The following is a 72,089-nucleotide window of genomic DNA, read 5'->3' as shown; positions in this document are numbered from 1 at the left end:
ATACGTTAAGTATATTAAGATTTAAAAACAAAAGGTAGCAGTCATCAAGTACTGAAGGGAACAACTCCCGTAAAGCAAGGGTGGGGGGGTGGGGGGCGAAGGCCGTGGAAGCGAGAGGGGTAAACAATGGTGGGGCAAGGGGATGGGAGGGGGGGGGACGAAGGAAGAGGGAGGTAAAATGGGACGATAAGACGATACAAAACCATAGAACAAGCACCATAGCGACCTGCATAAAGTGTTAAACAACAGAATAAACTAAGACAACTGTATTTAAAACAGATCTTTTCCTGCTGGAAATCCATGCTGTAATTATTTGTCTGAATTTTGGTGTAGGCAAATTGTAATCAGAACGTATCGATACCGCACCGCTCCAGAAAACGATCTCTAACACCTCTAACATATTACAGTGATGATGAGGTCCCATACTCCGAGAAGCGTAGGGGATGATCCAGGAGCCGTACTAGGCAAGGTCCTAATGGAGGTGGTTTGCCGTTGCTTTCTTCCGACCGTAATGAGGATGAATTATGTTGATGAAGACGACACATCATCACCCAATACTCCCGAGACAGGGTAAATCCCTGACTCCGCCGGGAATCGAACCGGGGACCCCGGGAGCGGAAATCGAGAATGCTACTGCAAGACCACGAGCTGTGGAACTCAGCTAAAGTGGTATCGGAAATATCGCGGAAAGCAACAAACATTACTCTTCCGAAGCTTGTGAGCTGTCTCAAGGTCATTTACCAGTGGATCAATGCTGAAAACGCTAGCAATATTTTGCACCTTGTATGAGAAACTTTATGTGTATCAGCACTGTGCATGTTGTTGTTGTTGTGGTCTTCAGTCCTGAGACTGGTTTGATGCATCTCTCCATACTACTTTATCCCGTGCAAGCTTCTTCATCTCCCAGTACCTACTGCAACCTACATCCTTCTGAATCTGTTTAGTGTATTCATCTCTTGGTCTCCCTCTACGATTTTTATCCACCACGCTGCCCTCCAAAACTAAATTGGTGATCTCTTGATGCCTCAGAACACGTCCTACCAACCGATCCCTTCTTCTAGTCAAGTTGTGCCACATGCTCCTCTTCTCCCCAATTCTATTCAATACTTCCTCATTAGTTATGTGATCTACCCATCTAATCTTCAGCATTCTTCTGTAGCACTACATATCGAAAGCTTCTATTCTCTTCTTGTCCAAACTAGTTATCGTCCACGTTTCACTTCCATACATGGCTACATTCCATGCAAATACTTTCAGAAACGACTTCCTGACATTTAAATCTATACTCGATGTTAACAAATTTTTCTTCTTCAGAAACGATTTTTTTTTTGCCATAGCCAGTCTACATTTTATATCCTCTCTGTTTCGACCATCATCAGTTATTTTGCTCCCCAAATAGCAAAACTCCTTTACTACATTAACTGTCTCATTTCCTAATTCCCTCAGCATCACCCGACTTAATTCGACTACATTCCATTACCCTCGTTTTGCTTTTGTTGATGTTCACCTTATACCCTCCTTTCAAGACACTGTCCATTCCGTTCAACTGCTCTTCCTGGTCCTTTGCTGTCTCTGACAAAATTACCGAGCGAGGTGGCGCAGTGGTTAGACACTGGACTCGCATTCGGAAGGACGACGGTTCAATCCCGGGTCCGGCCATCCTGATTTAGGTTTTCCGTGATTTCCCTAAATCACTCCAGGCAAATGCCGGGATGGTTCCTCTGAAAGGGCACGGCCGACATCCTTCCCCATCCTTCCCTAATCCGATGAGACCGATGACCACGCTGTCTGGTCTCCTTCCCCAAACCAACCAACCAACCAATCTGACAGAATTACAATGTCATCGGCGAACCTCAAAGTTTTTATTTCTTCTCCATGGATTTTAATACCTACTCTGAATTTTTCTTTTCTTTCCTTTATTGCTTGCTCAATATACAGATTGAATAGCATCGGGGATAGGCTACAACCCTGTCTCGTTCCCTTCCCAACCAGTGCTTCCCTTTCATACCCCTCGTAGTCTCTGTGTCAAGGAGCTTTAGTTTTCCAACCCGAGAATAAAAACGTTAATGTTTTTTGCCAGTAAACGATTTTTCTGTAACAATATAGACTGAAAGTATTTCCTTATGAATGCCTTATTTAAGTGATACAATAGAAACATACGGACTGTCCACACGATAACTGTAACGAGTGTTAGAAATTACAGAGTGCTAGAAGGCGGGGACTACTCAGGAGGACGTCGTTATCAAGAGAAAGAAAACTGGCGTTCTACGGATCGGAGCATGGAATGTCAGATCCCTTAATCGAGCAGGTAGGTTAGAAAATTCAATATGTGAAAAGGATAGGTTTAAGTTAGATATAGTGGGAATTAGTGAAGTTCGCTGGCAGGAGGAACAAGACTTTTGGTCTGGGGAATACAGGGTTGTAAATACAAAATGAAATAGAGGTAATGCAGGAGTCGGTTTAATAATGAATAAAAAAATAGGAGTGCGGGTAATCTACTACAAACAGCATTGTGGCCAAGATAGACACGAAGCCCACGCCTACTACAGTAGTACAAGTTTATATGCCAACTAGCTCTGCAGATGACGAAGAAATTGAAGAAATGTGTGATGAAATAAAAGAAATTGTTCAGGTAGTGAAGGGAGACGAAAACTTAATAGTCATGGGTGACTGGAATTCGGTAGTAGGAATAGGGAGAGAAGGAAACGTAGTAGGTGAATATGGATTGGGGCTAAGAATTGAAAGAGGAAGCCGCCTGATAGAATTTTGGACAGAGCACAACTTAATCATAGCTAACACTTGGTTCAAGAATCATAATAGAAGGTTATATACATGGAAGAAGCCTGGAAATTCTGACAGGTTTCAGATAGATTACATAATGGTAAGACAGAGATTTAGGAACCAGGTTTAAAATTGTAAGACATTTCCAGGGGCAGATGTGGACTCTGATCACAATCTATTGGTTATGACCTGTAGATTAAAACTGAAGAAACTGCAAAAAGGTGGGAATTTAAGGTGATGGAACCTGGATAAAATGACTAAACCAGAGGTTGTACAGAGTTTCAGGGAGAGTATAAGGAAACAATTGACAGGAATGGGGGAAAGAAATACAGTAGAAGAAGAACAGGTAGCTTTGAGAGATGAAGTAGTGAAGGCAGCAGAGGACCTAGTAGGTAAAAAGACGAGGGCTAGTAGAAATTCTTGGGTAACAGAAGAAATATTGAATTTAATTGATGAAAGGAGAAAATATAAAAATGCAGTAAATGAAGCAGCCAAACAGGAATACAAACGTGTCAAAAATGAGATCGACAGGAAGTGCAAAATGGCTAAACAGGGATGGCTACAGGACAAATGTAAGGATGTAGAGGCTTATCCCACTAGGGGTAAGATAGATACTGCCTACAGGAAAATTAAAGAGACCTTTGGAGAAAGGAGAACCACTTGTATGAATATCAATAGCTCAGAGAAGTTTGACAGAGCACTGAAAGACCTGAGTCGATACAAAGCCCCCGGAGTAGACAAGATTCCATTAGAACTACTGACAGCCTTGAGAGAGCCAGTCCTGACAAAACTCTACCATCTCGTGAGCAAGATGTATGAGACAGACGAAATACCCTCAGACTTCAAGAAGAATATAATAATCCTAATCCCAAAGAAAGATGTTGTTGACAGGTGTGAAAATTACCGAACTATCAGTGTAATATGTCATAGCTGCAAAATACTAACGCCAATTCTTTAGAGACGAATGGAAAAACTGATAGAAGCCGACCTCGGGGAAGATCAGTTTGGATTCCGTAGAAATGTTGGAACACGCGAGGCAATACTGACCCTACGATTTATCTTAGAATAAAGATTAAGGAAAGGCAAACCTACGTTTCTAGCATTTGTAGACTTAGAGAAAGCTTTTGACAATGTGGTGCTACAGAAGAATGCTGAAGATTAGATGGGTAGATCACATAACTAATGAGGAAGTATTGAACAGAGTTGGGGAGAAGAGGAGCATGTGACACAACTTGACGAGAAGGAGGGGTCGGTTGGTAGGACATGCTCCGAGAGATCGAGGGATCACCAATTTAGTACTGGAGGGCAGCATGGAGGGTAAAAACCGTAGAGGGAGACCAAGAGATGAATACACTAAGCAGATTCAGAAGGATGTAGGCTGCAGTAGGTACTGGGAAATGAAGAAGCTTGCACAGGATAGAGTAGCATGGAGAGCTGCATCAAACCAGTCTCAAGACTGAAGACCACAAGAACAACAACAACAACAACAACAACAACAACATTGGAAAATACTGGTCCTCCTAAGAGTATGACTTCATAATTTGTACCGTTTTTTCGGATGTATTAGAAATTTAAGTACGTATACCATTAAAAAGATTTAATAAACCGCAAAACAGTGGGTAACTTTCACAAGACCTACAGAATGTCATTTTCGTGTGACAGTTAAGATAAGGCATAAAGGTTGTAAGAAAGGCCTAGTTTGACAGCGATCGTGCGGTGTTATGTGTTAGCTATTGTGGCAATTCGCTGAGAGAGACTGAAAGAAACCGGTGCTATTTACATGCGGGTGTGATGGGTATTTGGTGTCCATTAACCGGTAGAGAAATGACCCAGCAGTTGTCTAATACTTTTTTCTAACTGCTAACTGTATAAGGAAGTTAACAGTTCTATACTACGCTACAACGTGTAGGTGAAATCGCTTCCTCGTATTCAGATGACCACAGAGAAGTGTGAAATCTAAAACACACTCTTAAATCTGAAGACGTATAGGACTTTAAATTATGCAAGGTGGTCCAGGTGGAACTGTCAGCATTCAGGCATAAGAGAGGGACGATCATTTATAGCAAAATGCGTCATATGGACATTATTTCGAATGGTTTCAGAAGTAGAATAAATCTTATGTAAATTGTTATTTATTTTTTTTGTATAATTCAACAAATTGTTAGTTTTACAAATGTTAAACAATTAGTAAACATTAGAATGTGCATTTTACAAAGTAATATGCTGAACACTCTGGCAAATGCTCTACAGTTGGGAATTCAATACGTCGGATAGCGCCGGGGGCATTTTTTAACAGCAGCAGGAGCACTACCAACATAGAAGTCGTAAACATAAATCATCTGCACTTTCTTCAATAGTGCAGATGTGCGGCATTTTATCCAGCGCGAGTACACAGTCAGCCAATGCTTCTCTCAGATACACACACAGCCCTTCGCACTACTCCACTCGCAACACACCATCACCAACTGCACCTTCGGTATAGTTTAATGGCAGAAAGACAATCAGAGCAAAGATGATGTAACCGCAGAGGAAGGGTGGGCTAGAATTCAAAGTCAAAGCGGTTCATAGGGTAAGACACATACGTCCGTGCTACTAGCTCAAAAACAAATGTACATTAATTGCGCTCTATCTAGGGAAACATTCTGACCGGTACGAAGAATTTGGCTTCAGATGATCGTTTCTGTCATACTCCTGGATACTAACTACTCCTCGTGGGGCACATTGTATACACGTAGGCCTATAGTCTGCAATTCATTGCTTCACGTTTGATGTCCTGTTTTCAATTCCTGCTGAAAGAATAGATCCAAATTGCAAGCCGAACAAAATATATTTCTAAGAAGATATTTCATATCAGACTGAACTGAAGCTGCAATAACTGTATCAGTTATTTGGATCATCGTCTGTATTAGTAAGAGACTATCACGGAACACAGAACAAAGACCCATTTTCAGGTTGGCTATTTAACTGCTTCCGCGGGCAACTAAAATTTGATTTTCAGTGTTTGGCGTAACTAGTCATCCATTTTAAAACATCAGAACGCCGTCCTAACCTACTCATTAAAACAAATAATCTCATGTTAAAACTTTAACGCAGTAGGACAAGTACTGCAGATAGAAACCGAGTATTTGTTTTGAGGCATCGTAGCTTACGGCGGGCAAATATCCAGGCTATATTCATCCGGTATTGGGCTTAGCGTCTTAAAAAATCCAACTGTACCAAATGCTCAGGAATTTTTCTGGCACCCTCCACAAAAAGATGAAATAAAACAAGTCCATCGCTTACAACATTTACGCTGATCGTCCAGTAAAATTTCAGCGTCAGACATGAGGTTTTAATTTATTACTTGTTTGCTACAGACGTTATTCTCAACACAGTTCGCAAGGTACCTACAAAATTACATCGTTCTATGCCCCATAGTTCACGAGATATGACTTCTCACACCTTTAGATGCGTGAAAAACTAGCTTCTGCTTTAAATGGCGCGCAGTAAAACTTCAACATCAGGCATGACGTTTTATTACTTATTAACCTCTAAGTCTATTCGCTACACGCTTTTGAAACAGTATCAACACACGTCACTGACTGCAAAAATGTATGAAAGTATGACACATATTTTAGAAGAAATGGCGTCGTAAGTACTTAAAGGCATTAAAAACTTGCTTTCGCTTAAAATACAACGCATATTACACAGACTTTGTTCATCCAGTGTTTCATAATGAGGGTACTTAGCGAGTTTCAATAAACTTCAAGCATAGCCCGAAACCTTTTCCAAACTTTTCTCTTGCTTGCACGCTTAAGGTAAAATATTTAACACCTTAACTCAGTTGTAAAGTAATCGGAAGTTCGAAGCTGTGAGAACGATGCTTTGAAGATACGGAATTTACTGATTTACATCTAACAAGGAATCTGTTAAGTGCAAGGTAGCAAATTCAGTCTTTAGTAAGGCTCATTTGAAAGTGATGTGCTAACAATCATGACAGGAAGAATATCAGGTGCTATGACTCACCGTGTGCATCACAAAGACAACAGGAAATGAGTGTCCGGGAGGTACAGATGTCATCCTTCGGTGAGATGTGTGTGTTACACAAAATGGACATCAGCGACATTCAAGAAATATTTAAAACAGACCATTAACTAGAACCATGAACTCAGAATGAAAAATGGCCGGCCACATTCATCACAAAGGTTCGCACTATCAAGATCGTAGCTGAACTCCTTGGGAATTACAAACCGTGTAGGACGTTCAGTTCGGTATCCACTAGTAAGGAATGCATATAGAATCTTATGGGCATAATGGGTTGAAGAGAACTGGTGGAACGAGATGGCATGCAAGCGAATGGGAAACAGTCTGTCTTGGAGCTTATCACGAAACTGGCTATCATTTAAGACGTAGTTGCAGATACTGCGATAATATGTTTTATAGACACGAAAAAAACAGGCAGCCAGAGGCTGAATTTGTCCAGTGATTGCTGGTGAAATGAACAGCAATGACACATACTTTTCAGGGGGGGGGGGGACAGTTAGATCTAAAGGAGTATGATTTTTAGACACAGACCATGAATCAAGTAAAAGTAAGTTATTTTCACCAGCTATTGGCCAAAACCATAGTGGTAGTTCACTTACGGCCATTTTGCCACTCTTCCTTGCTGTGACGTAAATATTCCTTACGACCTTTGCAAGATCACGCACACACGGGGGACATACAGTAGCACCTCCAGCTTCTCTCAGAACAATAAATAACTTTCTCGCAGCACATAAAATAACTTTCCAGCAAATTTACCACCATATTAACACTCGGCACAATTGTATATGAATGCTTTAAGTCCTGGACGTTATTTGATCTTGATACAATTCTCCCGCTACGTGTAATTTCCACGCAACCTTTCATATGCATTTCCTCTCAAAATCTAGATTGGTCAGAGTCGAACGCCATATCCTTACTAAAAGATGGAATAAGTTTGTTTATCTCATATAAATATTTTCAGACAGATCCACAGTTTGCTGTCCATCGTCTAGTTGAAGCTTTGTTTGAAATTTCGTTATTTGACTTCATCCAATTCTGTAGCACTATTGGAAGTTATGCAACCATCGACTGCTTCCCTGTAATCTATATCGCCCGGAATTTGATGTGAATAACGTAGTAGGTCTCTATCGTGCACTTTCTGTAAGTTGCATCGAGCATCACTGAAAAGCGCAAACACCAGTTTGTGCAACCACTGCGTCCTGTTCTCCCTTTCATATCCGTAGTTTTTCTTATGCACTACACGATCATATTTCTGCGGACCCCCTAACTCTTCCTTGTCGACTCTTGTTTCTTCTTCTATCACGTCATCAGATTACTTTTCAGCCCGCATCTCGTGGTCGTGCGGTAGCGTTCTCGCTTCCCACGCTCGGGTTCCCGGGTTCGAGTCCCGGCGGGGTCAGGGATTTTCTCTGCCTCGTGATGGCTGGGCGTTGTGTGCTGTCGTTAGGTTTAAGTAGTTCTAAGTTCTAGGGGACTTATGACCACAGCAGTTGAGTCCCATAGTGCTCAGAGCCATTTTTGAGATTAGTTTTCCCCCTCGTACGAAACTTCAGTGTACCCTTTCCACCTATCCGTTGTCTCCTTTGCACTTACGAGTGGAAAACCCATTGCACTCTAAATCTTACCGCCCTTACTTTTTATTTAACCGAAGGCTTTCTTGGCTTTTCTATTTTCTCAGTCATAATTCTCATGCAGCAATTTTGCCTTAGCTTCCCATCACGTCGTCTTGTGACTTGTATTATTGAGCTTCTAAGTTTCCCTTAACATTTTTGTCCCTCCTTTCGTCGATCAGTTGACGTATTTCATCGGTTACCCATGGTTTCTTCACAGTTACCTTCCGTGTACCTGCAGTTTTCTTTCCAACTTCTGTGATTGCCCTTTTTGGAGCTGTCCATTTGTCTTCAACTGAAATGGATACTGAACTATTTCTTATCGCAGTATATGTAGCTTCAGAGAACTTCAAGCGTGTTCCTTCATTCCGCAGTATGACCGTATCCCACTGCTGTGCGCATTGATTCTGCCTGACTAACCTTTAACATTCGGTCTGGTCTTCATCATTACTCAATTGTGATCAGAAGCTATATATGCTCCTGGGTACGCCCTACAATCTAGTATCTAACTTCGATATCGCTGCCTGATCACCGTGTAGTCAAACTGAAATGTTCCCCCATCTCCAGGTCCTTTCCAAATATACTTTCTGCTCTTGTGGTTTGTGAACAGGGTATCCGCTATTGTTGTTGTGGTCTTCAACCCAGAGACTGGTTTAATGCAGCTCCATGCTACTCTATCCTGTGCAAGCTTCTTCATCTTCCAGTACCTACTGCAACCTACATCCTTCTGAATCTGTTTAGTATATTCATCTCTTGGCCTCCCTCTACGATTTTTACCCTCAACGCTGCCCTCCAATACTAAATTGGTGAACAGTTGATGCCTCAGAACATGTCCTACCAACCGATCAATTCTTCTAAACAAGTGGTGCCACTAATTCTCCTCCTCCCCAATTCTGTTCAGTACCTCCACATTAGTTACGTGATCTACCCATCTTATCTTCAGCACTCTTCTGTAGCACCACAATTCGAAAGCTTCTATTCACTTCTTATCTAAACTATTTATCGTCCACGTTTCTCTTCCATAAATGGCTACACTCCATACAAATACTTTCAGAAACGACTTCCTGACACTTAAATTTATACTCGATGTTAACAAATTTCTCTTCTTCAGAAACGCTTTCCTTGCCACTGCCAGTCTACATTTTATATCCTCTCTACTACCACCCCAAATAGCAAAACTCATACACCACTTTAAGCGTCTCATTTCCTAATCTAATTCCCTCAGGATCACCCGATTTAATTCGAGAAAATACCATTATCCTCGTTTTGCTTTTGTTGATGTTCACATTATATCCTGCTTTTAAGACACTGTCCATTCCGTTCAGCTGCTCTTCCAGGTCCTTTACTGTCTCTGACGGAATTACAATGTCATCGGCGAACCTCAAAGTTTTTATTTCTTCTCCATGGATTTTAATTCCTACTCCAAATTTTTCTTTCGTTTCCTTTACTGCTTGCTCAATATACAGATAGAATAACACCGGGGATAGGCTACAACCCTGTCTCACTACCTTCCCAGCCACTGCTTCCCTTTCATGCACCTCGACTCTTATAAGTGACATCTGGTTTCTGTACAAATTTTAAATAGCCTTTCGCTCCCTGTATTTTACCCCTGGCACCTTCAGAATTTGAAATAGTCAACATTGTCAAAAGCTTTCTCTAAGCCTACAAATGCTATACACATAGGTTTGCCTTTCCTTAATCTATGTTCTAAGATAAGTCGTAGGATTAGTATTACCTCACGTATTCGAACATTTCTACGAAATCCAAATTCGTCTTCCCCGAGGTCGGCTTCTACCAGTTTCTCCATTCGTCTGTAGAGAATTCTTGTTAGTACTTTGCAGCCGTGACTTATTAAACTGACAGTTCGGTAATTTTCACATCTGTCAACACCTGATTTCTTTGGGGTTGGAATTATTCTTACATCTTGCTCACGAAACGGTAGAGTTTTGTCAGGGCTGTCTCTCCTAAAGCTATCTGTAGCTCTAATGAAATTTTGTCTACTCCCAGGCCCTTGTTTCGACTTAGGTCTTTTAGTGCTCTGTCAGACTTTTCGTGCATTTTCTCCCATTTCATCTTCATCTACATCCTCTTCCATTTCCATAATATTAAATCCTCTATATACTCCTTCAACCTTTCTGCTTTCCCTTCTTTGCTTAGAACTGGGTTTCCATCTGAGCTCTTAATATTCATACAAGTGGTCCTCTTCTCACCAAATGTCTCTTTTCCGCTTAGCCATTTTGCACTTCCTGTCGATCTCATTTTTAAGACGATTGTATTCCTTTTTGCCTGCCTCATTTACTGCGTTTTTATATTTTCTCCTTTGATCAATTAAATTCAGTACCTCTTCTGTTACCAAACGATTTCTACTGGCCCACGTATTTTTACCTACTTGATACGCTGTCGCCTTCACTATTTCATCTCTCAATGTTACCCATTCTTCTTCCACTGTATTTCTTTCCCCATTCTTGTCACTCGTTCCCTAATGCTCTCCCTGAAACTCTCTACAACCTCTGGTTCTGTCAGTTTATCCAGGTTCCATCTCCTTAAATTCCCACCTTTTTACAGTTTCTTCAGCTTTAATCTACAGTTCATAACCAGTCAATTGTATTCGGAATCCACATCTGCCCCTGGAAATGTCTTGCAGTTTTAAACCTGGTTCCTAAGTCTCTGTCTTACCATTATATAATCTATCTGAAACCATCCGGTATCTCCAGGCCTCGTCCATGTATACAATCTTCTTTCATGAATGTGAAACCAGGTGTTAGCTATGATTAAGTTATGCTCTGTGCAATATTCTACCGGGCGGCTTCCTCTTAATTCCTTACCCCCATTCCATATTCACCTACTACGTTCCCTTCTCTTCCTTTTCCTACAATCGAATTCCAGTCACACATGAGTGTTAAATTTTCGTCTCCCTTCACTATCTGAATAATTTCTTTTATGTCTCATCATGCATTACATCGATCTCTTCGTCATCTGCGGAGCTAGTTGGCATATAAACTTGTACTACTGTGGTAGGCGTGGGCTTCGAGTCTATCTTGGCCACAATAATGCGTTCACTATGTAATTTGTAGTAGCTTACCAGCACGTCTATTGTTTTATTCAATATTAAACCTAATCCTGCATTACCCATATTTGATTTTGTATTTATAACCCTGTATTCACCTGACCGGAAGTCTTGTTCCTTTCGCTTTTTAAATTTTCTAACCTACCTGCCCGATTAAGGGATGTGACATTCCACTCTCCGATCCGTAGAACGCCAGTTTTCTTTCTCCTGATAGCGACGTGGTTCTGAGTAGTCCCGTCGCGAGATCCGAATGGCACGCAACATATATAAAGATAGTCATTTGCCCTTTATTAATTTCATTATTAAATCAATCGTTACAGCAAACTTTCTTCAAATATGTATTCCGTTTTTTGTTCGTAGGCCGTGTGGGGTAGCCGATTGGTCTGAAGCGCCTTGTCACGGTCCAAGCGGCTCTCTCCGTCGGAGGTTCGAGTCCTCCCTCAGGCATGGGTGCGTGTGTTGTCCTTAGCGTAAGTCAGTTTAAGTTAGATTAAGTAATGTGTAAGCTTAGAGACCGATGACCTCAGCAGTTTGGTCCCACAAGCCTAACCACAAATTTCCATACTGTCGTTCGTAGTTAAAATTTCAAATATTATAACAACGTTCCTGGATTCGTTGCGAGGACAGAAAGATCGACTCGATACGATCAGATCTTTGTAGGTAAAAAACAGACATGCACGTCTCAATCATGTGCCCCACGTTGAGTACACTATGATGTTTGTTTTTACAGACAGGTGAAAATTATGTAATTATTATCTTATACAATTATATAAAACTTGTACGTCATTATTAACCGAGTCGTCAGACAAGTATGTAGACAGTCACTTACCATTTTTAATGTCAACATTCACTTCATTATTCGTAAATGTAAAGTAAACAAAGGAAATAAAATAACGAATGAGGACTACCTGAATGGACTTTTGTCCGCTGATGTCATCGTTATAAGTACATTTAAAAGAATGAAGATGGCCTGCAAATATCAATATACCAGCTAAACGAAATTTGCATGAACTATCAATTTAAAATTTCTAGTAACAAAACAAAAATAATGGCATTCCGATTAACATATCCAGTCTGATCAAAAACTGTTTTGGATAATTCAGTTTTAGAACAAGTGTCTCAAATCTCTTACTTAGGCGGTGCTATAAGTTTTGATTTGGACCCTGATATTGAAAATATAAAATACACAAATTCCACGGTGCCTATGGTACCGTTAGCAGAACATTGGGCCATAAAGTAGAGACAGAAACCATCACGAAATTCTTCCAAGTAAAGGGCGTTTCTGATGTTATGCTACCGAAGCGAAAGCTGGGTGTTGAGTTCCATCATTCACTTGCCGCTGTAAGAGCCATCTAACGGCAGTTTGAGAACTGGGTCGATCAGACTGTCCGGTACAATCTGCTCCCTTTCGGGAAATATTGTGGCTGTGTGTGTGGCTGTGGACTTCCCAGGTCCTTTGTGCACGCAGGTAAGCTGGTCGGCTGCAGCGAGCAGACGTACACTTTGTAAGCAAAATTATGCGGGCACCCCCAAAAATACACGTTTTTCATATTAGGTGAATTTTGCTGCCAGGTACTCCCTATCAGCGACCTCAGTAGTCATTAGACATCTTGAGAGAGCGGAATGGATTCAATGATTGGGTGTCACTTGTGTCATACGTGCATAAGCGAGACTTCCGCATTCCTAAACAACCCTAGGTCCACTGTTTTCGATGTGATACTGAACTGGAAACGTGAAGGGTCACGAACAGCACAAAAGCATATAGTTCGACCTCGTCTGTTGACTGACATGTGGTTCAAATGGCTGTGAGCACTATGGGACTTAACATCTGAGGTCATCAGTCCCCTAGAACTTAGACCTACTTAAACCTAGCTAACCTAAAAACATCACACACATCCATTCCCGAGCCAGGATTCGAACCTGCGACCGTAGTGGTCGCGCGGCTCCACACTGTAGTGCCTAGAACCGCTCGGTCACAAAGATCGACTGACTGACAGAGACCGCCGACAGTTGAAGAGGGTCGTAATATGTAATAGGCAGATATCTATCCAGACCATCACACAGGAATTCCAGATTGCGTAAGGATCCACTTGTACTATGACAGTTAGGCGGGAGGTGAGAAACATGGATTTCATGGCGGAATGGCTGCTCATAAGCCATACATCAGCCGGTAAATGCCAAACGATGCATCGCTGTGTGTAAGGAGCGTAAACATTGGACGACTGAACAGTGGAGAAACGTTGTATGTGGTGACGAATCAAGGTATACACAGTGGCGATCCCATGGCAGGGTGTGGTTATGGCGAACTCCCGGTGAACGTCATCTGCCAGCGTGTGTAGGGCCAACAGTAAAATTCCGATGCTGTGGTGTTATGCTGTGTTCGTGTTTCCGATGAAGGAGGCTTTCATACGTTGTTGTTTTTTTCTTGGCACTATCACAGCATAGACCTGTTTTAAGCACCTTCTTGGTTCCCACTGTTGAAGAGCAGTTCGGGGATGGAAAGTGCATCTTTTAATACGATCGAACACCTTCTCGTAATGCACCACCTGCGGCTGAGTGGTTACACGACAGTAACATCCCTGTAATGGACTGGCTTGCACAGAGTCCTGACCTGAATCCTACAGAACACCTTTGGGATGTTTTGGAACGTCGACTTCGTGCCAGGTCTTATCGACAGACTTCGAGACCTCTCCTCAGTGCAGCACTCCCTGAAGAATGGGCTGCCATTCCCCAAGAAACCTTCCAGCACCTGATTGAACGTATGCCTGCGAGAATGGAAGCTATCATCAAGGCTAAGGATGGGCGAACACCATATTGTATTCCAGCATTACCCAAGAAGGGCGTCACGAACTTGTAAGTCATTTTCAGCCAGGTGATCGGATGCTTTTGATCACACAGTGTGTTCTTTTCGAGCCAAGGTTCAAATGGCTCTGAGCACTATGCGACTTAACTTCTGAGGTCATCAGTCGCCTATAACTTAGAACTAATTAAACCTAACTAACCTAAGGACATCACACACATCCATGCCCGAGGCAGGATTCGAACTTGTGACCGTAGCTGTCGCTCGGCTCCAGACTGTAGCGCCTAGAACAGCACGGCCACTCCGGCCGGCTCGAGCGAAGGGAGGCAGCGCGTGGGCACCTTGTCCACTTGTTAGATATTGCTGAACAGCATCTGTAAAGCAATACGGAATGAAATGTTTATATATCAGAGAGGTTGTCTTCTGTCTACCTATTGTGAGGGAAACAAGGGAAGTAGAGTGAGTCCTCCCGCACTACACGCTCGAAACGTAAATGTACTAATGCAGGACCGAGGGCTTGCAAGTGAATCAGTACACTGGGTGGTCACAAGAATATAAAATTCTGACACAGAGATGAGGTTTCTAGGAAAGACGAAGAGCTACACAAGAAGAGATATGATTATAAACGAATATATTAGAAAATAAATGAATATTTTCAGCATGAATAAAAAAAAATCAAAAATATCGTGAATATTGGCAGCAATACCTCGTGAGAATGCGGTCAGAGAATTCCTCAGAAGATCCCGAACTGCAAGCCGAATGGAAAACGAGATATTGGAAGACCTAGGAAAGGTTGGGTATGGTTTTCTTTGTGACTTCGGAACAGGCAACAACCTAATCCTTGAAAAGAAGATGATGATGATGTTGATGATGATGGTGGATAAAATTTTCATGAAAAAATTCGAAATACTTCTGATCTGCAAATAGACTAGTAAGTAAATAGTTCCTAATGAAAATTCCATAAAAATGCATTCCTTAAGCCTGCCTCAGTTTAGAGCAACTGTGGAAATCGGTCGTTTCGAAAGTGAAAGAATAAAAAACAATGATTTTTTTTAATTTAAACAAACTGTGTTCTCCAGTATCGCTTCTCAAAAATTCTTCTATCTGCAAGTTAGCATCTTTCATTAAATTTCTGTGGTGCTATGCAAATTTGCGTTTCGGTTACTTCTATGGCAAATACGGTCCGGAATTCTTTTCTAGCACAGCAAGCGATTCCAAGTGATAGCGAGAAAGACGATACTCTAATCTATTCTGTAACAAGCAAAATATATTGAAGAACGAGGATGAAATCGACTTTTTCAATTATTTTACATAGCGCATAGTACTTAATAATTGTATGATTTCATCATGAAGTCACCGAAGTGGCGTCAACTAAAAACACTTTGAATACGGTGGCCGAACCCCGAAGGGGATATCGCGGCCAAGAAATGCCATACGATCATTTCATATCAAAGTACGATGTAACTGAAAAAATAGTACAAGGGCGTGACTTGAACCTGTTCCGCCAACGTGACAGTCAGGAACATCCGTCACTGCGCTACTTCTGTGTTGTTGAAACATGACTAACGTTAAAAGGAAAGAAGGTACGCATAAAACTTCATCGATATCTCGGAAACTGGGGGTCACGGCATAGAAAGCCTGTAGCCAGGTACTGAGGACAGGTCTTTCCACATACAACCCAGGAATACACACGTCTTCCAGTAACCTCAAAAAGGAAATCTTCATTGTGATTTTGACACATCTGCACAGAAGAAAAAATGGTAAGTCGTGCTTACAGTGTTCTACCTTAAAGGGAGCTTGAAACTCCACCACGAAGCGTATAGTAATGTTGCCGGAGGCACCCGCGAGGAGTGTGGCCTCCGGAGAGAAGAAGCTCTCGTCTTAGGCGGGGACCGTTACGTAAGCCGTCAAGGGCCCTGGCCGTCCACTCCCACCTCTCCTTGTACGGCCGCCTCCGGTCTTTTTGAACGCCGAGAGTACTGCATATTCGCGAGGACGCATCACCGAGCTCTTTCGCAAGAGAGCCGGTACGCGCTGGACACTCCGAAGTCAAAGTGTACTCTGAAGGACTACAGCTGAATTACGTTCCGCGACGGAGGGGACATTTAATTTACTCCGCTATTGGACAACGACTAATAACAGTACTGTAAAAAAAACTAAAAATTTGAAAACAGTTTATTCTGTTTACCGTGGACCCTCTCGCGTATGCAAATGTCACATTCATTTCACACACACATATACACTGAAGCGACAAAGAAACTGGTATAGGCACGCGTATTCAATTACAGATGTACACTACTGGCCATTAAAATTGCTACACCACGAAGATGACGTGCTACAGAGGCGAAAAAATAAACGACAGGAAGATGATGCTGTGATACGCACATGATTAGCTTTTCAGAGCATTCATACAAGGTTGGCACCGGTGGCGACATCTACAACGTGCTGACACGAGGAAAGTTTCCAACCGATATCTCATACACAAACAGCAGTTGACCGACCTTGCCTGGTAAAACGTTGTTGTGATGCCTCGTGTAAGGAGGAGAAATGCGTACCATCAAGTTTCCGACTTTGATAAAGGTCGGATTCTAGCCTATCGCTATTGCGGTTTATCGTATCGCGACACTGCTGCTCGCGTTGGTCGAGATCCAATGACTGTTAGCAGAATATGGAATCGGTGGGTTCAGAAGGGTAATAAGGAACGCCGTGCTGGATCCCAACAGCATCGAATCACTGGCAGTTGAGATGACAGGCATTTTATCCGCATGGCTGTAACGTATCGTGCAGTCACGTATCGATCCCTGAGTCAACAGAAAATGGTTCAAATGGCTATGAGCACTATGGGACTTAACTACTGAGGTCATCAGTCCCCTAGAACTTAGAACTACTTAAACCTAACCTAAGGACATCCCACACATCCATGCCCGAGGCAGGATTCGAATCTGCGACCGTAGTGGTCACGCGGTTCCTAACTGACGCGCTTAGAACCGCACGACCACACCGGCCGGCCTGAGTCAACAGATGGGGGCGTTTGAGAGACAACAACCATCTGCACGAACAGTTCGACGACGTTTGCAACAGCATGGACTATCAGCTCAGAGACCATGGCTGCGGTTACCCTTGACTCTTCATCACAGACAGGAGCGCCTGCGATGGGGTACTCAACGACGAACCTGGGTGCACGAATGGCAAAACATCATTTTTTCGGATGAATCCAGGTTCTATTTATAGCATCATGATGGTCGCATCCGTGTTTGGCAACATCACGGTGAACGCACATTGGAAGCGTGTATTCGTCATTGCCATACTGGCGTATCACCCGGCGTGATGGTATGTGATGCCATTGGTTACACGTCTCGGTCACCTCTTGTTCGCATTGACGGCACTTTGAACAGTGGGCGTTACATTTTAGTTGTGTTACGACTCGTGGCTCTACCATTCATTCGATCCCTGCGAAACCCTATATTTCAGCAGGATAATGCACGACCGCATGTTGCAAGTCCTGTACGGGTCTTTCTGCATACCGAAAATGTTCGACTGCTGCCGTGGCCAGCACTTTCTCCAGATCTCTTACCAACTGAAAACGTCTGGTCAATGGTGGCCGAGCAACTGGCTCGTCACAATACGCCAGTCACTACCCTTCATGAACTGTGGTATCGTGTTGAAGCTGCATGGGCAGCTGTACCTGTACACAGCTGTACCTGTACACGCCATCCGAGCTCAGTTTGACTCAATGCAGAGGCGTATCAAGGCCGTTATTACGGCCAGAGGTGGTTGTTCTGGGTACTGATTTTACAGGATCTATGTGCCCAAATTGCGTGAAAATGTAATCACATGTCAGTTCTAGGATATTTGTCCAATGAATACCCGTTTATCATCTGCATTTCTTCTTGGTGTAGCAATTTTAATGGCCAGTAGTGTATGTAAATAGGCATAATACGGGGCGGTGGTCGGCAACAATTATATAAAAAAAAGTCTAGCGCATTGTTATATCGGTTACTACTGCTAGGATGGTAGGTTATCAAGATTCAACTGAGTTTGAACATCGAGGTTTAGTCGGCCCACGAGCGATGGGATACAGCTTCCCCAAGGTATCGACGAAGTGGAGATTTTTCGTACGACCATTTCACGAGTGTACCGTGAATATCAGGAACACCGTAAAACATCAAATCTCCGACATCGCTGTGACCGGAAAAAGATCCTGAAAGAACCAACAACGACTGAAGAGAATCGTTCAACGTTACAGAAGTGCAACGCTTTTGCATATTGCTGGAGATTTCAGTGCTGGGCCAACCACAAATGTCAGCGTGCCAACCATTCAACGAAACGTCATCGATGTGGCCTTTCGGATGACTGCATGACATAAAGCTTTACATCTGCCCTGGCCCCATAAACACTGACATTGGGCTGTTGATGACTGGAAACACGTTGCCTGGTTGGACGAGTCTCGTTTCAAATTGTATCGAGCGGACGGACATGTACAGGTATGGAAACAAACTCATGAACACATGGACCCTGAATGTCCGCAGGGGACTGTTCAAACTGGTGGAGACTCTGTAGTCGTGTGGGGCGTGTGCAGTTGGAGTGACATAGGACCCCTGATACGTCTAGATACGACTCTGACAGGTGGCACATACGTAAACATCCTGCCGGTTCACCTGTGTCCATTCATGTCCATTGTACATTCCGACGGACTTGGGCAATTCCAGGAGAGCAATGCGACACCCTACATGTCCAGAAATGCTATAGAGTGGCTCTTCTGAGTTTAAAGACTTCGGCTGGCCACCAAACTCCCCGGACATGAACCTCATTGAGCTTATCTGGGATGCTTTAGAACGTGATGCTCAGAAGAGATCTCCACCCGTTCTTAGTCTTACGGATTTCTAGACAGTACTGCAGGATTCATAGTGTCAATTCCCTCCAGCACTAGTTTAGACATTGATCGAGTCCATGCCGCGTCGTACTGCGGCACATCTGCGTGCTCATGCGAGCCCTACACGATATTAGGCAAATATACCAGTTTCTTTGGCTCTTCAGCGTATGTTTCACACGAATGTAACATATTTCACACATTTTCAATCTTTGGCTGGCGTTCACCTGCTTTTTCCGCTGCTCTACGCCAAACTAGTCCACGGAGAACCTTTAATGTTTGTGTAGTATTCTTCTCTAAGGTTTCATCATTGGCCACGAAACGGGTTCACAAACTTATTGGGTCACTGTAGTACACATTAGCACAACCTGGTGGACACACTGAAAAGCATAAATAAGAAATTAAGATTTTGTTTCCGTGTTGGCCCACGACCTGTAATTATTTTACGAGTGAGAAAATGGTGCGTTGTAGGCTGTATGTAAGTGTTCTTTATTTAATTTGTGCGATCTGCTAATTTTGCGTCATTTTCAAGCAAATATGTGGTATCAATTTATATGCATCACGTTTTACATTACGTATTCACCGAATTCGTCTTAATCATGTATGGTCACACACCATAATAAACAAATGTGTGTGTGTACAGAATAAAGATCATAATACTTCATCGTAATATGTCACACGTTAGTAACTGTTATTACGAGTACGCAGTCTGACAGCTACTAACAACTTTTACGATCGTCCAAAGTCGAAATTAGCTAATCGCATTAATTAAATAAAGAACATTAATATACACACTACAACGGACCATATTTTCATTTGACAAAGAAAAGACACTGAATTTCATACTTTTAATCTCTTACAAATCAATTTAATAAGGGAATAAAATACCAGCAGATTGTTTTTAACGTTTTACATGTTACTCTTAATCATCTCCCCTCTGACCCCCACTCTTAGGAGTAGTAATGGTGTCTTATTTCTGAAGTAGTTTTGTACACGTCATGGGTGGTATGTAAATCGAAATTGGTTAAAATTACTCTGAGCATCCCTGAGCTATAAGCTACTCCTCTTCACCCACATCTGCACTGATAGGGGTGTTGGGGCCGTATCATTGTTACAGCTAATTTTTAGAAATAGGAAGTGATACATGTGCCAAGTTTGGCAGAAACTGCTCCAGGCACATACAAAATCTAGTTTGCCCCAGACACTTCTGATTTATGTGCCTCTTTTCGTCCCATAATGGGAGTAGGTGGTTCCTAAAGTCACGACGGTTCTTTCGAGATATGTGTAACAAGTATGGTTGAAGTTGATCCAGTAGTTTAGGAGGAGATGGTGTAGGTACATACATACGTTCATACATAAAATGATGATTATAAATACGTATATAAAAATAAAGCACTTTGTCTTCAGGCCACAAGTGGCCCATCGGGGCCATCCGACCGCCGTGTCATCCTCAGCTGAGGATGCAGTTAGGAGAAGAATGCGCTCAGCACACCGCTCTCCCGGTCGTCTGATGGTTTTATTTGACCGGAGCCGCTATTACTCGGTCGAGTAGCTCCTCAATTGGCATCACGAGGCTGAGTTCACCTCGAAAAATGGCAATAGCGCATGGCGGCCTGAACGATCACCCATGCAAGTGCCGGCCACGCTCGAAAGCGCTTAACTTCGGTGATCTGACGGCAACCGGTGTTCCCACTGCGGCAAGGCCATTGCCCAAATAAAAATAAAGTTAACCAGAAATTAGTAATCAGAAAAGAAGAGATGAAGTATTACTGAGAAATCTGTATTGTAAAAAAAGGCTGCCAATCCGTAATTTTGCTTTTGTCCATTTGTAGAAAAAGCAAAGAAAGTTTCCACTTAAATTCCTGTTGTGAGCAAACTTTTACCTTCTTGTGATATTTTATCCCATTAATATTGTAATTTCTCCATACGTCTCCGTAAGACAGTTTGTTTTGATGTTAAAGTGGTGTACAGTTGACCTAAGCCAATCTAATTTTATCATCAAATGCTAAACTTTCTCAAAAATTGTGTGCTGTAAGTACAATGGCGGTCATCCAGAATTTGTCTCCTTGGTGTTTTGGAATGTTCAACTCTCTGAATTCGACACTTTGGCTGATTTCCTTGTGGTGAACTCCCGTTCTGGACGAACGCTCGCATTAGGTATAGCAATCGATGTTTTAGGCACGAGCACTACCTTGTATTGGGATTAGATAGTTTTAAAATCGATTTTACATGAATTTAACATCGAAATAAATTATCTTAATTAGTTGACGTCGCTACTGGAATAAATTAAACAATAACAACTACTACAGTGTGTCCTTGTACATGAATATGTCACACGCACAGTGGACTTACTATAGAAAAGTTGCGAGATACTGTTCTCTTAGAAGTCTTCATAAATAGTTACCGAAAATTTCTACTGCATGAAAGTCACCAGACCTTGACCAGGAGTGAGCAAGTTTTATGCTACCGACTAATGAGAAACGTAATTACGTGCCTGTGCAAGGACAGCACCATGCCGGTAGTCATCACTGGATTCTTCTCAAATGTTCTTGGTCGAATCTCAGACATCCTCATGAAGGAACGAGAAAGTAGATACAGAACGCTGTTGACAGCGGTCGATGTGGACACTGAACACTATGGGTGGTTCAGTAACTACCGTCCGGGAGCAGTGATGGAGGAAGAAATTTTCGTAGTCAATGTTTGGTCAGTAAGGGGTTGAGAGATGGCGTGAAGTACCTGTTGGCTACTTCCTCCAGTGGGTTACGTGCCTTGTAATGTTTGTGATCTGGAGGTAAGCTACGTTCGCAGCTGGTAACTACTTTGTAGATGGAAGGTGATTGAGCCAGCTAAATAACCAGACGATGAGAACATCTCAAAGAGTGAATAGTGACTACATGTAATACTGTTGATGGTGATCCATACAGTGGACATGGGTATTTAGGTTAGGTTAGGCTAGATTAGGTTAGGTTAGGTTACTTTCTTTGTGTCCTGACTGGAGAGTAGATTATGCAAGTTTCTTCGTCTCATCTTCCTAATAAGGCAAAGGCATCACACTGAACAAGTACTGTTTCCATACTGTTCATAAATCACATTAATGCGATATTACCCAGGATTGCTTTTGCTGGACCTGTAGACTCCTTACATTAAACCCAATCGCACTGTGTAACTCTACATATCGAAGGAAGCAATCTGTTAGAGTACAGAAAGAACTGATGTATTCTGGAAAAATTTTAACAGTTCGCCAGTCACAGCCACGTTTTGTCATAGTGCATCATATAAGACTTATCCCAAACTGCCACCACCATAAAGCAGCCGCCCCCCCCCCCCCCCCCCCAACAGATTATTATATTCAGATCAGCTTCTACGTTGTTTTTGCTCGAGATCACTATGTCAGTGGTACTTGAATGACTAGAATAAGATAGTCAGTATCTACACTGCAGTAACATATCTACTAGGTTCAGACACAACATCCACAAAATACTGCCTCCCTCAAACTAAGAATAATGGAAATTTCATAGTACACACATCAACAAAAGTTTTGCATCACCCTGACATATCGTCCAGATCTGGTGTTACTGCGACAGTTCATGAGCCGATTGGAAAGTTATCCCACACGTCGCTCGTAAACATAAACACAGTTACTATGAGTGCTCCCTACGGGTAGAACGCTGCACTTGAACAGATTACAGCATTTCTAATGAAAGTAAAGTACCAGCAGGGACGCATTATGCATCCATCATTCCACGAAGCACGATCGCGACCGTTGATGTTTTCCGCATAATAACGTTACGCGAAGAAGGCTTATCAACAAAGGAAGTTGCTCGACGTGATCGTCAGAGACAAGGACATGTAGTGCGGACACGGAATCGGTTCCAACCGACAGGTGGTGTTGAAGTCTTACTCACCACAAGCCATCAGCATTCAGTAGGTGTACAGGACGATTGATATCTACGATTTTGATTCAAAGAATTACTGGACTGAGTTGTCAGCATTCAATTTGACTTTAGAAGAGACTGCAAGACGTCTTCTATTGCATCAAACTGTTAGAAGACGAACGCAAGTTGCGGAGCTCCATTCAAAAAGAACTTGGCGAGCCCCACGTCGTGTACTATAACATCAGGGACTCCGTTACAGATGGGCAAGAAATTACGAAGAATGGCGGTTCCAGGATTGGCATCTGGTGTTGCTTACGGTCGAAAATGTTCAAATGTGTGAGAATTCCTGAGGGACCAAGCTGCTGAGGTCATCGGTCCCTAGACTTACACACTACTTAACCTGACTTAACGCTAATGACAACTCTCACACCCATACCCGAGGGAGGACTCGAACCTCCGGCGGGAGGGGCTGCACGATTAGTTAGGTTAGGTTAGGCTTGACATGGCGCCTATAACCGCGCGGCCACTCCGCGCGGCTTGCTTACGGTCGAAATTCGGGTCTGCTTGCGCTCTGATAATCGTGACAGCGTGTTTGGCGGCAAACCGGTGATGCCGAACGCCTGGAGCACTGTATCCCACATGTGAAAAATTGTGTTGGCGGAGAGATGTTCCCAGATGGCATTACATGAGGCCACCGTAAACCTCTCATAATTGTTGAGGGTAATATTTCTTTTTCCGGATTGTGATTTTCACTCTGCAGCGGAGTGTGCGCTGATATGAAACTTCCTGGCAGATTAAGACTGTGTGCCAGACCGAGACTCGTAATCGGGGCCTTTGCCTTTCGCGGACAAGTACTCTACCGTCTGACCTACCCAAGCACGACTCACGCCCCGTCCTCACAGCTTTACTTCTGCCAGTATCTCGTCTCCTACCTTCCAAAATTCACAGAAGGTCTTCTACGAACCTAGCGGAATTAGTACTCCCAGAAGAAAGAATATTGCGGAGGCATGGGTTGGCCACGGCCTGGGGGATGTTTCAAGAATGAGATTTTCACTCTGCAGCGGAGTGTGCGCTGGTGTGTAAAATGGTTCAAATGTCTCTGAGCACTATGGGACTTAACTTCTGAGGTCATCAGTCCCATAGAACTTAGAACTACTTAAACCTAACTAACCTAAGGACATCACACACATCCATGCCCGAGGCAGGATTCGAACCTGCGACCGTAGCGGTCTCGCGGTTCCAAACTGTAGCGCTTAGAACCGCTCGGCCACTCCGGCCGGCCGCTGATGTGTAACTTCCTGGTAGATTAAATTTGTGTGCCAGACCGAGACTCGAACTGGGGACCTTTAATACTTCTGTTGTACGACACATGGACGATATTCTACAACCAATAGTTAGACACCGTTGCCACCATTTTAGTGATAATTTCATGTTGAGTTATGTTATTTCGGGTGCTCAAGGCGCTGTCTTCGCGAACATTTGATGATGTTAGCCATTTCATACCATGACAGGTTGAGGCATGCGTCCTAGCAGGTTGACGTTCCACCGTAAATTATCAACAACTTCACATTAGAAATAGACGATCTTATCATTACATAAATGTTTATATTTTTGATTTGGTGATCTGGACACGTTGCGAACAAACACATACGCATTACTGAGAGCAAATTTTTGTTTTGTGTGCCATGAATTTCGGATGAAAGAGTAGATGCAAACTTTTGTTGATTTGTGTAGCTGCGTTCATGTATAAGGTAATGCAGCTCATAGAAAATCAGGATTAAATGGTGAACAACCAGGTGAAACATCCAAAAAACAATTTTCACCTTTTCCATAGCCAAACTTTTGTTGATGTGTGTAGATGCGTTCATGTATAAGGTAATGCAGCTCATAGAAAATCAGGATTAAATGGTGAACAACCAGGTGAAACATCCAAAAAACAATTTTCACCTTTTCCATAATCTCTTTAACTAAAATGTAAGTACTTTCAAACATAACATCAACGATTCCTAGTAAATTCGATTGCTAGCATTCACAAAAGTCAAACAGTAAGAGGACGGCAACAAAGGAGTTATGTAGTCGTTAGATCACTGCGGCAGTGGAAAATCAGATCCATTTGTTAACAACTTGCTAGTAAGCCTTCTAAGCAACTATTCTATAAATAACCACCAGATATGTATGAAAATGGAAAAGAAAGCACGGCAAGACCCATTTACAGCATGGAAAGTTTCGTCTGCCTCTTCGACCATGGGTCCAGCAGTAAACTAAGTACAAACAAAATTAAATAGTGCGGGCTCATAAAGCTGTTGTCGGTTTCTGTCTAATTCGCCACTATGTAAAGTACTTCATTCTCTTCGCAAAACAATGCTACATTAGCTCGAATGTCTAGCTACAGAACTGATCGGCTCGTTAACAAAAAGAAGAGTGAAATTAATCAAGTAAAGCATCATTCTTCGTTTCAGAAATTTCATAAAATTTAGCTATGCACTCAAGAATGATCACCCATGATTTTCAGCCGTCTTTGAAAACTGCTGAAGTCATGGTTTATGTATTAGGATATTTACCGTAACCCGTTAAGATTGCCTTTTTGGTGTTTTTTTCGTTAATGTACACCGTCTTTACGAGTAACCACTCGTCTTCAGATGTTTACACATTTTACAGTAGTTATTTGTTGAAAATAACCAACAACACAAACAAATGGGACTGATTACGGTGTTTAGAGTAATAACTACAATCTGTGTTTCACGGTACCGGTAATGAATCATAACTTTAAACATAAAATGCTTGTAGTTGTGTGTCACACTTGATGTCAGTACTTCACGCTCTACATGCAAAAGCTTCGGGCGGTATTTATATAGATTCATTCGAAGGATGTAGTACAGATTATCCTACGTCAGGTAAAACTCTCTTGAGGGTAATTGTTCTTCAGCAATGATATGAGACAAAGTAAATCCTTTTTTCACATTTATTTATGTGACCAAACGTACAACAGTTTGCAGTAGAATGTTACAGAACTTTATAGGCAGTGCGTAACTGTTAGTCTAGTTATCTTTTACAACTGTATTTAATACACTTTATACTTAGGGAACAAAAGGATACCTATGTTCTTCGTTAAGTAAGAGTATTATGGATGAAGGCATCGGAAAATTATATCCCTCATTTTTATTATATTTAGAGTGCCTTTAACTGTCTTTCAAGCAATGGCTACTACACTATGTTATTGTTCAGTAATTAGCATTTCGTGGCTATGAACGATTTTTTTTTTTGAAGTTTTCTCTGCGTTTGTGCTTCGGCGTGGTGCATAGAGCTGATAGGAAACAAATCTTTTATTCTATGCAGAAAAAATTTACACCAATGCTGACAGTGAAGAAAAAAGCAGGCGTTTGCCGTGCGGAGACTGTTATATGAACTGCAAAACTGCAACGCACTTCTAACAAGGCTGATAGTCACTGTGAGCGAGATACTGTGTGTGTGTGTGTGTGTGTGTGTGTGTGTGAGAGAGAGAGAGAGAGAGAGAGAGAGAGAGAGAGAATGAGAGAAAGAGGTGGGGGGAAGAGACGGAGAACCTACGTGTGACGCTTCAGGTAGTTCAACGCCCCGCCACGAGATGTCGCTACCTGTACCGTTCGGCTCGTGCAGTATGCTGAACGCAGGATGACACAATTTACACTTTATCAGCATCGAAATTTGATTTCCAGCACCGTAGTAAGCAAAGACATTAATCTCGAAGATTTGTACAACAGCATTTCATGACCGTTATTGCGTGTGCTTTGAAGATCTTCGTTGTACTCTTGAAGATGAAGTAGGTTACTGGGGATTACCTAACAGCGATAACGTAATAACGAAGAAGTAGATGTATTTGCTTCAGGGTAGGTTATAAACATTTGTTTTTATAGACCAACTATAGACTACAGAATGGAGTAAGCTCTCATTATGAGAGATATAACGACGAAGTGAGTAATGTGAAAAGTTTTTATTAGCATTTACAAGATCATCGCAAGCAGCTGGCAGCAGACATGATTCTCCTTGTTCTGTGTTGAGCGTGTCCGTCGTCGGTTGTGTCGGCCGATAAATGGAGTCGCTGCCGTACCGGCGAGCGTCGTCGTCGGCGCAGTGGGGTTCTGCCTTACCGGCGCCTCCTGCCCGGGCGGGGTTCGGGCGTCGACGGCAGCGTCGCCAGGTAGTCGAGGGCGCGCTGGATCGCTGGGGGGATGGGAGGGGGCGTGGGGAAGTGGGCGCCCTGGGGCACAAAGCCGTTCTCGTCGTCGGCCTGGTACTGCACGGAGTATGGCGTCCCGTCGGGCCCCGTGTACGAGAACGAGCCCTGGGCGACGATGAAGTCACCCTCGTCCGGCTTGGACCCCTTCTTCAGTGTGCCTGTCTCGTCAGCTTTGATGCCATTGCCGGTCTCGTAACTGGAAAGCAAAAATAGTGGAAAAAAATTATCTCATAAGCTTAGAAACCACCATATGAAGTCAAGTGCTATTTTTATTACAAAGAAGGTAACAAATAAATAGCACGCAAATTGACATGAAAGAAGTAAACTAAAAATATGGAAAGGAAGGTTTTTAGCGTCCTACAGTGTTAGAACGATAGCGAGAACTGTTATAGTATTGCGCAGCAAATCTGCCATCCAGCCGACACCTGTGTTCAGGACACACCTAAGCATTTCTGAAGCTATTTGCTAAAACATAAATGGTTTCGGGTGGATGAAAATTTAGCCCTGCTCCTCCGAGTATGATCTTAATTGTCAACCTGTGTGCGAACTCGCCCGGAACGAAGATCGAGGTGGCACCCGCACAAGAAAGACACGGGTGTGCAAACAACATAATTCAGGAACATTAGTATTGTTAACTAAAAGGTAACTCGAGATGTACTTTTCTGTGCCACTGACTGGTTCAATAACGGACTGTCGCTGTAGATATGGGTATCGTGCTAAACTAGCAAGACTCTGAGAGCAGATGAATGTTCTCAGCTTACAAATCAGTACGCCGAACTGATCGTTGACCTGTAGCTACAGACAATAATTTTGGAATTCGGGGTTAGCAGATTTGTGACTATAAGGAAACTTGAATAGTGAGATAGAGGAATATTTGGAAGTCTCTGTATAGAATTGGAACAGAAAGTCGTTAAAAAATGAGGGATTTGTTTAGGTGTAAATTGAAGAACGAACTTATGCTGAAAAAGTTCTTGGAAGTTAGGAATCAGCTGGTCAACTGTGAAATAAAGTGTGCGATGTAGTTAAATACGTAGGGAAGATCGGTAGAATAATTTGTGGAGGCAGATTGTGACTGTAATGCCCATCAGGGATACTTAATTCTTAATATTCATGAGTGACGGAAGGAAAGTCATAAAATGAGTCGAAGTACTGATGATGATTGAAAAATAGCTGGAAAAGTAAGAAAAGGAAAATGATAAGATGTTTCAGTGCTTTAATCATTAGTGCAAGGGTTATTGGTGAAAAGCTTTGGATTCAGAGACATAGCTCAACGTTTGTATTAATGTAGACCACGAACGACATTAATGGATTCAAGGATAAACTTTTCTTTTATAACATCAAATCCTGTAGTGGACGGGGCGTTCAGAGGTTAAATTCATCTTACCTATCTGCGCTACAGTAATGAACGGCATCTTGTTCCTTCTTAATATCATCGTGTTCCATGCACCATTGTCCTAATTAAATATAAGACTCCTTTCGACTTCTAATCCCTTAGAGACATACATCATGTGGGCGGCAAATACCCCATAGCCGCTCTACGCCTATTCTGTTTAGTTAGACAACTAATCGATTAAATACTGCAGATGTGCTGAATCAGAATGGAAAGAAAGAGCCTTGATGGTACAGTTTAACCAAAAGTGGAATGGACTGATAGGACACATTCTGTAGTGTCAAGGTATACTTAACCTTTCCATAGCTGATGGGCCGTTTATGTCCTACCAAAGCAATATGTATTTTTAGTTTTGAGTATTGGGACAACTATATCACATATCTGTAGAGAGCTAACGTCTAGCGAGTGCCTTTCGGAATTCGGAGTAAAATTCCCAGGACCGTTGGATTGATACATATAGAAGATTTCCGAAAATTACTGCAACTAGTGGCTTTTTGTGATTCTTCAGTTTTTATTTACCACGACCGAGTCTGAAGGTACTGTCAGCGTACTTACTTCCACTGGTAACTGCCATCCGGGTTGCGGACCTCGTTCTGACTGATGATGGGGATCACTTTGTCTGGAGGCGCCTGAGCGACAACGACTGTCACCACCGCACACAACCACAGGATACACTGGAAAAGAAGGAGAAGTGAAACACATTAACAATAAATCTTAATCACATGCCTAAGTAACTTCCTATGGTTTACTGTGAAAGGTATGCCTTCCCCCATCTGCATCCCTCAAGACACATCACCCTCAAACTGCCTTGCATTATTTGAAAAAAAAAAAAAAAAGGAGAAGTTGCAGTTCATCGGACCACACTGAACCTCTACATCAGTAATGGTCCATTTTCTTTTTTGTTTTGCCCGTGAGAGACGAGGAGCTTTGTGTGTCGCTGTAAGCAATGGCCTTTTGTGAGGTCCGCGACTTCAAATGGCCAGTGCATGCGGGTCCTTTCGCAATGTTCGCTCGTAAAATGTTTGAGATGGATTTCTGTTCTTTATCAGTAGCAATTTCTATCGATTTTGTAACCAACTATCATGACCAAAGCGGGCACATAGTCTCGGATCCGGTCTTCAGCTCGTGAGCTAGTGGCTAGCGTTGCTGCCTCTGAATCATGGGTTCCCAGGTTCGATTCCAAGTTGGTAGGGTATTTCCCCTGCCCGGGCGCTGAGTGTTTGTGGTATCATTTGTGAAAGTGGCTAGACTGGACTGTGTAAAGATTGGGACTTTGTACGGGCGCTGATGACCGCGCAGTTGAGCGTTCCACAAACCAAACATAATTGTCTCTGATCCCTCTCGACTATGGAATTTTTACGACCAGTATTCCATGTTACATGTTTCACGTTAAGTTACTGCGAGTATCATACTGTTCCATAAAGACACATTGGACTGTCTGCGTTGATAAACCACAAATCTAGCACATTATACGTGGAGTGGGCATGGGTTCGTCCAGATACGATTGCTCCCCTCTGCAAGACTGTCACGCTTACACGTCGCCCGATTTTATAGCGCTGATACATGACAGAGCCAAGCACTTCTTTCGATGACGTTGTCAGCGGTGAAGGGTCACGTCACTACCTGGTGGCAGGTCTGCAGCATCAACATCGCTGCAAAGCGACCTTTGTGTTCTTTTAAGGCGGTGATCGTTAGTTATTCTTGTGACAGAAAGCCGATATTCACCAGGAAATGTGATGTTTCTTAACAGAGGTTAGCAATACGTGTTTGTATAGAATATTTTGTTGTGTCAACTAAACGAAACATTATTTAACCCTATTTCACAAATTTTAGAATTACTCTACGACCTAGGTTTCGGGTTATAAGACTATTTTCTGGTACATAACTGAACTGAAAGATGAGAGCCAAAAATCTTTTTAAATCTAACGAGTCTCAAATTAAACTGAAAATGTTTTGTGTGTCGACAGATTTCACAAATTACAGATGGGTTTACAGGATCATCTACCAATAGTCTCGCCGTCGACATGTTGGTCCAATTGGGAGGTCAATATGCACTCGGCTCAGAGAATATCATAGAACTTGGAGATTAAAAAAAAAAAAAAAAAAAAAAACAGACTTAGCCTTTCCGAACATTTCATAAATGAAAACCACAAATACACCACAGATATACAAGTCCGACATATAGAAGGTAAGGGTGCAAAGTTCACTCAGAAATTTTAGAATTTAAGTAACAGGTATGTGTGTCCCCATATTTATTAGGGAATACACAAACTCAATTCAATTATTCACTCTTTCTCCGTAGTCCGTTATTGGATTTTCTTAGATCACTTCCTAGAGTAAATCTAGTATTTTAATAGGTAACATCAGCTTCATTATTTTTGTCAAAGAGAACCAGTTTCGTCATATTCATTGTATTACAGAAAAATGTCTAGCAGACAATGTCCACTGATGCAGAAGGCTAATTTAACTAGAGTGCACTGTGCGGATGTCAATGACTGCTCGCAAAGTCTCGAACTGTTGAAAGTGTTACGCTAGATGTAGCAAGAACGTAATCTCAAATCAACGTCAGCGAAAGGTCTTCTGTGCGAATCTTTTCTCCAAATTCTTGTGACCAGTGATTTAAATGTTACATTATTTCTTATATGATCAATTTTTGGAAGTAGACGAGGAAATAATGCAAAATTTTGAGCAATACAGTCATTGAGAAAGACCAGTAACTACTTATGTGTCTCATTGATTATGATGCTATCAGGTTATCACAAGTAGACACATCTTGTTTAATAGCTTGCTGAACACGTTTCGTTCTAAGATCACACTGACTGTTGGACTTTAAGTACAGCACCTTATATAACATGTTTATCACTTGTAAAAAACATTAAGGGTATCCCTTTACCCTTTTTATTTTGAAATGATTCCAAACAGCTTTATTTGAAGATCATTATTTACGATCTGTTAGTGTTTACAAGTGGAAAGTGACGCGTGACTGAAAGTGTGCTCGGGGTGGAGTAAACATGTACCACACCAGAAAGGCGCCCATACAGAAAAAAAACGTTGTTCAAACGTAGACGTCGAAGAAAGGTGATGATAGGGAAATTTGCATTGCGATCTTACAGTAGGCTACGTTACAAAATGGTTCAAATGGCTCTGAGCACTATAGGACTTAACTTCTGTGGTCATCAGTCTCCTAGAACTACTTAAACCTAACTAATCTAAGGACATCACACACATCCATGCCCGAGGCAGGATTCAAATCTGCGACTGTAGTGGTCGCGCGGTTCCAGACTGTAGCGCCTAGAACCGCTCGGCCACCCCGGCCGGCGGGTGCATTAGAGCTTACAAGGAAACGATACGTTCAAGCTTAGAGAGATGCAATGGTGTTCGTTCCAGTACGGCCAAGTTGTTCCGCCAGTGAGGAGTCGTATGATGGGTAGTAAATGGAAGAAAGGTGTGAGAACTGAAGTTCGAAAGTATTCACCGTAGGTTATTGAGGATAGTGTGCGATGGAGGGCTGAGAAGATTGGCACAAAAGACAAGTAACTAGTGAAAGTCTTCAAACAAGTCGAAAAATTAACGAGACAAATGGTGGGAACATAATTGTGGTAGAGACGAAAGAAAATTATCGAGGCTGAAAAGACAAGAGCAGCTGTTGAAGTTTAAATGATATAGTAATACCGAGTACAGTTAGCTCTCCAGTGAGACTGGCTAAAAAGGGAAGTGAAAGCGAAGAAAAGCGAATTTTGAGAAAATTTATTGAGGATTCTGTGGACTGCCATTTACTGAGGATGCTGTGGACGAATGCAGAGCCACAGACAGTAACGGCGAACCGTGTGAAACAAGTCGAAAGACTAGCGAGTCAAAAACGATAAAAAATCGAAGTTATAAAAGAAGCAGAGGGAAATTTTCCGCTAATAATCTCCGCTGATGGGAAGTGGTGTTACGTGGTCGGCTCGGCAGGGGAAGCACGTGCGTCCTTGAGCCGACGGCTGGTGTCAAGGCCTGCGTCCTTTTCTTCGCATCCCGCGCTGCCTGCTGCGTCTGTTTTGCAAGCCAGCACCAGCTCCGGCCGCTGGGTGCACCGGCGCCGCGGCGGCCGTCTGACGTGACTTGACGTGAAGCGACGCGAGGCGAAGCGAGCTGCACCGGACTGACCTTGGCGGCCCCACTGCGTCGTCCAGAATAGCAAACACCGCGGGAGGGCGACGTGTGACAACAAACATGTGCGCAGATTAGCGTCTAGCGCTGACCGCGTCGCGTGTGAAATCTTCCACGAAGCTAGTGGCGTGTCTGTGACAGAAGAGCGATCTGTGACACTTCATTGTCCTCTGAGGAGAATGGCATCACTGAACTACCAAAAGCTCTCATGTACATTTATTCGCAGATGATTAGTTTCTCACTGAATAACCCAGGGTAGGTTCCGTAATGTAAAAATACGCTATCTGAGAAGTGCGTTAAACCTTTTCCTTTATGACGGATTGGTGACGCCACTTTCAAAGAGCTGTCTGATCGTCGGCGGAGGAATGGCATGTATACTTTCTCAAGACCCATAACCCGAGAAAGAAGGGATACTGAACGCTGGGGTCTAGACTGAAGTAGAACCATCCCAAAGGTGGTCATTAGGTAGAGGTCGGGACTCGGCAAAGGCCAGTCCATTTTAGGAATATTTTTGTGGACGAACCATTGCCCCACAGCTGACGGAACAGCTGTTCCTCCACTGTACTCAGTAGACACGGTTGTAACGAGTTTTCAGAGCTTTCTGCGTTTATTGTTTTCTTAAGCGTAATGTGGGGACTATACCATAACGCCACCTGCTCCGTACTTTGTTGTTGGCACTACGCATGATGTCAGGTAATGTTCTCTAGACATTCACTATACCCGAGCCGCGCGGCATTAGCCGAGCGGTGTAGGGCGGTGCAGTCATAGACTGTGCGGCTGGTCCCGGCGGAGGTTCGAATCCACCCTCGGGCATGGGTGTGTGTGTTTGTCCTTAGGATAATTTGGGTTAAGTAGTATGTAAGCTTAGGGACTGATGACCTTAGCAGTTAAGGTAAGTCCCATAAGATTTCACACACATTTCAATATTTTTGAACACTACACCCTAACCGGTCCATCCCATTGCCACTCCATATCACTTGTTTCCAGTCAGTCAGTATCCAGCGACGTTCACGTGATGTAACCTCAAGCGTCGCTGGTTATTGACTACAGAAATATACGGGGTATCAGGACCTAGTCGACCGCTGTGCCGCTTTCTTTGTTACTGAAACCGCGCCATCATTGCGCTAGCTGGACTGGTGGTAGCAATCTTGGACTCACGAGTGATTCCTCTTGCTGGTTTCGTACGGTACTTTTACAGCCAACCTCCCCAGTGCTTGACGGTCCCTGTCCATCAATACATATCGTCCGGCTGGTCTTCCTCTCCTCCCGAAGAGGCCTTGAAGGTCAAACGGCACCGACCGGCTGCCGTGTCACCCTCAGCCCATAGGCGGCACTGGATGAGGATATGGAGGGGCATGTGGTCAGCACACCGCTCTCCCGGCCGTATGCCACTTTCCGAGACCGGAGCCGCTACTTCTCAATCAAGCAGCTCCTCAGTTGGCCTCACAAGGGCTGAGTGCACCCCGCTTCCCAATAGCGCTCGGCAGACTGGATGGTCACCCATCCAAGTGATAGCCCAGCCCGACAGCTCTTGACTGCGGTGATCTGACGGGAACTGGCAAGGCCGTGGGCTCCGGCTGGTCTTGGTTTGTCTGTATTTGTTCTTTCGCGTTTCCACATCCCAAACAGTCGAGTTATTAGGTTGGGATAGCTATTAAATATTGTTTACATCTATATAGAAGATCCGCAAGCTACCGTACGGTGCATGACAGAGGGTACCTTGTACCACTACTAGACTTTCCCTTTCTTGTTCCACTCGCAAATAGAGCGAGGGAAAAACGACCATCTATATGCCCCCGTAAGAGTCCTAATTTCTCGTATCTTAACTTTGTGGTCCTTATGCGCATATGTGATGGCAGCAGCGGATTCATTCGACATTCAGCAGCAAGTGCTGGTTCTCTAAGTTTTCTCAATACTGTTCTTCTAAGAGGTCGTGGCCTCCCCTCCAAGGATTCCCATTTAAGTTCCCGAAGCGTCTCTGTAGCACTTACCAGTTGTTCGAACCTACCTAACAGCCTGCCTCCGAATTGCTTCGATGTCTTCCTTCAATCTGACCTGGCACGGATCCCAAACACTCGAACAGTATTCAGGAATAGGTCGCACAAACGTCCTATAAGGGATCTCCTTTACAGATCAACCACACTGCGCTCTTCCTACCACAGTCCTCACATGCTCATTCCATCTCATATCGCTTTGCGACTCTACGCGCAGATATTGAAACAACGTTTCTGTACGAAGCACTAAAGTACTAACGGCGTATCCAAACATTACAGGTTTGTTTTTCCTACTCATCCTCATTTAACTTACATTTTCCCACCTTTAGAGTTAGCTGTCATTCACCCCACCGACTACAAATTTTGTCTAAGTCATCTTGTATCTTCCTACATTAACTCAACCTCGACACCTTGCGGTACGAAAAAAATGGTTCAAATGGCTCTGAGCACTATGCGACTTAACTTCTGAGGTCATCAGTCGCCTAGAACTTAGAACTAAGTAAACCGAACTAATGTAAGAACATCACACACATCCATGCCCGAGGCAGGATTCGAACCTGCGACCGTAGCGGTCGCTCGGCTCCAGTCTGTAGAGCCTAGAACCCTTGCGGTACACCACAGCATCATCAGCAAACAACCGCATATTGCTGCCCACCCCATAAGCGGAATCATTTATTTATATAGAAAACAACAACGGTCCTACCAACTTCCCTGGAGCACTCCTGGCGATACCCTTGTCTCTGATGAATATTCGCTGTCGAGGACAACATACTGGGATCTATTACTTAAGAAGACTTCGAGCCACTCACGTATCTGTGAACTTATGCCATAGGCTCTCACCTTCTTTAACAGACTGCAGTGAGGCACCATAACAAATGTTTTCCGGGAACCTACAAATGCGGAATCTGCCTGTTGCCCGCCATCCATAGTTCGCATTACATCATGTGAGAAAGGTCAAAATCAGTTTAACAGGTGCGATGCTTTCTAAGACCATGCTGATTCGCGGGCATAAACTTCTCAGTCTCAAGGAAGTTTCATATATTCGAACTGAGAATAGGTACAAGGATTCCGCAGCAACCGAAGTGAGGAATATTGGTCTGTATACGTTATTAGTACCAACTTAAATTGCATTTCATACCATATTTTACTGTCGGAATAGAATTAGAAACACCAGTTTCAAGAATTTAACGCTCTAACCCCCCCCCCCTCACCCTTAACTCACAATGCTCCTTCTGTGTTGCCTTAAGCAGATGTATGTATAATTACAGCAATTAAAATGCACTACCGGAGATAGGTGATGCAGTGGTGTTGTCCAGACTATCAGAAAGTACTTAAGCACCCTAAACTTACTTCCTTGTTTTCTAAAACACTACGGCGGATAATGCTCTGAGTGACTGCCAGATTCGAGTATGGTATCGAACTTCCTTGAATTACATTCTTTGCATACACGCAGCAGTTGATCTCTGCAGCAGGTGACACGGTGTTTGAATGAATGACCAAGGGTTTTTTAATGTGTTATCCCTCTGTAATGTAGAGAAGAGAAATGAAAGAAAACAGATAGATCGCGAACTTTCTCGACACCTTCGGAATACGCCAGTAGCACGTGAGTATTATCTGAATCTTAGGTAAGTGCCAAAAATATGATCAAGAAATGCAAGACGCAGAAAACTGTGCGAATCAAGTGTTCTAAAGATTAAGCTAAAAGAAAAATTTAGATGATTATCAACAGATATAGTTGTTATTAGAAAAACATAAATACGTTAAGTCGTAAGCATTACGGTGAAGACTTAAATTTTCACTATTGACTCTCAACACATATATGCTAAAACTATTTCCTGGAGTTCGAAATATACTGAAAACAGAACCAAAAGTATTTAGACGTGTGAACGGGTGGAGTGCCCATCAGAAGATGCTATTCTAATTCTTCATTAGCTTTCTTAAATTGTTAACAGCTCGGATAAATAATGCTTCGGTCAATTTGATCCTCCATTCTCTTATAGGTAACTTACTGCCCCGTCTACAGATCCGAAACATTATTACTCTGCTTGCTGCAATACGCTTGACACTAATTGAAACGTCATTAACTGCTCCCGGAATGAACTCATCACAGTGTACTTTCACTTCGGACTAATGTTTGTGATCATCTTTTGATCTCCATCAGATATTTCAAGTATAGTTTATTCCAGGTTATTTCACAGTAAACGTGTATTACCACAACCGGATTGATCCATTTATAGGTGGTTTTTCGCTAGCTTCACCATTATCTCTGCTTACGTAGCTGCGCCTGTCGTTGCAGCTGACTTAATCAGTCAACTGATGGCAAATTTTTTTTAGTTGTTACGCCATGTCACATTCCCCTTCAAACCTCTTCAATACTCAACATTTGGGTCTCATCAGAAGCACGTAGCCTAACGACTTATAAAATTTTACCATCTACGACAACGGCCATGACAGCCTGCAGACATACAGCGTGTTTCAAATTTCTTGCATTAATCTTCTAGGGAGTGATAAATCGCATCCTGTGGAAAAAATTTTGTTGTAGACGAAATGTTGGCTGATGCTTCCCGGTGACGCAGGCGTACTACTGTATTGGTTATGACTCAGAGCCGGGAGGGTACAGGCTATCGGCAGCGTGCGAGTATAATGTGTGTTGCCTGTAACCCAGTCATTTTGCTATTACAGTATGAATAGTTACTAGGATCATCTTCAGATCAAAGTAATTTCGGCAGCAATTCACCTTGTATGCATCGGAACTACACATCAGAATTCTGATTCTGACACGTATTTCCGACGCAGACGCAATACATTACTGCTGAAGCTACATTGATCTGAAGATGATGATCCAGGGAGATCGATACTAGTTATAGTGTAAAAATATACAACTGAGACTGGAAAATAAGCGACCTATGAGGTTCTTAAATATCAACAGAGTTGCTCAATTGTCTCGCGACGAATACATCGACTTTAGTGGAAAATGGAACTGACTGGCTCTGGAGGACCAAATGGCCACATGCGAGTAGCGTCCGATAGATCATGCGGAATCCTATCGCCAGGTGACGTACCTAGTGTCAGGAAATTGGTTTTAGTATGAAATTAGTATCCACGTGAATTGTATAGCCGGTAATTTGGACATTTTTGACAAGACCAGTGGCTGTGCCTCATCACTGTGGTCTCCGTGACGATATCTTCCAACAAGTTAACGGCTGACCGCGTACTGCCCGTGCTGCCCTGACCTACCTCGACAAAGAGGGTGCTTGACTGTTGGCATAGGTAGTACGCTCTGCAGGTCTTAGAGATTGAAAATATCTGGTTATAGGTCGTCGTCTCACTGGTACGCCACCGTTTATCAGCCATCGTTACTGATGAGTTCTGGAGGAAAGATGAAGCTTGATCGGATGACGTAAAAGCATCTATCATCCAAACTCAATTCGACTATGTACCCAGCGAGATTAGGGCCATTGTTACTCCCAGAGGTGGCGGCTCTGGGTATTAAATTTTTCACTCTGCACACCCAAACCTCACCTACAAAATTTAACCAAACGTTCTTCCTTCGGTGGTGTATATTTATTATAAGTACTACACTGTTAAAAGAACGTTCCATTTTCCACCTTAACCCCATTATGCCCTAGTCTCTTATACACTAGAACATGTTAAACGCCACAGGAGTATCATTCCATTTTCATTGTATTACGACCGGTTTCGTTCATAGGACATCTTCAGGTTACTGAACTGTGAAAAAGTAATGATACTTGTATCATGACTTTGGCACTGCTCGGCAACCTGAAGATGTTCTACGAACGAAATTGGTAGTAACACAATTACTGTGAAATAATACAGATGAGGGGGATTTCATTAATCATTACCATTATTTCACAATATAAGCTGATTTTGTCGGTGTGCAATTTTCGAATGCTTGCTCTTAGCCTCTTAATTAGACAGTCTTCCTGTACAGAATGCAGAACCACAGCTGTGACCGTAAAATTAGGATATGAATAAGCACTTGAAAACTGCGCATCGATAAAATCAGCTGGTCTTGGGAAATAAGTGAATGGATCGTATTGCAGCTAAGGTGGGAAACGGAATTTTCTTTTAATAAATCTGTGGCTGTGACAGTTGGTATGAAATTCTTTAGTAATGCTACATTATTTGCTATGTTTGTAGGTACTTTAATGGCCAACATTGCATTATGGAAGTGCATAGTACGAATACAAATTACTCATTACTGTACTCTCCACAATATACCTTGAAGGAACACAGCATTGTCTTCACTTTACTTTATTCCAATTACCACTCCATGTGCTTCTTGTTCAACAGCGGTGAAGCCAGCACCGGCCTATGGTAACTAGATCCCTTTGTAATAGACTAAGGTGAGTTAGCACAGCTTTGCTTAAAGCAGGGATCTAGGTACCGCAACAAAGCCACCGCCTCCAACTTGTAGCGTAGCAGTGGTAACCCTTAAAAGGACCGACACCGCAGGGGAGTTAGTGACACACACGTGAGGTCGACTGAAGTGACCTCACATTTGTCACTGGCTGGTGGAGAGAGGGTACACCTGCGGACGGCAGGGAAAGTGCGAGGCTTAACTCGTGCGATGGCATCAACAGTTAACGGCGGTGCTGTCCATGCAATTGTGACATTGCGCTTCATAGTGTACGCTGTTTCTCTTTTCTACGCGTTTCGCCACCGTTGACAAAAAGGTTCGAAAGGTTCGTAGACACGCTTGTACGGCGCACAGCGCAGTTCCGACCGGTTTGTTTTTGGCAGTGAAGAGTCCTCTCTTGCCCTATGCCTACTCAAAATTGCCTAAACTATGGAAAACTTCAGATTTATGAGAAAACGGTTGGTATCTTCTAGCTTTAATCTCTTTTCCTTTTTGACCAACCTGCTGGTTCCAATGGTCGCCCAGAGTGACTGGTAGAGTATCCAGCCGAGCAAACTTGCAGCAGCGATACATGTGCCGCAGTTGTAAGACATTGGACATCCGAGAGGACAGGGATCAAATGTGCATCCGGCCACCCACATTTTGGTTTACCGTGGTTTCCGTAGTGTTTAACTGAAGTGATGGGTTTATTGAAAATAGCACTGTCAGTCTCCTTCCCCATCTTTCCCCAATCCAAGTCCGTCTCTCGAGAGAGCATTGGCGACAGGACATAATAATAAATTCTCTTCCCTCTTTTTTAACTTCCAACATCTGTCGAAAATGACAAGGTCAGACATCTAAATGCTGTGCATTATCAGTCCGACTCCACGCAGGAAAACTAATCTATTCCTCGAACCGTGCGGTTAAAGGCGCTGCAGTCTGGAACCGCGCTGCTGCTACGGTCGCAGGTTCGAATCCTGCCTCGGGCATGGATGTTTGTGATGTCCTTAGGTTAGTTAGGTTTAATTAGTTCTAAGTTCTAGGGGACTAATGACCTCAGCAGTTGAGTCCCATAGTGCTCAGAGCCATTTGATCCATTTATTCCTCGAATGGTTAAATGAGTCTTCTCGTAAGCTTAACGATGTACCTCCTACACACGAGTGTGTCAAATACTACTTTCAATTTAAGTATTTGTCTCATCACCATCGCAGCTCTTGTAACTTTCCTCGATTATTCGTTCATAAATGTGTTTCTTTCCAGTACTTTCCCCCAAGAGGAAATACTGAAGTACCAAATCACCGCTTATCAACGAATGTATACTCATATGGAGTGTTGTTGTTGTGGTCTTTAGTCCGATGACTTGTTTTGATGCAAGCCTCATCATATTCGAATAACTACTGCATCCTATATCCCTATGAACCTGCTAGGTGTTTCCATCTCTTGGGCTCCCTCTACAATTTTATCCCCTCCCCCCTACAGTTCCTTTCAGTACTAAGTAGGTGATCCCTGATGTCTCAGAATGTATCCTATCAACGAACCCATCTTTTAGTCGAGATATGTCAAAAATTTCTTTTCTCTCAAATCCTAATCAGCACCTCCACATTGGTTACGCGATCTGCCACCTCTTCAGAAACCACAAGTCTGCCTGGCCTCTCAACCATATGTGGCATTAAATGAAACTTGAAACTAGACTGATTGTCTCTTGCTAGGGAGGACGCGGAAAGTTGTCTTACATACAGAGTTATTGACAGACGTAGAAGAAATTTTAGACTGTCCCCAGGTAAGTATGGAGCGTCCTTTCTGTTCATGCGGCACATTGATGAGATGACAATCAATATTGACAGTAACCTCAGACTCTCCACAAGTGATGCAATTATCTTTACTCAAGTTCAGGGTGAAAATGGTTACATAAGTACTGTCATACCTTCATAACATTTCAAAGTAGTGGAAAGGATGGCAGATTGCTTTAAATGTTTAGAAACGTAATACTGTGCACTTTTCAAAACGAAAATAGTATTCTGAGCCTGCAGTGTCAAAGGGCCACGAATGGACTGAACACTTACAAATACCTCGGAGTTAATGTTTGTGGTAACATGGAATTGCATGATGACAGACCATGATGACAGATGACGGTTTGAGGATCCATGTCACGAATCGCGCTGCTCCTCCCGCCAGGGGTTCGATTCCTCCCTCGGTCATGGATGTGTGTGTTGTCCTTAGCGTAAATTAGTGTAAGTAGTGTGCTAGTTTAGGGACCGATGCCCTCAGCAGTTTGGCCCCTTTGGAATTCACACACACAACAGCGGAGAATGTTTGTAAACAACGCGAGCGACTCATCCTAGATTATTTTTCAGATGTGTCCAACAGACGCTAAATAGTTCCAACAGGGGACATTGAATGTAACAGAAAAGGAACAGCACGAATGGGGAAAGATTTATTTCCCCTTCGTCCCGCTGAGAGCAACAGCAAAGCATAAAATTCGCAGACGCTTCAAGACTTACGAAAACAAACCAGCGAAAACCTTCTTGTAAAGCTTTAAGAACCAGTATTTAGTGAGAAATAGGCGATGTGGCAAACCCTCCTACCATCCTACGTATCGTTCCAGTAGGGACCACGAAGTCAAGATTAAGTTTATTACCGCGCGCAAAAGGGCTCTGAAGTCATCATTCTGCCTGTGATCCGTACGTGAATGGGAGGGGAAATATCTATAGTACTTAGTTCAATGTGAAGAGCCCAATGTTATTCACTTCCTAGTGGTGTCCAGGGTATGGATGTGGAAGTAGATGTTATTCCTCAGTTTACATTGACCTTGTTAGGCTCTAGAGAGAGAATCACTCTTCGCCTTATCGAACACACCACCTTAAAGCCATTTAGAAATATCGGGAAAGCTGTGTGATTTGAAACTCCCGACTGCCGATTTTGCATCGGCATCAATGAACTGAGTAATAACAAAAAACGCCTTTCATCAGTTTAACGTAAATCTCACTTGATAGCTTCTGACGCACACTTCCGAGATGCTGTAATTGGCAGAGAAAGCTCAGAGTGACTCATACGTGATCGCCTCCGCGGCGAGTGGACGTCTACTTGTTAAGAGCTATAAGCCTCTCTTAACTATGTGACGAAGAAAAGTGAAGATACAAACGTGAAGTCAGGGACACAAGCGTCGCTGTAGGTAGAGTATGGCCCTTCCATTTAATGCGGTACTAGAACCCGACTGAAAGCGGGTACTTCGTCCAGGTTGGCTCCTAGCGCTATTCTGACAGCGGGTTGAGTGGACGAGTTTGGGACAAGGAAAAATCTCCGCCCTCCATCGGGGATTGAACCAGGGACCTCCGTGGTCAGAATCTGTACTCGCTAGGTCTCCACGGTCAGTAGCAAAAAGCAATGTATAAAACTAAAAATAAAAAGAAGTAATCCGACCACAGCATATGCAGAATACTGATTGGGGAGTAAGATACAAGGATATTTTCTATTCGAGTACTACTAGTACTATTAGTAAGTCTGTAATTCTTCTGTTTTTAACAGCCTCTAGAATGTCATCTTTAAGTAAACCAATCTTCAAATGAAGAGAGTGAGCATCCACAATGCCTTCAAGGCATTGTCACTTTGTACTTAATAACTACTTGTCTCCCATCTATCCGGGGAATGTGTCCCTGCATTCCCGATCTCTGTCTGCAGGATTCTCTTATACCGAGACATAGAATTTAATGTTGAATTAGAACAACGTTGTAAGCTCGAACTTTTAATGTATATGAGGCAGACGAAGATATAATTCTAAGCAAGAAGAAGTACCCTAGTATCAAACATAGGCCTTGAGAAATAAATTTCGGAGAATGAATTTCTCGATGACAGCACTCAAAGGAAATGAATGACGAACTGCGTAAAAAAAACGAAGAATTAATGGACTAAGTTAAGAAATGTGGAGATTCTCCACAGAATCTGAATGGAATATGTGGAAATCAGTGATGGAAAAGAAGGGGCACGTGTTAAGATATTGGAGAATAATTTTCATGGTACTGAAAGGAGCGGTCAACGGCCAAAACTGTAGGAGAACAGAGATATTCGAGTACATCCAACATATCGTCAAGTACTTTGGGTGCAAACGTCATACTGTGACGAAGTGGTTGGCACAGGACAGAAAATCGTGGCGAGGCGCATCAAGTCAGCCAAAAGACTCACGAAAAGAAAGCATTGTCGCAAATACATTAGGAGCAGTCGCGATAGAAATCTCGGCTTTCGGAGTTTTCTGTGTCACACAGCTGTTAGAGTTACCGGCAAAGAATAGCTGTTAACTGGACATAAAAGTCGTTTGAGGTAGGCAAAGAGAAGGTACCGGACGATCAGTGAAGCATGTTTTGTTCGCAGTGCTCTTTCAACTCAGGTATCCAAGCATACCAGTGAACTTAGTCTCAAATTGCCTCTACGTACTCACAAGAAGTAGCAGAAATTCCTCGTGTAGGGCCTACCTAACTCCATGATTCAAATGGCTCTGAGCACCATGGGACTAATCATCTACGGTCATCAGTTCCCTAGAACTTAGAACTACTTAAACCTAACTAACCTAAGGACATCACACAACATCCAGTCATTACGAGGCAGAGAAAATCGCTGACCCCGCCGGGAATCGAACCCGGGAACCCGGGCGCGGGAAGCGAGAACGCTACCACACGACCACGAGCTGCGAACCCTAACTCCATGACTGCTGGCACTGTAGTCGCCGCAGGTCCTCTGTTACAATGCTACAAATAGTATAACTGAGTGTGTAGAACGAAGAATACTCATAGAGAGTCGATGCTTAAATAACTACGACTGAAGTTTACTGTAACTTTCCGCTGTCTTGGAATCTAACAATAGTCCTGGAACTGAGGGAAAATACCAAAAACAAAAAAAAAAAAACAAAAACATAAAACCTTGTACATGAGAATTACCATTAGCGCCAGACAGAAAGCGCTCGGCGGACTTACCGACTTCATGGCACCCGTAATCCTACACTTGTGCTCAGCAGGGAGGCACTGGGGGAGCGCATGCAGTGTCGGCGCACTGCGGCCACTATATATACGGAACCACGCACCAGGGACCGCGGACGGTGCGAGAGGGGGCTGCAGAGGGGTCGTGGTTGCGTCACTGTGATGGCCCCGATCCACCGGCCGACAAAAGAGAGACGCCGCTACCGGGCACTTAGCGGGAGGGACGCACGCAGGGAAACGCGTCGCCCAGGCGACGACGCCACCCCCACTCGCCGCGCCGCCTCCCTACCACCGGGCGTCCCGCGGCTCCTAGACCGCGGTCGCACATATCAGTCCTAGGCAACGAGTAGTAAATCTGTTTTCGCTAGCAATAAGGCGACAACACCGGAGGGGAATAAAAAAAGCCACTGACGGACAAGAGTAAACAGACGCAAAAGTGGGCAATCGTAAGCTTCTAGTGGGGACGGTAGAAGGATAGCACATAGTGCAGTATCATTGCCGAGGATGAGCAGTGGTAGAGCTGCAGAAATAGACGCCACAGATATGTAGGAGAGGGAATAGCGCAGCGAAGGCGGCGGTTTCATAGGTAATCGAGGATGCATGATAATGAGTTAGTGTGTGCCGTACTGTTGTGAGAGGCAGCGCTAGAGGCTAGAGGCTAGCTGAGGGGCCCTTGCCTAGCCTCGGGTCGGCAATTACCACGTGCCTCTCGGGGCACGAGCTCTGTTGCAGTCGCAGGCGGCGCTCGGAAGACGCCGTCAGCTCTTCCAGAGACTCCGTGGGCGGCGGCCGACGATTCGTGACTCGGGTACCAGATCGCAAAGCTTTTGGCACCGGCATTTTTGCCGTCGAGACCTACCCATACAGCGTGGCTGGACCCGCTGACTACGTCTGACTTTGTCGGACCTGACGGCTTTTCCATAACTGTTTTGCGGCAGTAGTGGTTTGTGGTAAAATCTTTGGTGGTCACCGAAGTATCAGATTACATATGCGGGTAACAGTCTATTGAAGCAGACGTCAGTAGTGGAGCGTCGTTTGTCTCACAACTTGGCCGAAGCAGTTAATATTGACATACCTTTTAGAACTTGCGTGTCAGATTCGATAGTCATTTCTCCTCACGCTTCAGGATTAGACGTCATCTTGGTACGTTACACCTGTGGGACGAAAACGGTCTGCGAAATCAGTTATGCGTTGTTCATGAAAGTATCAGCTAATTTTTGTACATGCACTTCAGCAGATTAGATTCAGTGTAATTACTGATCCTGTGTGAAAGACTCATGGCATAAAATATCCCTGTAGGGAGCGAGCATCATCAGTATGACGGTGGTCTCAGATATCCATTGTAATCCATCCGGCTAAACCGATGAAGCCCACCGTGATTAGTTCTCGAAGGGTGAGAAACTTTATGCTAACATACACACACCCATCCAGAAGAGACTCGTTGAAAAAACATCTGCAATTACAGTATTCGTTTTTCCACGGTTTTTGCAGAACTCTTCTACAAATACTGTTGTAACTGTCATGTAATGTTACTGACGTATTAGGTCTGGTTCCACCTTTTGGGTACTCGAAAGATCCATGCATCGTGCAGGCTCTTTTAAAACTAACTATTTTGTAGAATTCAATTCTTTTCCGTCTGATTCATACAGTCTGGAAATGAGGACAGTCTTTTGCTATTGGAAGTAACTTTTAGTAAAGATGGAGCTTTCGACGAACAACGAAGCGCAAAGGCCATGAAGTTGTGGTGTAGTGCAGTGACTACTTCGGAAGATAATACTGTTCCATCCAAAAATATGTGGTCATTGTGTGTATACGTGTACTGTTTTGTGTGTTATTGTGTGTGCTACTTTGGTGCCTGCATATGTGTTTGTGTACCGACGTCGATCACTTTTGTGAAGTCTGCTGGAGTCAACCAAGGGTGTTTCTTTTCAGCCTGTCAGTTGTGAAAATAGCAGCGATTTCTTCGCTGGTGCAGCGCGACGAAAAAAATAATCGTAATCAGCTGAAGTGCTCGTCATTCAAATATCTCTCATCGATTCATAAAAGAGCCTCATTTGGATTCAGTCTCAAGCATGCTACGATTCTATGGTCCATGCCGTCAGTATGGGAATTGTTCCATTCTGGCACAATGACAGAATGATGGACGTTTATCTCAAGATATCGCCGTGAGAATCATTTTATTTCTTGTGATGTAGAATCCCCAAATGTCGTTAGCTGACGCAGACTAAATGTATCCTATTCCTCTCTTCAGCTTTTTTTACATTTTCAGTTTGAATGAAATTTGTGCTTTGCCTACGTAATTTCATCACCATTATGCTTTATTTAAGACCTGCTACTAAAGATATAGTAACCATCTCTGTAAGGCATTGGTCGACATCGGCTACATTAAGGGTTCCGCTGTTGTGGAAATAAGGGGAATAATTTTGAGCTTTACTGTGTTAGGAAATTAGTTTCTACATCATTTCTACATCAAAACGGTTACCGTGAGATTGATCAATGGAACACGTAACTCACTAACCAACTACAGATCATCTGTTTCCTTTTGAGTGCTGGTTACCATTTTTAAGTTCTCAAGATTGTGGGCATAACAGTGAGTTAGGCTACTTCGAAACCAAGCAACATTCAAATAAGAAGCATACTTCGCAGAGTCTAATATCTTTTACAATTTTGAGACCAATATTTCGACTGGTTATGTAGTTGTCTTCGCGCAATGGATGACGTTAGATGCGCTCGAGTTGGCACAGTTAATAAACAATAGTCTCATATTCGTAAAACTGATGATTGAAGTCCCCGTTCAACCATCAAGATTTAGATTTCGTGTAATTTTTGTGAATGGCATAAGGTGAAATCCGGGATGATTCCGTTGAAAATGGACAGCCGACGTCCTTGTTTACCCTTCACCAACCTGAATTTGTGATTACCCTCAGTGACCAAGGCGTTGATGGGTCGCTTAAACCATATTCTTCGTTTCTCCTGTGAGAACGGTACTCTACTTCGATGAGAATTGGAGGCACGTTTATGATCAACGCTTACAGCATCTAATGAAGGTAATGTCAATTTCGGTATTACAGTTACGAAGAATGCAATTGTCAAGTTCGCTGTATGCCAGGAAATACATTTTCTGTCAGTTACATCGAAAACCATATGAACACAAAATTTGTTAGCCATTTGGATCAAAAGACAGACTTTGTTTTGGCGATAACTAGTTTCGGTTTATTTGGTAATCGGATATCAAATCTTCCACTACAACCGAAATACATCCCGACATTTAGAATATCATTCAGTATAATGCTTCCTATTTATTTCCAATGGTTTCCTCTATGGTCATAACTCATATACAGCATTGTGGTCTCCTCGAGAAGCGTCTATTGTCGCTCATTGTGTCATATCTTGACAGTGCTCTTCAACGAGGGTAAGACGATAGTTTGAAACTACTCAAACAGTCCACTTAAGAATGTACTTTCAATTGTGCCAGGAAAGGAGAAAAACTGAAATCTTATGCTGTGCAAAAAAAGTTTTGTTTGCTCTGCTGTCTGAGATACGATCCTTTTTACGGACACGTGTTGAATCTCGAAAGTCCAAACTCCTGTGGCCACCACGATTGTTGAAATGATATTGACAGAAAAACTCCCTCTTCCCTCTTTAAAATGAGATCTCGATTAAGATAGTACCATGGTTAGTGAATATTGAAATTAAGCAGTAACAGTAGCTCATATGTGTACGACTATCTCCCAGCGTCTGACATCGATCACTGCCTTCGTAATATATCCGGTGTCACTTCAAGCTGAAAGTGTAATTATAGTATTCCCTAGTTTGGATTTTCCCTTGTGAAAAACTTTTTTGCAGTTTCGTTCATTAGCCTGCCATGTAATTAACAACTGAGTGAAATGAAAAAAAATACATTGTCGTGATAAAATACGTAAACGTAAGTTCCAGTTATGTTGGTAAACACAAAACGTAGAAAGACTACGCTCAACAACTGATCTCCCACCATAGTGCTGGTCTACGGCTGCACGGTTCAGAAGTGTAAGTTACCGTTATGAATAAGTTCAGACTAAATGTCATGGGTACACATACAGAAAATAGACTGTTTAAGGGTGGCTTTAGAATTTTTCTAAGCATTATCGGCGTGTGGGATGTGATTTTTTTTGTTGTAACAAAAAAAAAATGCTATGTTCCGTATGTTTCACGTCTTATCACTTTTCCCGATACAGGTTTTGCATCGCAATTCTGTTTTATGGAATCACTGTATAAAAGATGTTATTCACGTCGTCTTGTGTACTGTGCAACAAACGATGTACAACCACCAAATATTTGAAGTGTAGTTCAAATGAACAAGGTCTTGGAATATATTAGAAAGAAATTAAAGCCAAATTCAGGAAAAAATGGTGGTGTAATATACAGAGTTTCTCTCAGATAACAGACTGCAACCTGCTTCGCTACTACGTCCGATGTTTTTTTCTATAACGATTCACTGTTTAAGGATGAAGATTTTGATACAAAATGCTCACTGAATGTTGGAGTGGGTATTGGTGGAGACACACTTTACACATTCTGGTTAAGCGTTATGTGGAAAAATCTAAAGAAAAAAAAACAGTCGCATCGTGTTGTTAAAGCAACTGCTACACATGAATCACAACAACTTTTCTCTTCTTCGAAGCAACTCACTGTGGGTATTTTATACTGGATTACCCTTCCAAAATGCAAACCAGAACACTTTTGAGAGCGATGAAGGATAGCAGCGACTATCAAATGAGGAGTTTAGATACTACTCGGCATTCAGAAGTCAACAATTATACCAGGTTTTATTTACGGTGCCACATGAATAGCAGGGTTCTTAACAGTTGCATGCATCACTTTGTATAAAGGCAGCTTCAGGGATAAAAACGGATATATCAAGAGAAGACAGAGTACCAGTTCAATTGCATTACGGTGGAGAAGTAGCTTATACAATGTTCACGTCCACAATTTCGAGATAATGATTTATTAATAAGCTTGTAATCAGAACACTGAAGTAATATTACTTTAACAGATCATTTGCAAGAAAACTAAGACAGTTCTTGAAAATTGTATCGTGATTACATGAAAATTGTTTGTCTTTGCGAGGATGTGTCCACAAGAAGTCCCTAGTCCATCTGCAGCTATCTTACAGCTCATAGGTACGGTTAAAGAACGACTGCAGATAAAGGGTGCAAACAAGCCTGGTCATTCATGCTTTATTATTAAGGAAATAATGTAGGCATAAGACCTACTAACAATTAAAATCAGTAGGGACTGAACACAGGGGTTGTATTATTTAACATTAGTTTTAAAGGTAAACTGAAAGAAGAATAAAGCAAGTATCCACCTCTGAATTTACTTGTATCTACGTTATAATTCCTGTCAATTTCAGATAACTGTCCCTCGAGAGCAATATGTTGAAATAATTTCTTGTTACTGTTATGGCTCAGGGCATTAAGGAAGCCTGTCTAGGTCACGCTACTGGGATGGCATGCATATCTGGCGCTTTAGCTGAGTGGTGTATATGACTGTGACGGTTGCATGTATGGTATAGTCTCATGATTTCTTACTGTTGTTGAGCATGGTAATTTTAACAATAGAAATGATGGCTGGCTGAAGGAAGAAATTGAACTGGGCGTTAAAAAAATTCAAAACTCCTCTCGAATAGCGTAACGACTACAGCCTAGCCACGGATGACATATTGTTTCTCAAATTGCTTCCTATTTTTGGCTCTTTCCTTTTATTGTCACGTAGTTTAAATTTTTCAAGGTCTTTAATATTTTACATCGGTCTCTGAGCCATTAACTTTGGAAACTTCTATATATTTCGAGTTTACTACTTTCGTATTGCTTTTTAATCAATGCATGTAATGCGAAGGGTGAAATAATATTGCATTAACAGATTTATGAACAATTCGAATGTACTTTCAACACGGTGTAGCTCGTGCCTATGGTATAGTCCTTCGGCGGTAATTGTCTGACATTGTGAGATTGTGGCGTGTCCACAACAAGCCCTTCGACCAGCTTTCCTTAGCCACTGCATCGGAATGTTTTTCTTTGGTGAGCCATTAGCCATCCGCCAGTCACATGCTTTGGCTGTAGAGAGTGTCACGTGCTTAACGTTCGAAAGAAAGTCGTTCACCATTCTTTCTCGTACCTGTTCTTGCCAGTGTAAGAGAGTCGTTGTTCAGTGTAAAGTGCGTCTGGTTCTGGGGCCATAGTTGAAAGAACAGACTGTTCTGATGAAAGTACTTTGATTGTCGGAGAATCAAGATTTTGAATAGTTTGTACAATGTACGTTACCGATAAAATCCATCCAATTTATTTACTTGGCTGAATTCAGTGTTACCGTCTGTCGTGTTTCGCATCCTTCCACGTGCTGTTATATTCCTGCGTATTCGCATGCAGTGGTATAGGTTACTAATTGGTGCCAAGTATCAATAATTTAGCGGCTTATCACTGAGTCACTGCTAAGCTCATTTAATTCTGTTTTGTATTAAATTCTTCCATATTAAATTTCACAAGAGGTATACGGTCAATTTGGTCCATGGTACCAGATTATATTTCAGACGGAGTAATCTTGTTTTATAAGGCTGAATGACAAACCTGTAATTGGTTTCTACAGTTTGAGGAATAATATATTCATTTGTAACAACATATGTTGCATACTCATTTCTAGACAAATTATTTCCTTTATTCTTGTTTTGATTGACTGTACCACAAAAAGGATGCTTATTTCTTGTTGACCTGAGGTTACCAGAACATTGGCAGAAGTGAAATTATTCTGCTGATCAAATTACGTCACATGAAACAAGAGTGGATACAGGTGTTACAATTTAGCACAATCTCTTTGCATGGTAGTTAGGTTTTACAGGCAATGAACAAGTTAAAATGACCTGGGTTGCTGCTCATCAAGCTGTTTCGTGTGGTAATGAATCATATTAATTTTTGGTGTAAGAAATTTAGGAGTTCTGTTGAATGATGATCATTCAGTGTGAACAGACAAATACATACTAGGGAAACAGCCCCACTACAATGCGGATTATTACAAGTGAAAAGCTAGCTCAAATTAGTATCAACCATTCCTTCAAATATGCGCTGACTGTGAGGTATGCTGGCCATTTTCATCAGCGGCATTAGTTATACGAAACTATCTTCTGTGTGGCTACCTTGGAGGTATTATTATGAATCACATTACCGCCAAAAGTATTTTCATGACCACTACATACTCCATTTGCTTATCGCCACCTATGATAATCGTTTGTGTTCTTCACAAAACACATTCACCTTGCACTGTGAACTCTGAAAGGTTACTTAGCAGCCGAAGGAGATAGGTAGGCAGGGAGAATAGTGAACAGTCAAATAAATCTTCTGCTCACAAGTAACTACATGTTGCTATCTGGTTTTTTTTTGTTTGACTGGAAAATGGAAATACGGATGTTCCTTCTTCAGTGGCTCCGGAACATGAAATGAACGAAACCCTGGACCAAATAATTCAATAGGTGTTACGTGGAATACGAGCAGCTTCTGTTAACATCTCTTTCATTGAAGTAGCCATCTAGGACTGGAAACACTTTCTTCTTTTAATCCTTTGCGAACTCCGGACAGGAAGATGGCCCTGAAAAAAGAATTGGAAACTGGAAGACTGGCAGTCCCAGTTGTCGTCTTCACACATATGCGCTTTCTTCAGAAATTACGAGTTTGTACTGGACCCTGTTTTCCTTGTTTCCGGCAATCGAATTTCGAAGCAAAATCTTAGTAGAAGAGTGTTGTTTGTTTGTCAGCTATCAAATTGTGCTCCCATAGTTGCTGCCATACTTCTTCCAATGAATGCACACATAATGATGATATTATCCACAAAACAAATTGATTTACGTTAAGAATTGCGCCGTGTAATACACAGAAATAATTCGCTATTTCTTTAATGTGGTAGATTTCAGTTACGAATCTGACCATGCCTGCTCACAGAGAAGTATTTAATTAGGCACTGCACAATTGGAATACCCACTGAAATTCTTAAAATGTTCTAATCTCCATATGTAAGAGTCGTCTCATATAGAAGGTAAACACTCCCGTATCAGTCCGATTGGATCATACTGAACTTTTATAGCACAAGATGAAATGACAGCGAGGTAACATATAAGCTACGGATCATAGATAATATAAATTCAGTGGAAGAATGAGCCACATGCGAAGGCTCACAAAAGAAATTTAAAATAAGACTGCTGATGCATTTGATGCTATTTTCGGTAGAGATCTAACATTTTCTGAATAATGCAGTACATTCGAACTTCAGAGACTAACATTTGTATGAACTCGAGAAGTTATCTGATGAAGAATATTGGTAAGAAGGCAACAGAAGTTCTTAGCCAACTGGTCTAAAAGTCTTTATACGTTTCACTGCCTTCTTTTTTTTAAAAAAAAAAAATTAGAATGTTGTTGGGATTCGAGTAAACGTATTTTTAGCTCTGGCAGTAAAACAAGGTTCTTGAATTTTGCTGTGGTGTGCGTTATGTTACATAATTTATTTATTTCTGGATTATGGTGATTTCGGTCAGACGTGGTTACGATTCATCAATTTCTCAGTTTAATCGTACCAGTTCTTTTAGCTCTCTGGATTAATGCTTTAACCTTTCATCTAATAATGTGTATGCGACACGTAGAAGATACTACACTAAACTTTGTAGATAGCTCTTCTATAGTTTTAGGTCGTATAGTCCTTATTTTATGTGCTAATAGGTGTCCAAATGTATAGTTGGCACCGTATGCTATAGTAACATAATTCTTCTTTAAAACGATGTATATGTTCCATTAGATGTGTCTTGTAAACAAACCATGATCTCACTCCATAAATTGCTTTCTTTGTTATTGAATTATATCCACTGTTCTTTAAGAATTTTATGGACTGGCATTTTCACCACATATTCGTTGTTATGTTGTATAAGTCTGTGCACAGTACTTCAGAATAGAGCATTATGTTGTAGTTAATTATAATGCAGTCCCTATACTTTGCTTTGTTAAATATTTTAAACTATCTGAGAGAATTTTAATGTGTATTGTGCTTCTTCACTTGCTGCTGAAGATATCACACAGTTGTTTCAAATTTACAGCTATCACATGTCCCTAGTTCTAGATCAATGAAGTGATACTCTTAGTTTTTGTACCAAGAAATCACGTGGTCATGTTTCTCTTCCCTATGAATAATTATCAATTACATTCATTACTGGTTGTGTTTAGAAGACTGATACGCTAAGCTAAATGAGGAAAATTGCTGTTCTACTTCAGTTGCCAAGTTTTTGTTGCATCTAATGCCTTTACGGTACTGGTACTTAAACCATAAACGTGAGGTTAAAGGGACGTCTTATATAACCGTACGCACTATTTCAGAGGAAAGAAATGACGGTTTATATCAGTAGGTCGAGGTAGCTATGGCCTCGTGATGCGTCTTACCGTTAATAATTAAGGAATTAGCCGCAATATATATGGACGTCACATAGCAATTAGTTTGCAGACATAGGATGTTCTTACATTCAGTTCTTATAGCACTGTATGTATTTTTATAACTGTAAACTAACTGTTATGTCACATTCATAAATGTTGCGGCTAATTCAGTACATTGTTACCAGCAAGTTGCAACGTAGCGTCATATGTACCTCGCGTCCTTCTACATGAAACTGACAATCTTTTTATCTAAATGCAGTTAGGAAAGGAACCCCTTACAACTTATGATAATCGTTTAACAAACGGAAAGAGTATTGGATGAAACAGAAGCTTTACCCAATGAAAAGAGTATTTGATAAAACAAGAGACATGCGGCTGTTGCAGAATTGTATGTCATTTATTTCATGTTACTAAATATTATTGGTTATTAAAGAAGCAACATCAGCAACGTAGCTATCTATATTTCTGTCGACTTTTATGGCCACCTAACGCTATAAACTCTTTTTTGGCAGCTTAAACTTACTGCCGATCGGCATAAGAGTCGAATGGTTCAGAGACTCTTACCCTGATTCAGTTCCGGCTTGACACAGATCTCGTTTTCGTTCTCTGTTTTTAGCCGTTCCATTACACTTTACACTAGACCTAGTATGCCAATTAATTCATATCCCACAGTGGTCATGGGCTGAAATATTGACATTAGCAGATGCAATAGGCATGGGCTTCATATACTGGCGGTTTCGTTTCTGTTACTTAATTTCCAAGTTCCACGTTCGACAACTGACACGAAAGCGCACATAGTCACAATCAATATATCAATGTGAAACTTCCCCTTTGTATGTAAAGAATGTCTGAGCTGGTAAAACTCTTATGTTATTTGATTTTCAAACAGCTGAGTAAACTCAGCGTACTCAGACAGTTTTCTCTTTACTTATTCTGATCATCACAAAACTGACACACAGTATTTTAGCGCAACACAATCTGACTTTCAATAATCCCTACAAAAGAATTGCCCCGACTAACAGTAACTTATACTTTCATGAATCACTTACCTCACAAAAATCTTCGTTACTCGAACTACTGCAATACAGCGAGCGCCAACATCGCCGGCTAAATAAAAGATTCTAACTACTGAAGGCACTAGCTACTGATAGGCATAGTTAGCAAATGAAAGATTTAGATAGATAACAAACAATGTATTTACCTTAATAGTGTTCACAAGTCATTATATGTTCATGATATCCAGTCTTACAGATTTCCTTTTTCTGACGGACACACGTCCAGATCGTCCGCTTATAGTAACCTCTCAAGACTCGGGCATATCTCTCCCCACATCCACCACTGCTGGCGGCTCACCTCCAAGAGCCCAACGCTACACGCTGTTCACATCCAACAGCCCAACACTACAATTGCAAATTCCAACAATGAGTCCGTCCAGCCACAGACTGCACACAGCGCACTCAGCGATTTTCTTACAGAGCGCTATGTGGCGTTACCAACATAAAAACCTGAACAGTCTACTCACAAATGGATCGAGGTATAATTTGCTGCTCGATGTTCAGTCACTAGTTTGGTTCAAAAATGGTTCAAATGGCTCTGAGCACTATGGGACTTAACATCCATGGTCATCAGTCCCCTAGAACCTAGAACTACTTAAACCTAACTAACCTAAGGACATCACTCAACACCCAGCCTTCTCGAGGCAGCGAAAATCCCTGACCCCGCAGGGAATCGAACCCGGGAACGCGGGCGTGGGAAGCGAGAACGCTACCGCACGACCACGAGCTGCGGACAGTAGTTTGGTGCCATCGAATATGAGGTGCTTTCAATATGAAATGCAACACTTTTCTTCTGAAAGCAGCTTTGTTTTATTTATGATTCGATTGCACCGTATTATCCCCATTCCCCATAATTTTGGCTAAGAAATCCTATTTTTTATCTCCGTTCAATGCGACGGCCTTACGGTATCTTACTGGGATGGCCCGTGTGCCAGCATTGTACTGTCTGATCGATGTTGGAGCCAGAATCTTTCTGCATAAATAATCTCCTGCATCAATTGCTTTCCCGTCATCTGTGTACTGATTCCCTCCGAGTGCATCCTTCATCGGGCCTAACAGATAGAAGTCGAATGAAGTTTTGTGATCTTTCCTCGGATGCGCAGACTTGTGTGGGGCCTTGCGTTGTCAAGGTGAAGTTCGTTTGCATTTTTGTCGCGAAAATACGTTGAAGTCTTTTCTTCGGTTTCCTGAGAGTAACAAAATTCATTCCAGAGTCTACCGTTGCAACATGAGAGAGGACATCAGACAGAATACTCTTTCAGAGTCTCAGAAGACCATCATCGCCTTAGCTTCACCGGTTGAGGGTGTGGAGGAATGCTGGTGTGGTGCCAGTCCATAGATTGCCGTTTTGTTTCCAGTTCGAAATGATGAACTCCCATTTCATCGCCTGTGACGATGTCAATCAAAAAATGGTCGCAATCAGTCTCATAGCGTGCAAGCAATTCCTCACAGATGGCTTCGTTACTCTTTACGGTCTTCTGTTAGGCTGCGAGGAACCTATCAGGCACACACCTTTGAGTATCCCAGCTGGCGGACGAGTGTGTTAACACTACCAACAGTTACAACCAGTTGACCAGCGATATATTTGATAGCGATCCGTCAATCACTTCAAATGCGAGTGTACGCACATCCCAACATTGATGGACTCACAGCTGTGTGCGGCTGTCCGCCACGTGAGAAATCGGACGTGTTTGCGTGACCTTATTGCCATGATGACAGAAGCCTCGCTCAATGACTCACAGTGCCAGATCTCCTTAGACATCTACATCTACGTTTTCACAATAAAGTGCCCGGCAGAGGGTTCAATGAACCACCTTCAAGCTGTCTCCTACCGTTCCACTCTCGAACGGCGTGCGGAAAAAACGAGCATTTAAATTTTTCTGTTCGAGCCCTGATTTATCTTATTTTATCGTGATGATCATTTCTCCCTATGTAGGTTGGTGCCAACAGAATGTTTTCGCATTCGGAGGAGTAAACTGGTGATTGAAATTTCATGAGAAGATCCCGTCACAACGTAGAACGCCTTTGTTTTAATGGCTGCCACTCCAGTTCAGGTATCATGTCTGTGGTACTATATCTCCTATTTCGCGATAGGGCCCTTCTTTGGACTTTTTCGATGTCATCCGTCAGTCCCACCTGACGCGCAGTAACACTCCAGGATAGGGCGGACAAGCGTGGTGCAAGCAGTCTCTTTAGTAGACCTGTTGCACCTTCTAAGTGTTCTGCCAAATGAATCAGAGTCTTTGGATTGCTCTATCCATAACATTATCAATGTGATAGTTCCAGTTTAGGTTATTTGTAATTGTAATTCCTAAGTACCTGTATTTAGTTTAATTTACAGCCTTAAAATTTGTGTGACTTACCGCGTATTCGAAATTTAGCTGATTTCATTTAGTACTCATGTGAATAACTTCACACTTTTCTTTATTCAGGGTCAATTGCCAATTTTCGCTCCATACAGATACCTTATCTATACCATTTTGCATTCGTTTTGGTCATCTGATGAGTTTACTAGACGATAAACGACATCACCTGCAAACAATTTAACAGGACTACTCAACAGAATACCCCTTCAGAGTCTCAGAAGACCATTATGTCTTATGTCTTTAATATTGATCAGGAACAATAGAGGGCCTATAACACTTTCTTGGGAAACGCCGGATATTACTTCTGTTTTACCCAATGATTTTCTGTCTATTACTGCGAACTGTGACCTTTCTGACAAGAAATCACGAATCCAGTCGCGCAACCGAAGCGATATTCCATAGGCACCCAGTTTGGTTAGAAGACGCTTGTGAGGAACAGTGTCGAAAGACATTCTGCTAACGCCTGTGAATATCTCCGATGCTCTGGTTTTCCACCAAAAGGAACTCAGCGGTAGTTCTCTGCTTTGAAGGCACCTTATGCCATTATGAATGCTTCGTATATCGCCGAAACCAATCAGAACTTCATGAAACTATAGGGGCTGAAGCGAGAATATTCCGCGACGTATCACAACAAATCCCGCATTTTTTCAACCGAAACAGACGGGAAAAAAGTGGCGTTAGTTATTGAACGCTCCTAGTTTAACACTGCTATTCTTATGGTCTTACATAACATCAAGCAGCTTTCTGCATTTGTCAGAACTATGTTTCTCACATTACTATTAGCTGCAATGGTATTTTGTATAATTCGTATCATTTATTATTGTTGTTAAATCTGGACAGCACGTATTATCATCCTTAGTTTCAGAGATCAACTGCTATCCCACTGATTTTCTACAGCTAAAACCGTCAACTCATAGTGGAACCTGGCCTTTAATGGTGGAAGAAAGTCAGTATGCGTTTACAGTTTAGTACCCTCTTATAGGAATGCGCTTTCGAACTTCTCGTGTCCAGCACAGTTACGCTACCGGACGCTGCACATTCGTTCGTCTTGGAGAGAGAAGTAAGTGTACCTTTGTTCGCCGAAACAATGCACGTTGAGATAACAGCTGCGTAGCGCAACCGCTCCGGCTGTTGCGAATATCTCAGGTAAAGAAAACACTGTCTGCAGCTAATGAGCGTTAGCAACGCCTTATTAGCAGCATCCGCTCTAATGGTCTTATTTGACTGCCAAAAACCTCCCGTACAGGTGGAATATCCGTTACGCAACCAACAGTACGTAGATGTAGGGGTAGATGCAAAACAGTGAACCTAACAACTCTGAGTTACAACGACAGAATAGGAAATGTGAAATTTTACATTGTGTTAGACTATATGCTGGAAAAGTAACAAAAACGACGTTTAAAAGTTGTCTCAAGCGTTTTCTCTTTTTGTTATCTTTCATTAGTTTGTCAAAGTTCTTGTTATCCACGTTTTTAAGGCCATAGCGTTAGATGTGCATCGTTTATGTAGACGTTGTTTCCAACCGGTTTCTCAACATCTAACTCATCAGTCCAAAACGTTACAAGACTGGATCAATAAAAATATAGAGAACCTTTAACATGGTGATTCTAATAATTTAGGTGTTTTACATATAACTCTGCCTACTCTCTCTCTCTCTCTCTCTCTCTCTCTATCTATCTATCTCTCACTCTGTCACCCCCCCCCCCTCCCCACTCCCATTCCTTCACCCCCATCCTCCCAAACATACTTGGGTGCAATGCACCAAACACTCATACAACAACGTGAAACTATCATAAAAGTCTTTCTTTGGCATGTCGTTCAAACAATTTATTGTGTTAGTGTGACTGTGGCCTAAGGCGAAATTTTCTGCTCCCTCTGAGCTTATAAACTGAAGGCTGAACCCTGGAATGCACAGGACAATAGCACGGAGGAGGGGAATCAAGGAACAAGGAGAGTACTGGTTGGAGAGGACCCCACATTTCTCTCTCCAGGCGTACATGACTTGGAGCGCACAGGTGGAAAGACCATTCGCGCCGAACTCGTGACGAGTGCTTGCATTGGTTATTAGAAGTCCGCAATAGAAGCTTTGAGTTCCTTCTGGAAAATCTGTCAGTTGAAACGGACGAACGAGTGATCCGTAGGGCGCCCTTTTTGACGCGAGTCTGTTGGACCGTTGTGTTGCGCCCGGAAGCTAGGCTCATGATTGGTCCGCATGTGGGCCAAGAAGTACGTCCTCTCTGTGATGCTCATGAGTGAACAGTAAGCAGTGTAAGACAGGACGAGCTGGTCTGGACATGTTGGAGATGACGTTGTTCAATGGGGACCCGTTGGGCAGCTGCACCGCGTGGCAATGGCGATGAGAAGCAATGCAGTTACTTGCTGGCGTAGTGCTAATTAAGTCGCGATCAGAACTTGTTCGTAGTCACAAATCTTTGACTAAATGCTTTCCGAACGGCTGAAATCTTTGTCAAGTGTGTCGAATGTAAAATTATTTATATCGCCTTGCTTTATGTGGACCATATGTTTGTACTGTTGATTTTATAACTGTAAATCGCATCCAGTTTTCTCTCGCTCTGCTCCTGTTCCGTGTAAAACTGTTAAGGAGACTGTAAGTTTTTCTGACCTGCGAATATCTGTGATAGGGAAAAAGCAACTCTCTCTCTCTCTTGTTCTTTTGCCCTCAGCAACGTTTGTCTCTGTTACAGCATGGTGGCTCACGCACAATCTTGTAAAATCCTTTTCCGTGTTCATATAGACGGAGGCACACACCATGCTCATAATTTTGTGTGCTAAGATAATGTCAAGTCTTCATGTCATAAGGGACAGGAGCCTTTACGAACACTGGTTGTTAAACGATCCACATTACCTACATGTAAAAGTAATTTAATGAATCCGAAGGTCTGAATTCAATCTTTTACTTCGAGCCTTCCAGGTCACTTTCAGATGCATCAGACAATGGAGTTAGGAATATATGAGGTACGGCAAAACATTGTTTTTCTCTCCATGAGGCCATACTGTGCTGCTTGTTTCCGTCGCGTTAGGTTAAAGAAAATGTTTTATGTTTGTAAGTGACTAGCCTTTACTTGTGTGTGTATTATCATAGTTACAAATCTAGGAATGTGAACTGACAACCTAAATCTCCCACTGATTTCAGTCACTTACATGAAATTGAAAACAGTCTACATCTACATCTACATACATACTCCGCAAGCCACCTGACAGTGTGTGGCGGAGGGTACCCTGAGTTCTCCCTTCTATTCCAGTCTCGTATTGTTCGTGAAAAGAAGGATTGTCGGTATGCTTCTGTGTGGGCTCTAATCTCTCTGATTTTATCCTCATGGTCTCTTCGCGAGATATACGTAGGAGGGAGCAATATACTGCTTGACTCTTCGGTGAAGGTATATTCTCGAAACTTTAACAAAAGCCCGTACCGAACTGCTGAGCGTCTCTCCTGCAGAGTCTTCCACTGGAGTTTATCTATCATTTCCGTAACGCTTTCGCGATTACTAAATGATCCTGTAACGAAGCGCGCCGCTCTCCGTTGGATCTTCTATATCTCCTCTATCAACCCTTTCTGGTACGGATCCCACACTGCTGAGCAGTATTAAAGCAGTGGGCGCAAAAGCGTACTGTAACCTACTTCCTTTGTTTTCGGATTGCATTTCCTTAGGATTCTTCCAATGAATCTCAGTCTGGCATCTGCTTTACCGACGATCAACTTTATATGATCATTCCATTTTAAATCACTCCTAATGCGTACTCCAGATAATTTATGGAATTAACTGCTTCCAGTTGCTGACCTGCTATTTTGTAGCTAAATGATAAGGGAACTATATTTCTATGTATTCGCAGCACATTACACTTGTCAAAATTGAGATTCAATTGCCATGCCCTGCACCATGCGTCAATTCGCAGCAGATCCTCCTGCATTTCAGTACACTTTTCCATTGTTACAACTCACGATACACCACAGCATCATCTGCAAAAAGCCTCAGTGAACTTCTGATGTCATCCACAAGGTCGTTTATGTATATTGTGAATAGCAACGGTCCTATGACACTCCCCTGCGGCACACCTGAAATCACTCTTACTTCGGAAGACTTCTCTCCATTGAGAATGACGTGCTGCGTTCTGTTATCTAGGAACTTTTCAATCCAATCACACAATTGGTCTGATAGCCCATATGGTCTTACTTTGTTCATTAAACGACTGTGGGGAACTGTATCGAACGCCTTGCGGAAGTCAAGAAACACGGCATCTACCTGTGAGTCTCGTGGACGAATAGCGCGTGCTGGGTTTCACACGACCGTCTTTTTCGAAACCCATACTGATTCCTACAGAGTAGATTTCTAGTCTCCAGAAAAGTCATTATACTCGAACATAGTACGTGTTCCAAAATTCTACAACTGATCGACGTTAGAGATATAGGTCTATAGTTCTGCACATCTGTTCGACGTCCCTTCTTGAAAACGGGGATGACCTGTGCACTTTTCCAATCCTTTGGAACGCTACGCTCTTCTAGAGACCTACGGTACACCGCTGCAAGAAGGGGGGCAAGTTCCTTCGCGTACTCTGTGTAAAATCGAACTGGTATCCCATCAGGTCCAGCGGCCTTTCCTCGTTTGAGCGATTTTAATTGTTTCTCTATCCCTCTGTCGTCTATTTCGATATCTACAATTTTGTCATCTGTACGACAATGTAGAGAAGGAAACTACAGTGCAGTCTTCCTCTGTGAAACAGCTTTGGAAAAAGACATTTAGTATTTCGGCCTTTAGTCTGTCATCATCTGTTTCAGTACCATTTTGGTCACAGAGTGTCTGGACATTTTGTTTTGATCCACCTACCACTTTGACAAAGACCAAAATTTCTTAGGATTTTGTGCCAAGTCAGTACATAGAACTTTACTTTCGAATTCATTGAACGCCTCTCGCATAGCCCTCCTCACACTACATTTCGCTTCGCGTAATTTTTGTTTGTCTGCAAGGCTTTGGCTATGTTTATGTTTGCTGTGAAGTTCCCTTTGCTTCCGCAGCAGTTTTCTAACTCGGTTGTTGTACCACGGTGGCTCTTTTCCATCTCTTACGATCTTGCTTGGCACATACTCATCTAACGCGTATTGTACGATGGTTCTGAACTTTGTCCACTGATCCTCAACACTATCTGTACTTGAGACGTGTTGAGCCGTCAGGTACTCTGTAATCTGCTTTTTGTCACTTTTACTAAACCGAAAAATCTTCCTACCTTTTTTAATATATCTATTTACCGCTGAAATCATCGATGCCGTAACCGCTTTATGATCGCTGATTCCCTGTTCTGCGTTAACTGTTTCAAATAGTTCGGGTCTGTTTGTCACCAGAAGGTCTAATATGTTATTGCCACGAGTCGGTTCTCTGTTTAACTGCTCAAGGTAGTTTTCAGATAAAGCACTTTAAAAAATTCCACAGGATTCTTTGTCCCTGCCACCCGTTATGAAAGTTTGAGTCTCCCATTCTATATCCGGCAAATTAAAATCTCCACCCAGATCTATAACACGGTGGGGAAATCTATTCGAAATATTTTCCAAATTATTCTTCAGGTGCTCAGCCACAAGAGCTGCTGAGCCAGGGGGTCTATAGAGACATCCAATTACCATGTCTGGGCCTGCTTTAACCGTGACCTTCACCCAAATCATTTCACATTTCGGATCTCCGTCAATTTCCTTCGATACTATTGCACATCTTATCGCTATAAAGGCGCCTCCCCCTTCACTGTCCAGCCTGTCTCTGCGGTATACATTCCAATCTGAGTTTAGGATTTCATTACTGTTTATGTGAGTGTGAAAACCGATCTCATTCACAAGCAGATTAATCAGCAAACCAATAATTTCACGCTCAGTTGACTTAGTCGGTGCGAACTGGTTGGGAAGAAAGTAACTGTATGAAAAAAACTATAGCGTCACTTGTATAAGAATTTAACCTGGAACATACGCAAATTTCTGCACTAACATATGGCCCTGGTAAAAAAAAGAAACGGACACAACCCACATCGCCCAAAGGAGACGAAAGAGTCAAGTATTATAAATCTCACCTGCAAATTGAAGTACTGGCAGAAACAGCAACACATCAAGACTCCGCAACAGCTCAAAACATACTGCTAAAAATCTAACTACGTTTGATCCAGGGTTACTGGGTTCGTCATTTTGACACAGAAAGCCAATGATTCAACCTTCAAGTTCTGAAATTTCAGTTAGGAAGGAACGTATAAATAAAACTATAGATTCTTATACAAAAATTCATTTAATCTAATAACTTCCATGAAACAGTAAATTATCTCAGAAAGTCAACCAATGGCATAATTATCAAAAACTCGACTGTGTCGGGGGTGGAGTGGACCAACAATACAAGTCTACAAAAAGAAAAATAAACTTTTTACCTCATCAAATAATAACTAGTTCTTCATTTCAAAACCTTTGTTATGTCCGTATGCTATCCAACAATTGTTCTGAGTCATTACTCCTCCTCGTAATAACTCTGAAACTCAAATAATTCCAAAAGTGTGTTCATTCATTACACTAAACACTCAACCAATCTCCGCCTGCTGCACATCGCAGCGTTCCACTACTGTCTGTCAAAGATTCTATGACTCCACAGATCTACCATCGCAGGCACAGACAGAGCCTACTGTTGCCTGACCACAACTCTTCAAAAAAAAAAAAAAAAAAAAAAAAAAAAAAATATATATATATATATATATATATATATATATATATATATATATATATATATATATATATGGCTCTAAGCACTATGGGGGACTTGAACATCTGAGGTCATCAGTCTCCCTAGACTTTGAAGTACTTAAAGCTAAGTAACCTCAGGACACACATCCATGCCCGAGGCAGAATTCAAACCCGCGACCGCAGCGATCGCAGCGGCAGCACGGTTCCAGACTGAAGCGCCTAGAACCACCCAGCCACAGCGCCCGGCTCAACTATATTGTTCTAATTTACAAACAGAAGCATTTCCAATAACATTATCAAAAAATAGCCATCTTATGTATGTTTCCAGGGAAAAATTCCTCCTACTTTAATTGACCACAGTGTGGCCATTGCACTTACTGGATACGACAGAATCATCAGTGGACGTCTTGAAAGAACAATGGGCATCAATAATTGAGGTATTTTTGCCTATTTTCAGCCAGAAATACAAATCAAAGTCATTAGTTTACTATCAGACCACTTCATGTTACCAAACAGAACCGGCACCTTATAACATGCAGGATAGTTTTGAAAGATACTGAAAGGGATGTGGAGCCATACCGACTTTAGCATCGCAGCCAGCTGCGCTACATTTCTGGGTTGAGGATCCATGAGGTGAACAGTTCGATAGAGATGGTCCCTCATATTCTCGATTTGGTTTAAATCCATGGAGGCTGATGAGCTGGAGCATACGGTAAACGCATCCTGGTGCTCTTCCAACCAAGCACGTACCCTTAAAGCTCTATGATGTGTTGCCTTGTCCTGCTGGTATATACAATCGTGATAAAGAAAAAAACAGCATATAGGGATGGGCAAGATCTACAAGGTTAGATGCACGGTTGTGCCGGTCCACTGTACCTTCCAGCGTCACTAAATCACCAAGGAACACCCTCTGGCTTGGATCCTTCCAACGATTGTTTCAGACGTTTCACACTGTACACGACACGGCCATCTGGCCGACGAAGTATATCACATGATTCATCTGAAGAGGCCTCCTGTCGTCACTCAGTGCACGTCCAGTTCCGGTATTGGCGTGCAAATTCCAGCTTTCATCACTGTTGAACAGCAGTCAGCAGGGGTGCATAAACCAGGCACCTGCTGCGAAGGGCAGTACACATCAACGTTCGCTGAATGGTAGTTAAGGAGACACTGTTGGTAGCTCCTCCTGCTGTGAAGGGCAGTACACATCAACGTTCGCTGAATGGTCGTTAAGGAAACACTGTTCGTAGCTTCTGGGAGGTCATTTGCTCAACAGTGCACAGCTTTTCACTCGTATATATCTTCGCTGTTATCCTTCACCCCTATGGCGCCTGGTTCACCACAGTTGTCTTGGCGCCGGCTTTAAGAAATTGCTGTCGTAATTTTGTGGCAGGTATCCCAGAGATTGGTGCGTTAATAGCCAGCCAACTGCTGTGTGGCCTTTGGGTACATGCAGAGCCATAAAAAGTGTAGCGGCAACATTTACTACATTCCCCGTGCCAATAAGCCCACCGCGCTCTGTTGCCTTCACAAATAGTTCAATCGAGCTGTAATAGTGCTATTATTTGTCTCATCTGCATTAGAGTCAAATACCTAGAACCCAATTAAAGGCTGAGTGTGTGTTCTATATCTGTCAAAATAAAACCATCCACTGAAACAGTAAGACAACTATAATTACTACTTTGACCGCTACCAGTTTTACGGTCACTATTCTCGCAAATAGGTCAACAAATCCTCGAGTTCCACGAAAAATGTTATATCAAGGGACGCTGCATAAACGTTGGAGGAAGAACTTGCCCTTATACCACCCTTTTTACTCCGGTAACAATTACCGTTACTCGCCGCCTTAGCTAAAGATATTTTGATAGTCACTAGTTTCAAACGCAGTGTTCGAGCTGTAGTCAAACAAGAATCTACAGTGTACACATACGACAACATTGCACGTAGCTAGGTCCTCAGAGATCAGAGCCAGGCAACACTCGGCGCAAGGTGGGTTGTTGTTATGGTCTTCAGTACTGAGACTAGTTTGATGCAGCTCTCCATGCTGCTCTATCCTATGCAAGCTTCTTCATCTCCCAGTACCTACTGCAACCTACATCCTTCTGAATCTGTTTAGTGTATTCATCTCTTGGTCTCCCTCTATGATTTTTACCCTCCACGCTGCCCTCCAATACTAAATTGCTGATCCCTTGATGCCTCAGAACATGTCGTACCAACCGATACCTTCTTCAAGTCCAGTTGTGCCACAAACTTCTCTTCTCCCCAATCCTATTCAATACCTCCTCATTAGTTATATGATTTACCCATCTAATCTTCAGCATTCTTCTGTAGCACCACATTTCGAAAGCTTCTATTCTCTTCTTGTCCAAACAAGTTATCGTCCATGTTTCACTTCCATACATGGCTACGCTCCATACAAATACTTTCAGAAACGACTTCCTGATACTTAAACCTATACTCGATGTTAACAAATTTCTCTTCTTCAGAATCGCTTTCCTTGCCATTGCCAGTCTACATTTCATATCCTCTCTACTTTGACCATCATCAGTAATTTTGCTCCCCAAATAGCAAAACTCCTTTACTACCTTAAGTGTCTCATTTCCTAATCTAATACCCTCAGCATCGCCTGATTTCATTCGACTATATTCCAATATCCTCGTTTTGCTTTTGTTGATGCTCATCTTATACCCTCCTTTCAAGACACTGTCCATTCCGTTCAACTGCTCTTCCAAGTCCTTTGCTGTCTCTGACAGAGTTACAATGTCATCGGCGAATCTCAAAGTTTTTATTTCTTCTCCATGGGTTTTAATACCTACTCCAAATTTTTCTTTTGTTTCCTTTATTGCTTGCTCAATATACAGATTAAATAAGATCGGGGAGAGGCTACAACCCTGTCTCACTCCCTTCCCAACTACTGGTTTCCTTTCAAGCCCCTCGACTCTTATAACTGCCATCTGGTTTCTGTGCAAATTGTAAATAGCCTTTCGCTCCCTGTATTTTACCCCTGCCACCTTCAGAATTTGAAAGAGAGTATTCCAGTCAACATTGTCAAAAGCTTTCTCTAAGTCTACAAATGCTAGAAACGTAGGTTTGCCTTTCCTTAATCTAGCTTCTAAGATAAGTCATAGGGTCAGTATTGCCTCACGTGTTCCAATATTTCTACGTAATCCAAACTGATCTTCTCCGAGGTCGGCTTCTACCAGTTTTTCCATTCGTTTGTAAAGAATTCGCGTTAGTATTTTGCATCCGTGACTTATTAAACTGATTGTTCGGTAATTTTCACCTCTGTCAGCACCTGCTTTCTTTGGGATTGGAATTATTATATTCTTCTTGAAGTCTGAGGGTATTTCGCCTGTCTCATACATCTTACTCACGAGATGGTAGAGTTTTCTCAGGACTGGCTCTCCCAAAGCTGTCAGTAGTTCTAATGGAATGTTGTCTACTCCAGGGGCCTTGTTTCGACTCTTCATCTACATCCTCTTCCATTTCCATAATATTGTCCCCGAGAACATCGCCCTTGTATAGACCCTCCATATACTCCCTCCACATTTCTGCCTTCCCTTCTTTGCTTAGAACTGGGTTTCCATCTGAGCTCTTGATATTCATACAAGTGGTTCTCTTCTCTCCAAACGTCTCTTTAATTTTCCTGTAGGCAGTATCTATCTTACCCCTAGTGAGATAAGCCTCTACATCCTTGCATTTGTCCTCTAGCCATCCCTACTTAGCCATTTTGCACTTCCTGTCGATCTCATTTTTGAGACGTTTGTATTCCTTTTTGCCTGCTTCATTTACTGCATGTTTATATATTCTCCTTTCAACAATTAAATTCAATACTTCTTCTGTTACCCAAAGATTTCTACTAGCCCTCGTCTTTTCACCCACTAGATCTTCTGCTGCCTTCACTACTTCATCTCTCAAAGCTACCCATTCTTCTTCTACTATATTTCTCCCCCCCCCCCCCCCCCCATTCCTGTCAATTGTTCCCTTATGCTCTCCCTGAAACTCTGTACAACCTCTGGTTTAGTCAGTTTATCCAGGTCCCATCTCCTTAAATTCCCACCTTTTTGCAGTTTCTTCAGTTTTAATCTATGGAGTTAAAATTGTCTGATAGCATCATTTCATGACTGGCGAGTGTGTTCCAATGAAGAAGAAATGGTCAATAGTAGCTCACATGCTGTGACCTGCGATCTTGCGTTTAATGCCAAAAAACGTCCAGTTAGAACAACATCTGCCCTGTTCTCACAACTTCATCTGGGTGCAAATTTTCCGTCAGATTGAAGGCTGCAGTGGTCTCTTACATAATTACATCAGCGTGGAACGAGTCATTATTCGGTACCCCTGCGTGACATTTGTCGGCTTAGGAAATGTGTTCGATAAATTACAAGATATTTGAAATCCTCAGAAAAAGTATGTACAAATTACGCGGAAAGCCGTGCAGTATACAATATGTACAAGAATAAAGAATGAAAGAACAACAAAGAAGTTTCCTATGGAAAAGGGAGGCAGCTTTCCTCGTTTCCGGAAGATATAAAAGAATTAAAACAAAGAACAACTGAGATTAAAATTGAAGCTAAAAGGATTTCAAAGATAAAACTGGCTGGTAGCGTTCAACCATGACTGGAACAGAGGATCAGTTACAGCACCTGTGCAGCTAAATGAACAGCCAACTGTGTAAAAAAAACAAAAAAATGGCTCTGAGCACTATGGGACTCTACTTCTGAGGTCATTAGTCCCCTAGAACTTAGAACTAGTTAAACCTAACTAACCTAAGGACATCACACACATCCATGCCCAAGGCAGGATTCGAACCTGCGACCGTAGCGGTCTCGCGGTTCCAGACTGCAGCGCCTAGAACCGCACAGCCACTTCGGCCGGCTACTGTGTACAGTATACCGATAGATAGAAAGAAACAAATTATATTGAATTCAGGAATTATATAAGCAATAAGCTTAATATGATATTCGGGGTCCACGTACTAGACGAGCTGAAGTAGTTCTGCTACGTTGGCATCAAAATAGTGCATGATGGATAATGGAATGAGGACAGTGAAAGCAGAATAGACAAAGAGGGAATTCCATCCAAAAGAAGTCCACTACTACCAAACCTAGGCCTTAATGTGTACGTTTGAGGCATAGTATTGTACGGAGGGGGATCATTTACTGTGTTAAAGGCATGTGAGAAGGGAGTCACAGCATTAGAAATGTGACATGGCAGAAGCATAGTAAATATGAAGGTGACGGATAAGGTAATTGAGGATGTTTTCTGCAGAATCGGCGTGGAAAAGACTACATGGCAAAAACATAAAGTAAAAGTAGAGAAGAGCGTTAGGAAACCTATTAAGACTTCAGGAAATACATGACAGATAGCATACTTAACACTGTAACCGAAGGTCCATTCTCGTACTTCGTCAATCGTGGAACATGTATAAGATAGACCCAAGTGTATGTGTCAGAAACAGCAACTAAACTTAATGTACCCTTGATCCATGAATTGCAGATATTCATTCCACTGAAACAGCTTGTCTGTTGATAAATATGCATTACCGCTCTCGAAGGAAACCTGATTTAATCGCAGAATATAGGAGAGAACCGTGACGCTTAATTAAGCACACGTTAACTTTTTTGTTTTTCAGGCTTAACTGGATCCACCAGACATTTCGTGCAGAACATTGGCGCTGATGATGATGATGATGATACAAAATTTCCGGGCGATTATCGAAGCCATTGCCTCTAGAGGGATTATTCTTCATTGTTGGGAGCATGACACACTTATTCCTTTCATAAACAGCCCGCGTGGAACAGTCAATATACACTGAAAAATTTCATAGGATAGTGATGTGCACATACAAAGGTGGCAATAGTATCGCGAACACAAGGTATAAAAGGGCAGTACACTGGCGGAGCTATTATTTGTATTCAAGTCATTCGTGTGAAAGTGTTCCTGACGTGTTTATGGCCGCACGACAGGAATTAAGAGACTGAACGCTGTGTGGTAGTTGGAACTAGACTCATAGGGCATTCCATTTCGGAAATTACTAGGGAACTCAATATTCTGAGATCCACAGTGTCAAGATTGTGCCGAGAATACCAAAGTCAGGCATTAATTCTCACCACGGGCTAACCAGTGGCCCACGGCTTTCATTTAAAGACCGAGAGAAGCGATAATCGCATAGAGTTGTCAGTGCTAAGAGATAAACAAGATTACGTTGAATAACCGCAGAAATCAATGTGGGACGTACGACGAACGTATTTGTTAGGACTGTGCGTCCCAATCTCTCGTTAATGGGCTATGGAAGCCGGCCACTGTGGCCGGGCGGTTTTAGGAGCTTCGGTCCGGAACCACGCTGCTGCTGTGGTCGCGGGTTCGAATCGTGCCTCGGGCATGGATGTGTGTGATGTCCTTAGGATAGTTAGGCTTAAGTAGTTCTAAGTCTAGGGGACTCATGACCTCAGATGTTAAGTCCCATAGTGCTCAGAGCCATTTGAACCATTTTTTCGTGGGGGGGGGGGGGGGAGGGGGGGGCGGGCTATGGAAGCAGACGACCGACGCGAGTGCTTTTGGTAACAGCACGATCGCCTCCATTGCCTCTGCTGGGGTCGGATCCATGGAAATCATTTCTCTCGAGTACTTGGAGAGCATATACAGCCTTTCATGGACTCCATGTTCCCAAACAACGGCGGATTTTTATGGATGACAACGTGCCATATCCCTGGGCCACTATTATTCGCGTTTGGTTTGAAGAATATTCTGGAGAATTCGAGCGAATGATTTGGCCATTCAGATCTCCCGGAATGAATCCAATCGAACATTTATGGGACATAATTGAGGAGTCAGTTCGTGCACAAAATCGTGGACCGGTAACACTTTCGCAATTATGGACGGCTACAGAGGGAGCTTCGCTCCATATTTCTACAGGGGATGTCCAAGGACTTGTTGAGTTCACGCCACGTCGAGTTTCTGCACTACGCCGAGTAAAAGGAGGTCCGATACGATGTAAGGAGGTGTTCCATGTCTTTTGTCACCTCAGTGTATCTTGTAAGCATATAATTATGTTATCGTTAATAGCGTTTCCGGGACACCTGTTAAGAAACATACTTCGCCGTTTTTCATGTTGTTCCTTGGATCTTGCAGATCTCTTAACATTTGGACATGCCTGTACGTTTACGAAAATTGTACGAATTTTTTTACTCTACGGTTAATGTTTCTAAAACAACATTTTTTGCTGCATTATGTATCACTAATTTCATTCCACAATTTACTAAATACTGAGTTCCTGTAATAGCTCTGTGAGCTTATTTTAAAGCCGATAATGAAATATAGATACGTGAAGGAGTATAAAAGTACGCCCTCTCTGCCAGTCTTACAAAACAGTATGAAAACGACACTCGCAACGCATATCGAAAATGCTTCCGAGTTTTTCAATGTAATTCTTAGACTTGGCATCGAAGAATTGCTCGAATTACAGTTTTCAGGAAATCGTTTTACAGTTCACAGGCCATTACCACTTCACGTGGAGAAACGCTGATGTGGGGATTAAACTTTCACTTTATTCCCTGGACATCGTTGGTGCATGCAGCTGAACGTTCACACGAAAATCCTCTCACAATTTTTAGAACATTTATTTATCTCTTTGACTTAGTTGCTTCCAGTTAGACACCTGTCCATCTTACAGGAAGTGCTAGAAAGAGGTGTTAGGGAAACCAGAATACTTTTGGTTACTAACGTACGTGTTCACCCTTTGACCTAAGATCTTGCCCATAACAGCTCATTGTATTTTATCCATACTAGTAAACCATTGCTTCATGCCGAAAAAACGTAACAGCTAATTGCTCGTGTAACGTATTTTTTCTAAGATTTCATTCACGATTATATAAGACATTTTAAATAACCTCACAGACACCTTTGACTGTAAAGTTAATATTTATGTGTAAAATCAAGCCGGCCAGGGTGGCCGAGCGGTGCTAGGCGCTTCAGTCCGGAACCGTGCGACCGCTACGGTCGTAGGTTCGAATCCTGCCTCGGGGATGGCTGTGTGTGATGTCCTTAGGTTAGTTAGGTTTAAGTAGTTTCAAGTTCTAGGGGACTGATGACCACAGATGTTAAGTCTCATAGTGCTCAGAGCCATTTGAACCATTTGTAACATCCACTTCTAAAATTTCGACATCGGGCTATTTTTTAGTGGATTACTTCGAAAATGTTCTTCAGCACAAGCAAGAAATTTTCGCCGTGTTCCATTTCATAGTGTTTAAGTACGAAATTTTCAGTGTTGGTCTTTTCGAATAAAATGCACCGTTACTTTTTTCTTTAAGGCAATACACTTCATAAAGTTGGAGATTCCTAGAAAGAAATCGACGGATAGAACCGTTGATTCATTATAGCTTAAGCACAATCGGGTTGCAGAAAACCAA

At 42.4% G+C, this 72,089-nt stretch overlaps 1 protein-coding gene across 1 annotated transcript; it reads right to left on the bottom strand.

Annotated features, from left to right (window-relative positions):
* Positions 1-26,981: 26,981 nt before the first annotated feature.
* Positions 26,982-44,254, bottom strand: LOC124544972 (endocuticle structural glycoprotein SgAbd-4). Its single transcript, XM_047123719.1, has 3 exons — positions 44,103-44,254; positions 29,188-29,306; positions 26,982-27,438 (listed from the first exon to the last, which is right to left on the bottom strand). The coding sequence occupies exons 1-3, from the start codon at positions 44,109-44,111 to the stop codon at positions 27,150-27,152; spliced, it is 417 nt and encodes a 138-aa protein (XP_046979675.1). The 5' UTR covers positions 44,112-44,254; the 3' UTR covers positions 26,982-27,149.
* Between the last annotated feature and the right edge of the window lie 27,835 nt (positions 44,255-72,089).

The sequence above is a fragment of the Schistocerca americana genome, chromosome 8 (assembly GCF_021461395.2).
Source record: "Schistocerca americana isolate TAMUIC-IGC-003095 chromosome 8, iqSchAmer2.1, whole genome shotgun sequence".
In the NCBI taxonomy this organism is placed as follows: Eukaryota; Metazoa; Arthropoda; class Insecta; order Orthoptera; family Acrididae; genus Schistocerca; species Schistocerca americana.
This window is presented reverse-complemented; position numbering and strand designations above follow the sequence as displayed.

Excerpts from the sequence above, each read along its gene's own strand:
- LOC124544972 (XM_047123719.1), bottom strand. Across the intron at positions 27,439-29,187 it reads GATGGCAGTTACCAGTGGAA|TTACGAGACCGGCAATGGCA; the intron begins GTAAGTACGCTG and ends TTTGCTTTCCAG.